We start from the raw sequence: 72,089 nt of genomic DNA, 5'->3' as shown, positions 1-72,089 counted from the left end.
ACATTGATCACATCCATAGGGTTTCTCTCCAGTGTGAATTTTCTGGTGTGTTTTAAGGCTGGACATGTTAGAGAAGTGTTGTCCACACTGATCACATCCATAGGGTTTCTCCCCAGTGTGAATTCTCTGGTGGTTTTTCAGGGTGGACTTGTCAGAGAAGTGTTGTCCACACTGATCACAGCCATAGGGTTTCTCTCCAGTGTGAATTAAACGGTGGCTTTTAAGGCTGGACAATTGAGAGAAGTGTTGTCCACACTGATCACATCCATAGGGTTTCTCTCCAGAGTGAATTCTATGGTGCATTTTAAGTTTGGACATTTCAGAGAAGTGTCGTCCACACTGATCACATCCATATGGTTTTTCTCCTGTGTGAATTCTCTGGTGTTTTTTAAGGTTGGACATTCGAGAGAAGTGTTGTCCACATTGATCACATCCATAGGGTTTCTCTCCAGTGTGAATTTTCTGGTGTGTTTTAAGGTGGCCCAATTGAGAGAAGTGTTGTCCACATTGATCACATCCATAGGGTTTCTCCCCAGTATGCATTATCTGGTGGGTTTTAAGGGTGGACATTTGAGAGAAGTGTTGTCCACATTGATCACATCCATAGGGTTTCTCTCCAGTGTGAATTCTCTGGTGTCTTTTAAGGCTGGACATTTGAGAGAAGTGTTGTCCACACTGATCACATCCATAGGGTTTCTCCCCAGTGTGAATTCTCTGGTGGCTTTTAAGGGTGGACATTCGAGAGAAGTGTTGTCCACACTGATCACATCCATATGGTAGGTCAGGGCAGTCAGACTGATGATGCGACACTGGATTGAAAACATAATAAAAAAAAAGATTGTTGATAAGTAGACTTAAAAGTCATTGTTGTGCAACAAATCCCTGACATGTAGCTAACTAACAATGGACTTAAAACCATAACCCTAAAATATTGGAATTAAGTGATTACTTAATCCTTAACCCATTTACCGCTACCATTATTTAATCCCTCCGTCGCGTCCTGCCAGGGTTTTATCGCGCGTGACACTTACTTTGAAGAGCCAAATATCCATAATCGCATTTTACTATGAAACCATTCCGTGTGTTGACGAAGCTGGTGCTTGTTCTCTCGGTCGGTGGTGGAAAAAGTGGACCGCGAGTATCACAGCGCCTGCTACAGGCCGTTGAAAACGCTTGTCTGGGACAAAGCGACCCCTGCAATGTCGCTTCTGTGAGATAAAGCCGTCTGAAAACAGAGCAGGCAATGTAAGTGGATGCGCGCGCATCTTCAAAATGGCCACGGCCATTGGCTCAGAAGCATAACAAAGCTAACGAACGGTAGATTTCGATACGATCGTATTATAACATGCATTAATGAATACATCGCTGTTAAAACGGCTTTTCCGAGTGTGGCACGCTACGCTATTCTACGTGTCTATATTCCTATGTTCCTGGCGGGCCTCGTGTTAAGTAACACTACAAATATTTGGTTGTTGATCTACAGCAAAGTTACTGATAATAAACACTAAAATTACTATTAAGAATATTGAGGGAATAAAAACAGAACAGTGGGAGTGAAAAGGGAGGTTGAGTAACATACCAAGGTCTTTGGGTTCCTCCTGTTCAGCAGAAATGTCCCTGGTGGGTTCAAGAGAGTCCATCTTCACCTGAAGTCTGCAGTCCACATTCAGATGTGATCAGAAATTATCCTGGAGGAGTTGTGGAGAAATGACACAGACCAAGTCTTCTTATACCAGAGAGCTTTGAATGATTGACTAAGAGAACAATAGAACCATCTCTCCACCAATCACAGTCTAACATACTGTCCTCCACCCTCCCTCCTCCCACCAGATATACAGATATACTCACTCCAAAGTGGTCACACAATAAAAAGTATGGTAAGCATTTAAGATTAGACCAAGGACTGAGAAACTGTGATTTGTGTATTTGTTTACTGCTAGATTTGGTTTTATAATGTGAATTTGTTTTATATTCATTTTTTACTTTTGTTTTATTATTCTGTTTTTGTATTTTAATTTGTATTCATAGTTGTATGTAACCCTAATTACCAATTAGTAATAGAGAACAGGTAGGAGTGATCAACAGCGTGTTTGTCAATACCTGGACTAGCATCAGAAGCACTACGTTTTTAAGAGCCAGTGCAATGCACATCAATAATGACACAGACAACAATGAACTGAATTTGTTATATGGCCACTTGTTATTGTTGCCAATTAAGGACATAGGAAATTTACAACAACTGCAGTATCATGAAAAATAATAAACAAAAAGAAAAGCCGGCAAAATATGAAACCCTAGTGTTCCCAAAGTTTGTTTAGTTTGTTCGTTGGGGCCCTTTAATCTGTATCAGACAGTGTTCTGATAAGCCTATCTCACAGAATTTCCCCGCCCCCTAAATACGCCCCCTTTCGGGGTTAGTGGTGATAGCGTGACGTCACTCCATAGACGCTACATGTTAACCGAGGTAATTTAAGAAGTCTACAACTTTTGTTTTCTCAAGGTAAGGTTTGTTCTATCTGTTCGACCTGATTTACCATCTTGTTTGCTTCATAATAATATTGGTCTGTCACATTTTTACATTAGAAAATGTACTTACATTCTCCAGAGAAAAAAAACGTGTAAATGCTCATGTTAAAGACACCACTATTTAGCGGAAGTGGGCGTGGAAAGCGGGCTGTGAGATAGGCCTATTGGCCTATCTATAAAAACCTGACCTAGTAGACAAGATCCAATGGCATGTGTTATTCACACACACTGTGTAAACCATGTTTTTATATTCCCATAACACTTTTTAACTTGCATTAACTTAATTAACTTAATCATGTTCTCATTCCTTGTAATCATGTATTTCAAATACATTGAAAACATTCAAAATGTTCAAAGCGCTTGTTTTCTTTTACAGCTTCAATTATTCAATGAACTGTTTCCTTTCTTCACAAAAATAAAAATACATGAAATGCTTCCTTAATCATCATAAATGAAATGAGGTTGTGCAAAGGTATGTATGGCTCAAACATGCTTAATATCTCTCCCTGGCTAGCAACAGGTGAGAGATGCACTAAAAATTTACCTTCAATTACTAGAACACAAAATACTCATACACAGAAATTATATACTCCTTCAGTAAAGAACAAAATAAAACCAGATTGTTTCAAAACAGAACATGTACACAAAATGAATCATTGGCACCTTGTGGCTAAACTCCATTTAAGATAACCATCCACATTGCCTCACTCACCGCTGATCAATGAATGATCTGGCTCAGACTGCAATCACCTGGCTGGTCGGTGATTGGCAACATTCAGTCAAATACTGCTCTACAAAGTTAAAATTAGACAATATACAGATCAGGAGCTGTCCAACAAAATTAAGAATGTGGAATGTTGGTTTGGAAGATTATTCTGTAATCTTACCAAGCAGATGGCAAAGGATTCTCTCTCTGTGTTTGTTCACTACAGCATAGCACCATAACACCATGTGTTGCATTGAACAGGAAAAGGAAGTTTTCCTGCTTAAGTACTGACAGGAAGTAGCATCACTGGTAGGCTGGACATAAACTCTTACAGGCTCACTGATTGGCCAACTAGGGTGGCAGTCACAGAGCCAGGTAATTTTAACCTTGTGCTGAAATAGGCTAGACACCCTGGTTTGTATGTTTGCAACATTTTTCCTTTCATGTATATAGCTTGTTTTACATGTTAAACAGACTTGCAGAGCAACATTTTAGATAGAATTGTATAACTTAAATGCGTGTTATTTCAAAGCATTTTAGATTGTTTCTAACACTTTTAAATCAACTGAAAATGAACTTATTTATTCATCCCATTAATTATTTTAAATACAGGCTGCTGATTTCAAGCCTGGGTTACATGTACACCTGTATTGTATTTGCTTTATTCAGGACACCAGGAAGACTAGAGGCTTATTCATGTGTCTCTAATGGGGATCCTTTATTAAACCTAAACATACAATAAAGCAGCAAAAGTAACAATGCCTATACTGTACCTCTAACATTATACAAGTGGTATTATGATCTAATAAATAGTATGTAATTTTACTGACTGGAATTGTCAAGAACAAACTGAACTCCTATAGCCTACACACCATCAATACATTGAATGTTTTGCTTGAATTAATTGTATTTCTGTGGATTCACAAGGTTTACTTATTCCACCACTGAACAACCCACAGGGTAGGTGGAATGACATTTAAACAGTCTTGTTACCAATTAAAATAATTACTTTATGTGAAAATAAATATCCAACAAATTCACAAGATTATAAGGTGTATTATCTCGCATTATACTGTGCAGTAACTTAGTTATGATCCTACTCCAATGTATTCTCACAAGGTCACTTTAAAGAAGAGTGCAGCCTGAAAGTAGTAACACCTCCCCTTTGTCTTGGAGTGGTGAAAACCCTCCTCGCAGCTCTCCTCCAGTTAACTGCAGTCAGGCTCCATTTCAATGTGAAAGGCTCATAACCAGAGACATCTAGATGATGATGGACCATCATCAGACAGTTTCAATGTGCTTTTCTTTGCCAAAAAAACGCAAACCCAGATATGTCAGCAGTTATTGATCAAGTTCTTCACTGTGCAATATCAAAGTGTTTTTGATTATTGGACATTAAACTTCTTAATTATTTCATCTTCACATGCCAAATTCACAATTGCACATTTTTACAATCTATAGCAATGTAGTCATTTTAACAGTAGGCTAGTAACCTAACTGTATGGACATATATTGTCTAAAGCATGACAATGTATCTCAAATATTTAATGTCAAGACTTAATTGATTTGATTTAACTGTGGACCCTTATTTTTTCAAGATTATTCCACAATTTTCACAAATGTTCTGTACAACTGTTAAAGACAGTTGCTTTAAGCTGATAACACATCACATCACAATGCGTTATATTTATCTGCGCAGATCATTTACCAAATTATTAATTCACAAAGCTCAAATACATAAATATACTAAATATACTATCTAATATACAGCAAATCAGCAGGTCAAATTACAGTGAAACAAGGAATAAGATTTAAATTGAATATTGTGACTTGTTTATTTCTATCTGCAGCATAATGTTGGTGTGACATGGTCCACAAAAGCAATACAGTATAACAACAGTATCACAATAATAAAACATAATTGCCCAGCCTATTGGTAGGGTCAGATGTAATGAAGCAGAAATATATAATGTAGATAGAGTGATGCAATGGGGGTAAAACAAAAAGTCATAAGAAAAAGGCTCTACAGACCCCAACAAAAGTCACCACCATACTAATTAGTATATAGAATGACTGGTCAACAACCCATCTAGATACAAGAATGTGTAAATTGGGGGATCCTCGGCAACAGTGGCGTGCACAGATAGACACTAGGGGGTGCTAGAGCACAGTTACACTGTACAGTATGTGGACCATGGTAACATTGATACATTCTTGATAAAAAGCTTCTAATATATTATTTAGGCCCCACAATCTATAAATCTCACACTATTAAAGGCAACCGGCTGGTTCCACGCGCTGAACAAAGTGCCCTTTTTTTCCACTTGAGCAACTGCCCCTCTAAATGTCTGTGCATGCCACTGCTCGGCAATCATTAAATACACGTATAATATTCCGTTATAAGCAGCTGATGGTTGGATTTTATACGTATCATCATGCTACACTCGTCCTCTATACTTAAGCTTTAGTTATACTGTTCACGCTAAACAGAGTTATGTTTCATGTGTGTGTGCTCATGACATTTTCAGTTGCTTGAAGTAGTAATACTCTCCCACAATGGAACAGTTTAAATCCAGTGTACAACCTTGTGAACCTCTGAATGTGAATTATCCTGTGTATTTTGGACATTATGGGGAAGTGTAGAATAAAGCTTAACGAAAAGCATATGAGCATATTAATGTGTGTAATCCTGTTCCAATCATTGACCTTCATGGATCCCATTTGATAATGGGATCTATGTTCCTGTAGAAACTGAATTTGCACATGATGCACCCTGGTGTTGTTTGTTCTTGCACAAATGTTATGATCTCTAGTGGTCCAAAGTTTATTAATACCTACCAAGTGTGGTCTAAAAATACAATTTGTGTGTGTGAACAACCTATGAAACAGTTAATCTAAATGTAATTTACAGAAAATATGCAGGTCAAATTACAGTAAAACAAAGAGAATGAAAGAGAATGAAATTGAATATCAATACCTTTATTTCTATCTGCAGCATAATGTTGGTGTGACATGTTCAGTATACAGTATAACAGCAGTATCATAATAGCATGCAGCGTCAGATGTAATGAAGCAGAAATAAATCATGATTGTCAGAAATAATGTAGATTGATTGATGCAATGGGTGAAACAAATAGGCTCTAACAGACTCCAACACAAAATCATGACCATACTTCGGTTTTAATAATGTCTCTGACAATTCATCTGGGAAAGACCCAGTGAATAAGAAATACCACAAAAAAGAATAGGTCATTTAAACAGTATACAAGTTTAATTGTGATACAAAATGTAACAACAATAAAAAAGGATCATCATAACATTTGTACGTGGATGTGCTAAGCTATTGTCATAATTGCGAACGCAGTGATTGCGAACGCAGTGAGCATTTACTATGAGACCCAGCAGATCCTGTCTGTGTGTGTGTCTGTGTGTCTGTCACGCTGTAACACCACACGCCCACCACCAGAGGGCGCAGCTGTATCACACACAAAAACACACACACATGCACACACACACACACACAACTTTTTTACGAGCTGCGTTCGCTTCCCGCGTTCGCGCGTCTTACTTGTGTAAACACTAGGGTTTCTCTCTGGTGTGAATTATCCGGTGGCTTTTAAGGTTGGACAATCGAGAGAAGTGTCGACCACACTGATCACATCCATAGGGTTTTTCTCCAGTGTGAATTCTCCTGTGTTTTTTAAGGCTGGACATTAGAGAGAAGTGTTGTCCACATTGATCACATCCATAGGGTTTCTCCCCAGTATGCATTATCTGGTGTTTTTTTTAAGGCTGGACATTTCAGATAAGTGTCGTCCACACTGATCACAACCATAGGGTTTTTCTCCAGTGTGGATTCTATGGTGTGTTTTAAGGTGGGCCAATTGAGAGAAGTGTTGTCCACACTGATCACATCCATAGGGTTTCTCTCCAGTGTGTATTCTATGGTGTATTTTAAGGTTGGACATTCGAGAGAAGTGTTGTCCACATTGCACACATCCATAGGGTTTTTCTCCAGTGTGAATTTTCTGGTGAGTTTTAAGGTCAGCAATTTGAGTGAAGTGTTTTCCACACTGATCACATCCATAGGGTTTTTTCCCAGTATGAATTCTCTGGTGTATTTTAAGGTTGGACAATCGAGAGAAGTGTCGACCACACTGATCACATCCACAGGGTTTTTCTCCAGTGTGAATTCTCTGGTGTGTTTTAAGGTGGCCCAATTGAGAGAAGTGTTGTCCACATTGATCACATCCATAGGGTTTCTCCCCAGTATGCATTATCTGGTGGGTTTTAAGGGTGGACATTTGAGAGAAGTGTTGTCCACATTGATCACATCCATAGGGTTTCTCCCCAGTATGCATTATCTGGTGGGTTTTAAGGGTGGACATTTGAGAGAAGTGTTGTCCACATTGATCACATCCATAGGGTTTCTCTCCAGTGTGAATTCTCTGGTGTCTTTTAAGGCTGGACATTTGAGAGAAGTGTTGTCCACACTGATCACATCCATAGGGTTTCTCCCCAGTGTGAATTCTCTGGTGGCTTTTAAGGGTGGACATTCGAGAGAAGTGTTGTCCACACTGATCACATCCATATGGTAGGTCAGGGCAGTCAGACTGATGATGCGACACTGGATTGAAAACATAATAAAAAAAAGATTGTTGATAAGTAGACTTAAAAGTCATTGTTGTGCAACAAATCCCTGACATGTAGCTAACTAACAATGGACTTAAAACCATAACCCTAAAATATAGGAATTAAGTGATTACTTAATCCTTAACCCATTTACCGCTACCATTATTTAATCCCTCCGTCGCGTCCTGCCAGGGTTTTATCGCGCGTGACACTTACTTTGAAGAGCCAAATATCCGTAATCACATTTTACTATGAAACCATTCCGTGTGTTGACGAAGCTGGTGCTTGTTCTCTCGGTCGGTGGTGGAAAAAGTGGACCGTGAGTATCACAGCGCCTGCTACAGGCCGTTGAAAACGCTTGTCTGGGACAAAGCGACCCCTGCAATGTCGCTTCTGTGAGATAAAGCCGTCTGAAAACAGAGCAGGCAATGTAAGTGGATGCGCGCGCATCTTCAAAATGGCCACGGCCATTGGCTCAGAAGCATAACAAAGCTAACTAACGGTAGATTTCGATACGATCGTATTAAAACGTGCATTAATGAATACATCGCTGTTAAAACGGCTTTTCCGGGTGTGGCACGCTACGCTATTCTACGTGTCTATATTCCTATGTTCCTGGCGGGCCTCGTGTTAAGTAACACTACAAATATTTGGTTGTTGATCTACAGCAAAGTTACTGATAATAAACACTAAAATTACTATTAAGAATATTGAGGGAATAAAAACAGAACAGTGGGAGTGAAAAGGGAGGTTGAGTAACATACCAAGGTCTTTGGGTTCCTCCTGTTCAGCAGAAATGTCCCTGGTGGGTTCAAGAGAGTCCATCTTCACCTGAAGTCTGCAGTCCACATTCAGTGAAAAACAACGTGTTTGTCAATACCTGGACTAGCATCAGAAGCACTACGTTTTTAAGAGCCAGTGCAATGCACATCAATAATGACACAGACAACAATGAACTGAATTTGTTATATGGCCACTTGTTATTGTTGCCAATTAAGGACATAGGAAATGTACAACAACTGCAGTATCATGAAAAATAATAAACAAAAAGAAAAGCCGGCAAAATATGAAACCCTAGTGTTCCCAAAGTTTGTTTAGTTTGTTCGTTGGGGCCCTTTAATCTGTATCAGACAGTGTTCTGATAAGCCTATCTCACAGAATTTCCCCGCCCCCCTAAATTCGCCCCCTTTCGGGGTTAGTGGTGATAGCGTGACGTCACTCCATAGACACTACATGTTAACCGAGGTAATTTAAGAAGTCTACAACTTTTGTTTTCTGAAGGTAAGGTTTGTTCTATCTGATTTACCATCTTGTTTGCTTCATAATAATATTGGTCTGTCACATTTTTACATTAGAAAATGTACTTAGATTCTCCAGAGAAAAAAACGTGTAAATGCTCATGTTAAAGACACCACTATTTACCGGAAGTGGGCGTGGAAAGCGGGCTGTGAGATAGGCCTATTGGCCTATCTATAAAAACCTGACCTAGTAGACAAGATCCAATGGCATGTGTTATTCACACACACTGTGTAAACCATGTTTTTATATTCCCATAACACTTTTTAACTTGCATTAACTTAATTAACTTAATCATGTTCTCATTCCTTGTAATCATGTATTTCAAATACATTGAAAACATTCAAAATGTTCAAAGCGCTTGTTTTCTTTTACAGCTTCAATTATTCAATGAACTGTTTCCTTTCTTCACAAAAATAAAAATACATGAAATGCTTCCTTAATCATCATAAATGAAATGAGGTTGTGCAAAGGTATGTATGGCTCAAACGTGCTTAATATCTCTCCCTGGCTAGCAACAGGTGAGAGATGCACTAAAAATGTACCTTCAATTACTAGAACACAAAATACTCATACACAGAAATTATATACTCATTGAGTAAAGAACAAAATAAAACCAGATTGTTTCAAAACAGAACATGTACACAAAATGAATCATTGGCACCTTGTGGCTAAACTCCATTTAAGATAACCATCCACATTGCCTCACTCACCGCTGATCAATGAATGATCTGGCTCAGACTGCAATCACCTGGCTGGTCGGTGATTGGCAACATTCAGTCAAATACTGTTCTACAAAGTTAAAATTAGACAATATACAGATCAGGAGCTGTCCAACAAAATTAAGAATGTGGAATGTTGGTTTGGAAGATTATTCTGTAATCTTACCAAGCAGATGGCAAAGGATTCTCTCTCTGTGTTTGTTCACTACAGCATAACACCATGTGTTGCATTGAACAGGAAAAGGAAGTTTTCCTGCTTAAGTACTGACAGGAAGTAGCATCACTGGTAGGCTGGACATAAACTCTTACAGGCTCACTGATTGGCCAACTAGGGTGGCAGTCACAGAGCCAGGTAATTTTAACCTTGTGCTGAAATAGGCTAGACACCCTGGTTTGTATGTTTGCAACTTTTTTCCTTTCATGTATATAGCTTGTTTTACATGTTAAACAGACTTGCAGAGCAACATTTTAGATAGAATTGTATAACTTAAATGCGTGTTATTTCAAAGCATTTTAGATTGTTTCTAACACTTTTAAATCAACTGAAAATGAACTTATTTATTCATCCCATTAATTATTTTAAATACAGGCTGCTGATTTCAAGCCTGGGTTACATGTACACCTGTATTGTATTTGCTTTATTCAGGACACCAGGAAGACTAGAGGCTTATTCATGTGTCTCTAATGGGGATCCTTTATTAAACCTAAACATACAATAAAGCAGCAAAAGTAACAATGCCTATACTGTACCTCTAACATTATACAAGTGGTATTATGATCTAATAAATAGTATGTAATTTTACTGACTGGAATTGTCAAGAACAAACTGAACTCCTATAGCCTACACACCATCAATACATTTAATGTTTTGCTTGAATTAATTGTATTTCTGTGGATTCACAAGGTTTACTTATTCCACCACTGAACAACCCACAGGGTAGGTGGAATGACATTTAAACAGTCTTGTTACCAATTAAAATAATTACTTTATGTGAAAATAAATATCCAACAAATTCACAAGATTATAAGGTGTATTATCTCGCATGATACTGTGCAGTAATGTCGTTTCCGGTCTGGATCAGCAGTGCATTCAGAGGACAAAAAGGGATGGACGCTCGATGGATTGTAGCTTCAAAGGTCAACTCCGTATTTATTTTCGCCAAGTACAAAGTCGAAACAGCCGTTATAACACTGCACAAGATAAAAGTCTTATGCCTGAGTCTGAGCATTCAACACACAGCGTTCCGTGGTTCCAATATCGACGCCGGATCAGACTACCGATATGAGATGCGCTCAGGCTTATGTCTCACAAGCCAACGCATAGTCCCGCCTACTCTGTCAGCGGCCTCGTCCAATAGAAAGCCGCTGAACAGGGTATCCGGTTCTCGCGAAGGCGGGACCTATGCTAAGCTGCGTTTTCTTATAACAAGCTATTTTTTACAACTGAGATTACAACTCCATAGTAATGAATTTAAGAATACAATATGATATATGAAATTATAAACATGACAGAACTATATGAAACTAAACAGAATTATATGAAACTTAACTGAAACATGACAGAACAGTATGAAACTAAACAGAATTACATTAAACTGAACTGACTCTATTTAAGAAATGAATGAGCTGTTTTAACTTGGTACATGAAATTATAATCTTTAAAATAACCCTATGTTAAGAGTACATTTTATTAAGAGTACATTTTAGATTAGTTACTGAATGCACTAATAGTTTAGTAACCTAGTCTATGTATTAGTTTCCTAGCGTTTATCTATAGTAACAGAAGAGTGTTTTAAGATATTTTAAGAAAGTCCAACTTTAGAAATATAGAAAGTTAAAGTCCATGCATTTAACTCAAGCCGAAATCAGATCCTGCCAGCTGCTTCACACCTTCTGTGGGCCTCTAACAAACTTAGAACAAAAGGATTCGCTTCCTGTCCTTGTAAGGTGTTGCTCGCTCAGACGTTTAACAATAGCTCCTTTTGGTGAGAACATTCTAGATTGATTTCAAACCAGCTGTTTAACCGTACTGACCTTAGTTGAAAATAGACTTTAATTTTGGTTCGTTTATTAGAAATTACACGACATATCCTCCCTTTTATGGGGCATATGCTCCATAAACATCAAGATAAATGAACCAAAATAAAATCCTCCCTTTGACATATTAAAAACAAAAAAAGTTATCAGAAAAAAACAATTAGCTAAGAAAAGTCCGAAATAGCCAGGACACCCAAATTACATAACCCCCCCCCCCCCCCCCCCCTTTGACAGACCAAACAGTCTGTCAAAAAAAATAAAAGAACAAAACCAAAAACACCAAATCAAATAACCACCCTTAACCCACACACAAAAAAACAGGTATAAAAGTCCAAACCTCCTCCCTGGACACCCGTAATCACCCTAAAAATCATCAAACCAAACAAACAAAAACACAAAACAGCCGAACCATCATCGTACCACCCTACCATGCCTGATGAACATCCAAGCATGGGAGGCTGAAAATACAACCAAGGTTAAACTCAGACACAGGATATCAAAACACATTTGGGCAAATCCTTCCAAGCACGAGAAAGTGTGCGGGGGAGTGAAAAAGGGCATGTGACAGGGCAAAATCCTTCTCAAACCTCCTCAGCATAGGTACACAGTTCCAGATCTGTGTACAGCGATACATCCGTTCCATCGTTCATTCCAGCCTCCATATCCCTTGTATCCATGTGAGTGAGGACGGGCGACTGAATGGCCTGCAGTGCCATCGTCCCGCCCGCACCCCCTGTGAGCCCTCTGATTACCAAGGCACGGATGAGCGGAAGACAGCAGCAAAAGATAAAAGCTACAATGAAAATTATTCCTAGGATCCACATCCCTGCGGTCGCCAGGTATGCACCCCAGGAACCCAAATGGCTTTCCAGCCATGCAGCCAGTCCAAAGGTGACTCCGGCGTGCGCATGGAGTTCAGCCCTCAGGCTGTGTAGATGTCCCATGGCCTGAGTGAAAGTACCATTTACTGCCGTAGAATTCGGGATGTATGTGCAACAGAAATCGCCAAACATTGCACAAACCCCGCCTTGAGATGCGAGGACCACATTCAACACCTGACGATTCTGCCAGGTCATCTGACTAGTGGCTGCCAACTGCCTTCCAATTGCTCCCAGGGCAGCGATAGTGAAATTCAAAAACCTCTGCTGATTGTAATACATATAATTAATCCATTCCGCGTCTACCACGATTCCAATTAGCGGAGAAAACATACTACCGAAGGCAATGGATGCTTCATCAATGGCTTTAAATTCCGTCGGCACCCCATGCGGTGTACCAAAGGCATCGAAATATACCTGAGGAGTAGGTCTAGGCCCGTCCTCCCGTTTGACCCTCCGAGAGCCAGATCCAGTTCTGGCCTGTACATCTTTAGTCGGGATGATAACTACAGATTGTACCACCTGAACTCTCGCACACCTACCTATCCAGTTCAGAGGCAATGCGCTATATAAATGATTTTCTCCACACAGCCAAAATTGATCTGCAACTGCCTGAGTGGCATAGTATAGTGGACATGCCTGGGGAGCTGGTTGCGTTGGCTTTCCTTTCAACATTGCCCCTAATTCCAATCTGGGCAGTTTCCCAGGCTGTGGTCGACAAAGATATTCATAAACCTGTGTGTCCTGTGGAGCGTATGATAAATCCCATATTGTGTCGCAACGTTTTGCAGTAAAGTTACCCATATCCACAAGTCTCGTAGTCTGTGCTCCCAATCTACCCCTCTCAAAACATTCAAAAGTACCCACTAATTTTAGAACTCCACTAGGGATTGTAGACGGATCTGTTTTTACTCGTATGTCCAGTTTATTACACATCTCTCCGAGTGTGGGCCCTACAGTCTCGTCCTGATTTACAGAATCCTGACTTGCTTCGTGTTCTGGTAGAGATTCGTTATAATATTCAGCAGATCCTAGGTACTGTAAACATTCTGCCTGGCAGAAGGGGACTAAATTTGGGTCAGAATCATTATTTAACACTCCATTGGAACTGAGTATAGCCTGTTTCTTTTCTTTTTCACAATTTATCCAACTAAAATGTGTATTCAATACAGTTAGATGTGTCTGGTGTGCTTGTGCACAGAAATAACAGTCAGACTTGCCTATTGTCGTAGCGGAAAAGACACTCCATTGATACCAAGAATTTGCCAAAGCCATGTGATATAATGGTTCCAAAATGCCACCTGGGTTTGTATTAAACAGACTACTCATATGGAACGAGCCAGTTGCTTTTGCAATTTCTTCATCATCTGGAGTGACCTTCCTCACTGTTCTATGTTTAACCAAATCCGGGTCTAAATTAATGTTGAACTCTAAAATGTCCTCCGTTTGTACATCAGGGAAATATTCAAACGGAGACGTTATCGTGGAAGTGACAAAAATATTTGGGGTCTCTTCAATAAAGGTATACTCAGTTTCAACAGAACTAGGAGATAATAGGCTATACTCAGTTTCAACAGAACTAGTAGATATTACCACAGGACTAGGAGGAATAACACTATCTAATTCAGTGACTGTGATGGGAGGAGAATAGCTAACAGGAGTGGTATGAACAGTAGTGGGTTTGCGAGGACCCACAATATCTGACATATCTCGTACGTACGTCATACTTGTAACTGGTGCATCAACAAGGTCCTGAAAAAATGTGACCATCCCTATAATACTTTGTAACCCAGATTTAGCTTTCTTAGCTGACCTAGCAGGCCGTGATTCAATATTGGGAACCAGATCTTCCGGTATAGGCTGCATGAAAGTGGACATGGGCTCGGTGGTAGGAGGAACGAGAACAGGGTTACCTTCTTTGAGTCTAGACATTGTACCTTCGGGGTCGACGCCTTTCACGGACTGGCCTGGGGTCACGGGGGAGAGCAGGCTGTGGTTCTCCCCCCTGGACCAGAGCTCCAGTGTCTTGTGGCTCGGCACCGCTTCCCTGGCTGTTTCCTTCAGCGTGGGGCGATGAAGGGATGAATCTGGTGTCAATGTTACCGAATGCCCCGCTGTAATCGACGTCAGTGTCCTCCATGTCTGCTGAAAGAGGACTAGACTGACACATAGCATCCTCAGAGCTGTCACCCTCATCCTGAGAGCGTACTGGAAGAGGCGAGCCTCCCCTTCGAATGACGAGGTCCTGGTCGTCGTTGTTTGCTGGTGCCTTAACACAATGGTTCAGGTGGTACCATGTGGGTGATCCCTCGACTTGTAGTGCCGTTCCCGTGCACCGAGTGACCAGGAAAGGACCGGATCGGCGTCCGTGGAACCACTTCCTGCGGAAAACTTTTACGTACACGCTATCCCCTGGCAGGATAGTGTTACAAGGTGTACGTGCAGCTTCTTCCTTCTCCTCCTGTTCCTGTTTGGTACAAACATAAGAATATATGCTTCCATGCAATTTGGACATGTAATTTACATAGGCTTTCATATCATCCTCTAATATTGAGAGGCTAGGGCCTTTTCCCCCAACATGGACGCCAGGGGTGAGCATTCGTCTCCCCATTGCAAGTTCATGTGGAGTCATATGCAGGTGTCGAATTTCACTTGACCTACACGCCATCAACGCTAGGGGGAGACCTTGTACCCAATTAAGACCTGTTTCTTCACAGATCTTAGTGAGCCGATTCTTTAGGACTCCGTTCATCGATTCCACCATCCCTTGGCTCTGCGGATGGTAGATGGCTCCTAGACGTTGCTTAATACATAACTTCTGCAAAATCAGTTTTACCGTCTTGTCAACAAATTCTTTCCCATTGTCACTGGAAATTCTCTGGCAAATTCCAAAACGAGAAAAAACCTCGCGGCATAAGAAGTTAGCAACTGCCTGTGCGTCTTTCCTTTTAGTGGGCGTGGCTTCAATCCATCTCGAAAATCTATCAACCACGACAAGAATGTATCGTTTACCTGCAATGGTCTTAATCATGTCCACATAATCTATGACTAGTTCCTGCATTGGCCCTTTTGGAGTTGGGATGTAACCCGGTGGAGTTAACACTCCATGGTCAATCTGTGCCAAGAGATAGGGAGCCCAAAACCCATACTCCTTTGTAATCCTCCTTTTAACCTCCCCCCTTGAGACATGCGCCAGGCCATGAGCGTCATGTATCAGTAAACCCAATAAATCAGGTGGAGCGATCACCAGTCCTTCGTGGTTACGCCACAGACCGCGGTCGTCTCTGACGGCGCCTCTATCACGCCATAGCTCTTTGTCTAGCTCACTAGACTCCTCTTGCATCAAAATCAAATCTCTTAGAGAAATATTCTCTTCGAGCTCCACGTCGTGCGTTACCAGAAGAATACTTCCTGTCCTGTTAGCACCTGCGATAGCCTTCGCAGCTGAGTCAACCGCAACATTACCTTTCGTGACGTGTGACATGTCCTTCTTATGAGCTGCACATTTCACAATAGCGACAGCTTTGGGCAACATTACCGCAGATAACAATTTCAAGATCTGTTCATGATGCTTTATGGCAGAGCCGTCGGTTCTTTTGAACCCACGGCCCTTCCACAACGCCCCGAAAGAATGACAAACACCCATAGCATATGCGCTATCAGTATAAATGGTCACACGTTTGTTGACTGCCATTAAACACGCTTCAGTCAAACCTATGAGCTCTGCCAACTGGGCGGAGCAGGGCTGGGGCACCACTTCTGCCTTTACAGTCACGAAGTCGCCACCCCTGGCCTGCACCACCGCAAAACCAGCACTCAAAGTTTCACCAATGCGATAACACGAACCGTCTGTCCAAAACACTAAATCTGCGTTCAGGAGCGGTTCAGATTGCAAATCATCTCGTAATTTAGAGTACGTCTCTGCCTCAAGCACGCAATCGTGAGGCGTTCCATCACCGGGAGCGGGCATGGATTCTGCTGGGTTAACCACATCACACCTAACGAAAGTGACGTCGCCCAATTCCAACAACCTGTGATAGTCCCTGATTCTTGACATAGTTAAAGTATACTTGCCAAAATTCAAGAGATTTCTCACACTATGGTGTGTAAGAATTGTGACAGGATAACCCATAGTTATAGCCGAAGCTTTCTCATACATCAAGTAAACACCTGCCAAGACTCGGTAACACGGAGCTAACCCCATCTCTACCGGGCTATATGCCATAGAATAATAAGCTACAGGCTGGGCTGTTACACCAATGCCCGTGGGCTGTGTAAGAACAGCACACGCATGCTTTCCATCCACCGTCGAGGAAACGTACAACAGAAATCGTCTTGTATAATTGGCTAATGCCAAAGCTGGTGCACCCAACAGTCGTAATTTTAGAGTCTCAAATGCTAAAAGTGTGTCATCTTTCCATGTAACGTTGGCCCGTATTTCTGACCCCCCTGCTTCCTTGATCAGGGCCCTGAGTGGACCTGTCAACTCAGTGTAATTCTCCACCCACGCTGCTGAATACTGGGTCAAACCTAAAAATTGCATCATGTGCTGAACGGTAATAGGTTTAGGTACACGGCAAATAGCCTCAATGTGGGCGTCAGAAATGCTATGGACACCATGAGATATCTTGTGACCAAGGTACACCACGGTCTCCCTGCAATACTGAAGCTTTTTCTCCGAGACCTTATGACCCCTAGCTGCTAACTCCTGTAACAAAAGTACAGAATGTTCGTGACATGAAAATTCAGATTTACTACAGATCATCAGATCATCTACATAGTGGAGGACTGTACTGTCCATGAGTTGACCAATATCAGCCAAATCATCCTTCAATATTTTGTTAAAAATATGCAGACTGTGTCTGTAGCCCATCGGTAAACGTGTGTACACATAATTCTCGTCCTCATAGGTAAATCCAAATAAACCCTGGCTATCTTCCTCTAAGGGACAGCTAAAGAAAGCTCCGGTGAGGTCTAACACCGTGAAATAGGTAGCCCATGGCGGAATCTCTGATAATAAAGTGTGGGGATCTGGTACATCAGCTGAGTAATCGACCACTACCTCATTAATAGCCCGGAGGTCGTGAACAAGTCTGTAAGAGTCGTCTGGTTTCTTTATAGGAAGCAATGGCATATTACTGATAGGGTGCTTTGTCTTTCGCAGCACCCCAGCCTGCAACAGACCCTCAATCTGAGGCTTGATCCCTTTCACAGCCGCCGGCACAAGTTTATACTGGGGCTTCCATGGGGGCCTGGCACCAGGCCTCAGTCGGACCGGCACAGGTTGAGCGGACTTGACTAGCCCAATGTCAGTGCTACTTGTGGACCACAGAGTCTTGGGTACTCGGCGGAACATGTCATCTGCAAGGGTCTTGTCTGGGTCTATGACACACATGGGATCAGCTTTCATAGACACAGTTTGGGGACAACACATACCTTGTGCGGAAATCATGATTTTAAGAAAGTGATTGTCTGTGCTCCGCCAGATAGCTGGGTTTTCTTTTGTCGTTACAAAGGTGGCTGCTTGTGATTCAGCCATCATTGTCCCAATATGCTTCTGCTGAAAATGTTCAGCCACTCTCAATGTCACATGTGGCACGCTGTCTGTCACTTTAAAGTTCTTCGATAGGTATTCTTGTGTGTCAATTTTCATAGCCGCACCCTGAGGACCCAATATAATGCAACTGGAGCTGAGTTGTACCTCTTTGGGTTGTGTGGCCATCCATCTGACAGAATCCGCGTCATTGGCACATTTGAAGTACTGCATTGTGCAGTGTGGGGGAGCCGTAGGCGTCCTTGCACCGGGCATATTTGCATCAATGAACCTGCTCCATTGCTGGGCTGGCCTCATAAAATCGTCTTGTAAATCTCCAAGCCAGTAAATCACGGGCTGTTCTTGTCCCACAAACAGAGGGAGCTGGAAGCCTCCAGTCTCCGGTACCTGAATTAAACACCCATCTGGTGTACACTTAATGGTGCAGTTGAGTTTGCACAAAGCATCACGTCCCAGCAGGCCTATTGGTGTGTTAGCCGACACGAGCACAGGAAGCTCAGCTCGTTGGGCCATGTACTGAATTGTCACTGGTTTCGTAAGTGGAATAAGTTGTCCTTGTCCCTCAAATCCCACTGTCCTGACGAAATGTCCAGACATGGAAAGATGTTTTGCATCCGCAGGTCGGACACAAGTGAAGGCCGCTCCACTGTCAGCCATTAGATTCACATGTTTGCCGTCGATCCTCACCCAAATCGTGGGGTCTTCTCCCGGCCCACACGAGGTTGACAGCTGAACACATCTTTCCGTGGAATCCTCCGGGCACCCCTATAGTCCATGAGGCTGTGGACCCCTGAAAGAATTAGCAGGGCCACGCGCATCCTGTGACTGCCACTGGGGCGGCTGTGACATTCTTGAATCCTGTGACTGTTGTTGCTGTCGGTACTGTGTGTTCTGCTGCTGTGCACCCTGCTGTCGCTGAGGTGCGTACTGCTGTTGCTGAGGTGCGTTCTGCTGTTGCTGGGAAGACGTCCATGGCTGTTGTTGCTGACGGCGAGGGGAAGAACACTCCCTCGAAAAGTGGTCCATGCCACCACAGTTATAGCAGCCGGTATAATTCGGCGGCCCTTGACCAAACCATTCTCTCGGTCCGACTGACCTGGGCTGCGCAGATACATCTTGTGGCTTCTCCTGGGGCCTCCCTGACACAAGAGTCAACTGCTTGTCGGCCTTCATCATTGACGCTTGTATCGTATACGTCTGACGGGCCACCTGCCGCAGCACCTCCTCGTCCTTGTCTTGTTTGCCACCTTTCCTCTCCCGGTAAAGTTCCACAGCGTGAGCGACATGATCTGTGTAGGTTTCCAAAGGCAGGGTCAAAAGAGAGACCACTTCTTCCAATCTAGTCTGCACGGACCGAGGCAAACCCTTCATAATTTTTCCCCTAACAAGAGTCCTCTCGAAGCCTGGATTGGTGGCATCGTTCCCGGTCACATCCATCCACGTCTGGTGCACACGGGCTACATATGAGCGCGGATTCTCGTTTTCAGCCAAAGAGTCAATTAAAATCCTGTCAGGATTGAGGTCTGTGGGGTAAACTTCCCTTAGTGCTCGGTCCAGAAACGCCTTGTGAGCTGCGTATAAATCGGCGTCTCCCACAGAGGTGTTGACATAAGTCACCATCCCTGCACGCGTCAGGATTCCATTCAGCATCTGCATTCCGACGAGGTGTGCCAATAGTTTCTTCATGTCTCCTACGGCCAGCTGAGAACCCACCGTGAGCACGTCAAGTTTGGCCAACCATGGGTACGCCCCCTCCTGTAGCGGCGGCAATTTAGCCACTACATCTGTCATGTCGACAGCAGACCACGGCCTGTAGTCAAGATTTTGTCCCCGGACAACCACAGGTAGGATCTTAACTGGCGTCATCAACTTCAACACGTCTTCCTCCTCCTCCTCTTCTTCTTCAGGCAGGGATATCCGTGACGTGGTGCTGACATGGCTGCCAGAGCGCACCCTGAGTAGAGGTGAAGCCGCTTGCTGGGCTGTCTTGGATCTCGTCACAGCCCCAGGCACGTCGATGCGCTCCAACCGTCTTTCCTCGGGCCTGTCCAATCGAAGACGATGGTCCTCCTTCCGCAACCTCTCCTTCTCCTGGATCACCTGCCAGCGCTCAGCGACACTCCGCACGTCCTCCGTGTCTTGCCTCGAAGCCGACTCGGTCACCTTAGCCTCATAGACTCGTGTCCCTTCTCGAGCACGCTCCCGATCCATTTCCTCCCGTTGGCTCTCGCACTCGTAAATGCGCTTGCACAGTTTCTCCTCTTCACGTGACATCACATCCAGACTGGCCATCATACTCCGAGACACGCCCTCATTGTCTCTGTACATCTTCAAGTCACTGCTCAGACGCGCCTTGCGTGCCCTGAGTTCGTTCAAAGTCTTACGAGCATCCCCCAAAGCCAGGGCAAGTCCATGTTCGTCAGTGTCTGGGGCGCCAAAATCCGTGCTGCCAGAGACCGATGCACTTGAGTCACCTGAATCAGAGGTCTGCCGTGCCTGCCATGTAGGAAGAGACAGCCGGTCTTGGTCCTTCTTCTCCCGACCTGCATCTCTCCCCTCCTTGCAAAAATGGCTCTGATGCGAGGATCATATCCTCCCCCCACATGGGGCACAGAGTCAGACTTAGCCTTCTGGACCGGCCGACTGGAAGCAGAGCGTCCCGTGACAGACATCGTCCTACCCCTGTCACCGCGCACATCAATGTCCTGTCTGAAAGGATCATCCGGAGATAGATGTATCCGTGTGTTAGCAGTCCCACTTTCCGTAATGACGCCATAGTCTGAGAGAACTTGATATGTGCCATCAGACAGCAATACAGGCATGTGAGGATAAATTCGTGACGACGTGAGGTCGGGAGCGGGAGCCACCTGTGCGGACTGCACAGAATCTGATTCAATGGGGGGTGATGCGAGGATTGGTGACATAATGCTAGACAAGTGTGAAAAAGGGGCCTCACAGATTTCCTTAAATTTGTCATAAGTCAGGGAAGGGGCCACAGAAGTCTGTTTCACTTTAAGAGCCGTCGTCAGTGTCTGTCCTTCAGTCAGAAATAAACCCAACACCTCCCTTTCCCTCATGCGCTTTGCTGACCTATTTTCACCTTGCTTGCCCATATGCTGATCTGTCCTGTAATGTTGCACCAGACCCTGTAGAACCTTAATCATTGCTACATCAAAAGTTCCCTGCACCGGCCAAAGTTCTCCCGGCCACCTAATATTCCACTTCTTAGAAAGCTTTGCAATATCTTGACAAGACGGATTTTTCTGTTGTACAATTTCCACAGGCGTTTTAACAGCATTTACCCCAGCCATAACTACGTATTCAGTGGTACCAGCAAAATGACAAATGAAAGACTTGATGTGTGACTTTAAAATTAATCAATTGTACTCTTTGTCCAATTTACCTAACATTGATGCGTGCAATCAATAAATTTGCGACTCCCTATGGAGCTTGAATGACTATACACTAGCAGGATTCATGTACAGATCCAGTCAATTGTCAGCACTCCAAAGGACACTTTTATCAGTAACCCAAAGCCAATATGCAGTGTAAACCCACCAGTATAGGTAGGGGAAAAATGTGTTGGTTTGTAAATACAAATGTGTGACTGTAAGTAGCACTAAATGTATGTTTTACATGCACCCTCTAAGCGTGCATGTTAGAAAAATATACTATTCCAACACTATAGGGTATTGCAGATACAAACACGAACTTAAGTGGAGTCTAATAAAAAAAACAATATATGCAAGGAAAATCAAACTTATTCAATACACGTAGATCCCAAAGAATCCACGACTTTACCAAGGTATCCTTACAAAATCACAATACTTCTACTTGAACCATACAACTATACTAAAGCATGAACAAAAAAGTCCCTATCTAACTCGTTTATCAAAGTATGGGGAAGAAAATGGTTAAACAAGACTTCAAGGGGAAAGAAAACTGGGATGAAAGTTAAACAGGGCAAAAGAAACGATTACTGGGAAGGAAACAGGCAAAAAGGGTTATACAACCTAACAGGGAATATTCAATCAAACAATACACATTCAAAGGAAGGAAAAATTCGTACTATTCAACAATCAATCAATGACAAAACACAAGTGAAAAGGGAGAAAGCATCCAAACTGTAGAGCATTGCCATAGGAGAGAGAGAGAAAGAGAGAGAAAAGAGAGAAAGAGAGAGTGAGAGAGAGAAAAGAGAGAGAGAAAAGAGAGAGAGAGAGAGAGAGAGAGAGAGAAAAGAGAGAGAGCGAGAGAGTGAGAAAAGAGAGTGAGAGAGAGAGAGTGAGAAAGCACGTGGCCCACCAGAGAATCCCAGAAAATAAGAAATTCAGAATAGAAGCATTCTGTTCAGTGGCCAGCAGAGGGAGACAAACATCAGACTGAGAAACCTGACAACCACACCCACGTGCACGGCTATCTTTTTATTTATTTACTTATTTCCTTCTCACAAATTTAACTGGGCCTTAAATACAAGTCACATATACAGTAAGCAAGTCCTCAGATTGAATCCCATAAGAGACCCAAAACACAAGAGACTAAAAAAATAGTGACGGCTATCAAGCACATTCAATTTGGAACTTCTTATAGTTTCTCAGTCTGTGGTCCACGCCCTCCGGCAAAGTTATAGAACAGATTAAATCAGAAAAAACACCGAACCTTTGTTGAGCTTGGCCTTAAGCGATGGGACCAGGATCTCCTGACACACCACCCCACCTTTTGAAAGAAACAAAACACAAAACCAGCCTTGAAACATTGCAAAACCAGCATTGTATCCCACGCACCCAAGTATAATTATATGAAAACTGCCAATGTGGAAATCACACAACTGAACGACATATAGCATACACCCAAATGTAATGTCACAAACAGTAGCAATTTTCAACCAAGGACTTTAAGAACCCCAGCTGCGAAATTAAAATAGTGACAGAAAGACTTGACTATATCTATACGTCGCTCACTTAAGAAAAATCCACGTCGACACATGACCGCCCAAAAACTACAGTACTACACTAAAGTACAATACATTGCAACAACAAAACATACATACCTGATACCTACCATACATCATGATAAAAAATAAAAATAAAACAGCCACCTTGTCAACAGCTGATGTCTGCGTTGTGAATATGCAATGCAACCAAAATGAGCCAAAAGTCCCCACCCCGATAGAAAACAAAACACGCACCAGCCGGAAACAACCACGCAAACCACAGGTGTACATCCCGAGGCGTCATGTTTACATAGAAATAAGAACCCCCAGTCACTCAATCCCCCCACAAACGCACACGCACACACCAACCATTTGCTCACCACCCTACCAAAAATACCACTCCCACACACACTTGCATACTAGCTCCAAAGAACGAGCAGACAGACAACAAACTTCACCAAATGGAGAACCATTTGGCATTCAATCACAGCTATCAATGATGACCTACCAGTATTAACACATACTTGAACTAAGCAACAGTTGCCGTGGCTTTTAACTTACTTTTGCAGACTATATCTTTTCTTTTTTCTTTTCGACTAAAATGAAGGTTTAACAATCCAAATCAACCTATCTAATTGTACGAAGGATATATGAAATACCCTAAACATGAACCGTTACAACGAGAACTGTATTCTCATAAAAAACTCTAAATTTAGCATCTACATTACTTTAAGACTAATTCAAAATAGGATACACAGGTACAAAGAAAATGAAAGGAACTATGCTAGTTAATGTATTTATAATTAAACCGAATTAAACTAAAACTTACTAAATGACAGGATTCAAGTGATTAGTTAATGTATTTATAATTAAACTGAATTAAACTAAAACTTACTAAATGGTTTGTTAATAAATGCTACAGAGCCTACTCAGAGAAATGTATGTTTAACATATATGAGCGTTATTTTTATCCAGTGACTAAGATCCAACCAAGTTATTTTAGCTGTGGCCTGAAGAAGGGACACAGCTGACAAAGGGAATGGGTTTTTTAAACAAAGGGTCAGCTTATTTTGGACCAGGTCAAAAAGATAGTAGCCATTTTCAACTGTGTAAGGAATTTACAGCTTACCACCCACTGTTCTGTTCCCCATATAGTTATATGACTGTTGAGATTTCACAAGCCCCAACTTAAAACTGCCTTTTAGTTACAATCCTTTACTGTAAATCAAGAGAGCAATGAGAATCAATGAATAAACGCCAAAATATCTTGTAAGTCAAACACAGAACATACACGCCCACTCACACTGTATCATGCACACACTATCGCCCAACTCAAACCACGCACACACAACACACCAATCCTTTTGAAAATGTAAAGTTTTAGAGAATATAAACCCTCGTACTTAAAATAAAATACAATACAAACTACCAACAATTTGCCTAACCCCCACCCCACCCTTTCACCATTAACAACCACCCATTCAACTTTCCCGCCCAAAATTCCCGAACAAAGAGACAGCCAAAATAAAAACATGGCCGCACACAAAAGGAGAAAAAGAAAATGGCGCCTGACAGACAAACAAAGGAATTCCTTTAAACACACACATACCCAACCCCCAACAAAACATCCCAGATCCAACAGAACAAACTTATCCACCAAACCAAATCTCAACATGAAAACATACCTCTAAGAATGCACACAATGCACGAAAAACCCTCCCTCACAAAGGAACAATATTAACACAGTAACCATCTCACACCCTTATCTCCGCCTCTCTGTAAAATCAGAGAAATAGTCGCTCCGAACCGAACCAAACCATAACATTTCTCAGCTACAGAAACGCCATTTTGACAGACTCTGCACCAGGACACATCCAAACACAATTTTATAAAATTAAAATGCAGATATCAAACGTCCCTTTAGCGCGCCGTCGACAGGTGGGTCTACGACAAAAGCTGATGAACCGATCAGCCGAGCCTGCAACAAAACCCTGTCGCTCACAGACGCATCTGCCCTAACCAACCAACCTCGCAACCCAGATTTCCCACCCTGAGATCCCCTTTTTTAGACGGAAAAAAGAGTCCCAGTAAAAATGTTTCACCCAGTACTTTACGCGCAAACCCCCATAAAAATAATTACGACCCACCGTTTTAACAGCGCATCTCCGGCCGCAACCACCAGGGTATTCACAAACCAAATTCACGGCTTTTTAACAAGGTAAAAGACACTACTCACCATAATTAGACCGTGCGTAAGAAATAGCAAAAATAACAAAAACAAACAGTTGTCCCGCACAGTTAAAAACGACCCCTTCTTGTGTCAAATAAAGCATCGAGTCTATGAAGGTGAACAATCAATGATTAATTAACCCTACCATTAAATCCCTCGCCGCAGAAAACAAAAATAAAATGAAACGTCTCATCCCATATTATTCCCATCCATAACTTACGACGCTTTACGGTAGCCGGCATACGCGCTTACGGCAAGCAAGCCACCGTAAAGAGAAAACACGCACACACAAATGAAAGAAAATGTGCGAGCAAAGACGTAACCTGAAATGTGAACAAAGAAAACTACCAAATACCGGACTTCCTGAACAGTCCCACGGAAAATAAACAATACTACTGCACGAGCAGGGATAAAAGACACCCCACTCGGTTCGTTTATAACGGCCTGAAGCGAAAAACCCCGCAAACGCCAGCCCATTGTTCCCAGAATGCACGCACAGTACGGAAACAGATCCCAAGTTCTTGTCGATAAAAAAGCACATCGCCATGGTAACATAAATGACTTACCAAGCGCGATGGCCCCTTCACGCGGATTTCGTGCACCAATTGTCGTTTCCGGTCTGGATCAGCAGTGCATTCAGAGGACAAAAAGGGATGGACGCTCGATGGATTGTAGCTTCAAAGGTCAACTCCGTATTTATTTTCGCCAAGTACAAAGTCGAAACAGCCGTTATAACACTGCACAAGATAAAAGTCTTATGCCTGAGTCTGAGCATTCAACACACAGCGTTCCGTGGTTCCAATATCGACGCCGGATCAGACTACCGATATGAGATGCGCTCAGGCTTATGTCTCACAAGCCAACGCATAGTCCCGCCTACTCTGTCAGCGGCCTCGTCCAATAGAAAGCTGCTGAACAGGGTATCCGGTTCTCGCGAAGGCAGGACCTATGCTAAGCTGCGTTTTCTTATAACAAGCTATTTTTACAACTGAGATTACAACTCCATAGTAATGAATTTAAGAATACAATATGATATATGAAATTATAAACATGACAGAACTATATGAAACCAAACAGAATTATATGAAACTTAACTGAAACATGACAGAACAGTATGAAACTAAACAGAATTACATTAAACTGAACTGACTCTATTTAAGAAATGAATGAGCTGTTTTAACTTGGTACATGAAATTATAATCTTTAAAATAACCCTATGTTAAGAGTACATTTTAGATTAGTTACTGAATGCACTAATAGTTTAGTAACCTAGTCTATGTATTAGTTTCCTAGCGTTTATCTATAGTAACAGAAGAGTGTTTTAAGATATTTTATGAAAGTCCAACTTTAGAAATATAGAAAGTTAAAGTCCATGCATTTAACTCAAGCCGAAATCAGATCCTGCCAGCTGCTTCACACCTTCTGTGGGCCTCTAACAAACTTAGAACAAAAGGATTCGCTTCCTGTCCTTGTAAGGTGTTACAAGGACCAGCTGTTTAACCGTACTGACCTTAGTTGAAAATAGACTTTAATTTTGGTTCGTTTATTAGAAATTACACGACAGTAACTTAGTTATGATCCTACTCCAATGTATTCTCACAAGGTCACTTTAAAGAAGAGTGCAGCCTGAAAGTAGTAACACCTCCCCTTTGTCTTGGAGTGGTGAAAACCCTCCTCGCAGCTCTCCTCCAGTTAACTGCAGTCAGGCTCCATTTCAATGTGAAAGGCTCATAACCAAAGACATCTAGATGATGATGGACCATCATCAGACAGTTTCAATGTGCTTTTCTTTGCCAAAAAAACGCAAACCCAGATATGTCAGCAGTTATTGATCAAGTTCTTCACTGTGCAATATCAAATAGTGTTTTTGATTATTGGACATTAAACTTCTTAATTATTTCATCTTCACATGCCAAATTCACAATTGCATATTTTTACAATCTATAGCAATGTAGTCATTTTAACAGTAGGCTAGTAACCTAACTGTATGGACATATATTGTCTAAAGCATGACAATGTATCTCAAATATTTAATGTCAAGACTTAATTGATTTGATTTAACTGTGGACCCTTATTTTTTCAAGATTATTCCACAATTTTCACAAATGTTCTGTACAACTGTTAAAGACAGTTGCTTTAAGCTGATAACACATCACATCACAATGCGTTATATTTATCTGCGCAGATCATTTACCAAATTATTAATTCACAAAGCTCAAATACATAAATATACTAAATATACTATCTAATATACAGCAAATCAGCAGGTCAAATTACAGTGAAACAAGGAATAAGATTTAAATTGAATATTGTGACTTGTTTATTTCTATCTGCAGCATAATGTTGGTGTGACATGGTCCACAAAAGCAATACAGTATAACAACAGTATCACAATAATAAAACATAATTGCCCAGCCTATTGGTAGGGTCAGATGTAATGAAGCAGAAATATATAATGTAGATAGAGTGATGCAATGGGGGTAAAAAAAAAAGTCATAAGAAAAAGGCTCTACAGAGCCCAACAAAAGTCACCACCATACTAATTAGTATATAGAATGACTGGTCAACAACCCATCTAGATACAAGAATGTGTAAATTGGGGGATCCTCGGCAACAGTGGCGTGCACAGATAGACACTAGGGGGTGCTAGAGCACCCCCTGCTCTTTTGGCAATGTGCCCTTTCGGGAAAGAAAAGGGGAAAAAAACACTTTATTTGTTTTTGTACAGTTACACTGTACAGTATGTGGACCATGGTAACATTGATACATTCTTGATAAAAAGCTTCTAATATATTATTTAGGCCCCACAATCTATAAATCTCACACTATTAAAGGCAACCGGCTGGTTCCACGCGCTGCACAAAGTGCCCTTTTTTTCCACTTGAGCACCTGCCCCTCTAAATGTCTGTGCACGCCACTGCTCGGCAATCATTAAATACACGTATAATATTCCGTTATAAGCAGCTGATGGTTGGATTTTATACGTATTATCATGCTACACTCGTCCTCTATACTTAAGCTTTAGTTATACTGTTCACGCTAAACAGAGTTATGTTTCATGCGTGTGTGCTCATGACATTTTCAGTTGCTTGAAGTAGTAATACTCTCCCACAAGGGAACAGTTTAAATCCAGTGTACAACCTTGTGAACCTCTGAATGTGAATTATCCTGTGTATTTTGGACATTATGGGGAAGTGTAGAATAAAGCTTAACGAAAAGCATATGAGCATATTAATGTGTGTAATCTTGTTCCAATCATTGACCTTCATGGATCCCATTTGATAATGGGATCTATGTTCCTGTAGAAACTGAATTTGCACATGATGCAACCTGGTGTTGTTTTTTCTTGCACAAATGTTATGTTCTCTAGTGGTCCAAAGTGTATTAATACCTACCAAGTGTGGTCTAAAAATACAATTTGTGTGTGTGAACAACCTATGAAACAGTTAATCTAAATGTAATTTACAGAAAATATGCAGGTCAAATTACAGTAAAACAAAGAATAAGATTGAGAATGAAATTGAATATCAATACCTTTATTTCTATCTGCAGCATAATGTTGCTGTGACATGTTCAGTATACAGTATAACAGCAGTATCATAATAGCATGCAGCGTCAGATGTAATGAAGCAGAAATAAATCATGATCGTCAGAAATAATGTAGATTGATTGATGCAATGGGTGAAACAAATAGGCTCTAACAGACTCCAACACAAAATCATGACCATACTTTTCGGTTTTAATAATGTCTCTGAAAATGCATCTGGGAAAGACCCAGTGAATAAGAAATACCACAAAAAAGAATAGGTCATTTAAACAGTATACAAGTTTAATTGTGATACAAAATGTAACAAAAATAAAAAAGGATCATCATAACATTTTTACGTGGATGTGCTAAGCTATTGTCATAATGTAAACACTAGGGTTTCTCTCTGGTGTGAATTATCCGGTGGCTTTTAAGGTTGGACAATCGAGAGAAGTGTCGACCACACTGATCACATCCATAGGGTTTTTCTCCAGTGTGAATTCTCCTGTGTTTTTTAAGGCTGGACATTAGAAAGAAGTGTTGTCCACATTGATCACATCCATATGGTTTCTCTCCAGTGTGGATTCTATGGTGTATTTTTAGTTTGGACAGTTCAGAGAAGTGTTGTCCACACTGATCACATCCATAGGGGTTTTCTCCAGTGTGAATTTTCTGGTGAGTTTTAAGGTCAGCAATTTGAGTGAAGTGTTTTCCACACTGATCACATCCATAGGGTTTCTCCCCAGTATGAATTCTCTGGTGTATTTTTAGTTTGGACAGTTCAGAGAAGTGTCGTCCACACTGATCACAACCATAGGGTTTTTCTCCAGTGTGAATTCTCTGGTGTGTTTTAAGGTGGTCCAATTGAGAGAAGTGTTGTCCACATTGATCACATCCATAGGGTTTCTCCCCAGTATGCATTATCTGGTGGGTTTTAAGGGTGGACATTTGAGAGAAGTGTTGTCCACATTGATCACATCCATAGAGTTTCTCCCCAGTATGCATTATCTGGTGGGTTTTAAGGGTGGACATTTGAGAGAAGTGTTGTCCACATTTACCACATCCATAGGGTTTCTCTCCAGTGTGAATTCTCTGGTGTCTTTTAAGGCTGGACATTTGAGAGAAGTTTTGTCCACACTGATCACATCCATAGGGTTTCTCTCTAGTGTGAATTCTCTGGTGTCTTTGAAGGCTGGACATTTGAGAGAAGTGTTGTCCACACAGATGACATCCATAGGGTTTCTCCCCAGTGTGAATTCTCTGGTGGCTTTTAAGGTTGGACATTTGAGAGAAGTGTTGTCCACACTGATCACATCCATAGGGTTTCTCCCCAGTGTGAATTATCTGGTGGCTTTTAAGGGTGGACATTCGAGAGAAGTGTTGTCCACACTGATCACATCCATATGGTAGGTCAGGGCAGTCATACTGATGATGCGACACTGGATTGAAAACATAATAAAATAAAGATTGTTGATAAGTAGACTTAAGTCATTGTTGTGCAACAAATCCCTGACATATAGCTAACTAACAATGGACTTAAAACCATAACCCTAAAATATAGGAATTAAGTGATTACTTAATCCTTAAGTAACACTACAAATATTTGGTTGTTGATCTACAGCAAAGTTACTGATAATAAACACTAAAATTACTATTAAGAATATTGAGGGAATAAAAACAGAACAGTGGGAGTGAAAAGGGAGGTTGAGTAACATACCAAGGTCTTTGGGTTCCTCCTGTTCAGCAGAAATGTCCCTGGTGGGTTCAAGAGAGTCCATCTTCACCTGAAGTCTGCAGTCCACATTCAGATGTGATCAGAAATTATCCTGGAGGAGTTGTGGAGAAATGACACAGACCAAGCCTTCTTATACCAGAGAGCTTTGAATGATTGACTAAGAACAATAGAACCATCTCTCCACCAATCACAGTCTAACATACTGTCCTCCACCCTCCCTCCTCCCACCAGATATACAGATATACTCACTCCAAAGTGGTCACACAATAAAAAGTATGGTAAGCATTTAAGATTAGACCAAGGACTGAGAAACTGTGATTTGTGTATTTGTTTACTGCTCGATTTGGTTTTATAATGTGAATTTGTTTTATATTCATTTTTTACTTTGGTTTTATTATTCTGTTTTTGTATTTTAATTTGTATTCATAGTTGTATGTAACCCTAATTACCAATTAGTAATAGAGAACAGGTAGGAGTGATCAACAGCGTGTTTGTCAATACCTGGACTAGCATCAGAAGCACTACGTTTTTAAGAGCCAGTGCAATGCACATCAATAATGACACAGACAACAATGAACTGAATTTGTTATATGGCCACTTGTTATTGTTGCCAATTAAGGACATAGGAAATTTACAACAACTGCAGTATCATGAAAAATAAACAAAAAGAAAAGCCGGCAAAATATGAAACCCTAGTGTTCCCAAAGTTTGTTTAGTTTGTTCGTTGGGGCCCTTTAATCTGTATCAGACAGTGTTCTGATTGGTCCTACCACACGATCAGTGAGGGAGGGGAAGACACCATCAGCATCCAGACTCGGCTCTGTAGCTCGCCACCCAGCATGCACAGGGATTCTTATCTGGGGAATCGTTGATGTTGGATCGTTGGGTTTGGAGTTGGGAAGGTTTTGGAATGGGAAGGGATGCGCTGTCCTCTTCTCCACCGTTCCACGTGACACTCCAGGGGATGAGGAGGGGAATGTGAATCACCCAATCTATAAAAACCTGACCTAGTAGACAAGATCCAATGGCATGTGTTATTCACACACACTGTGTAAACCATGTTTTTATATTCCCATAACACTTTTTAACTTGCATTAACTTAATTAACTTAATCATGTTCTCATTCCTTGTAATCATGTATTTCAAATACATTGAAAACATTCAAAATGTTCAAAGCGCTTGTTTTCTTTTACAGCTTCAATTATTCAATGAACTGTTTCCTTTCTTCACAAAAATAAAAATACATGAAATGCTTCCTTAATCATCATAAATGAAATGAGGTTGTGCAAAGGTATGTATGGCTCAAACGTGCTTAATATCTCTCCCTGGCTAGCAACAGGTGAGAGATGCACTAAAAATGTACCTTCAATTACTAGAACACAAAATACGCATACACAGAAATTATATACTCCTTCAGTAAAGAACAAAATAAAACCAGATTGTTTCAAAACAGAACATGTACACAAAATGAATCATTGGCACCTTGTGGCTAAACTCCATTTAAGATAACCATCCACATTGCCTCACTCACCGCTGATCAATGAATGATCTGGCTCAGACTGCAATCACCTGGCTGGTCGGTGATTGGCAACATTCAGTCAAATACGGCTCTACAAAGTTAAAATTAGACAATATACAGATCAGGAGCAGTCCAACAACATTAAGAATGTGGAATGTTGGTTTGGAAGATTATTCTGTAATCTTACCAAGCAGATGGCAAAGGATTCTCTCTCTGTGTTTGTTCACTACAGCATAGCACCATAACACCATGTGTTGCATTGAACAGGAAAAGGAAGTTTTCCTGCTTAAGTACTGACAGGAAGTAGCATCACTGGTAGGCTGGACATAAACTCTTACAGGCTCACTGATTGGCCAACTAGGGTGGCAGTCACAGAGCCAGGTAATTTTAACCTTGTGCTGAAATAGGCTAGACACCCAGGTTTGTATGTTTGCAACTTTTTTCCTTTCATGTATATAGCTTGTTTTACATGTTAAACAGACTTGCAGAGCAACATTTTAGATATAATTGTATAACTTAAATGCGTGTTATATCAAAGCATTTTAGATTGTTTCTAACACTTTTAAATCAACTGAAAATGAACTTATTTATTCATCCCATTAATTATTTTAAATACAGGCTGCTGATTTCAAGCCTGGGTTACATGTACATCTGTATTGTATTTGCTTTATTCAGGACACCAGGAAGACTAGAGGCTTATCCATGTGTCTCTAATGGGGATCCTTTATTAAACCTAAACATACAATAAAGCAGCAAAAGTAACAATGCCTATACTGTACCTCTAACATTATACAAGTGGTATTATGATCTAATAAATAGTATGTAATTTTACTGACTGGAATTGTCAAGAACTGAACTCCTATAGCCTACACACCATCAAACATTGAATGTTTTGCTTGAATTAATTGTATTTCTGTGTATTCACAAGGTTTACTTATTCCACCACTGAACAACCCACAGGGTAGGTGGAATGACATTTAAACAGTCTTGTTACCAATTAAAATAATTACTTTATGTGAAAATAAATATCCAACAAATTCACAAGATTATAAGGTGTATTATCTTGCATGATACTGTGCAGTAACTAACCTACTCCAAAGTGACCTTTTGAGATCACTTTAAAGAAGAGTGCAGCCTGAAAGTAGTAACACCTCCCCTTTCACCGTCTCCACACCTGAGCGCAAAACTTTCTTAAGCTGCGCACTTCTTAAGCTGCGTGCAGCTTAAATTCCGAGTTTTTAGACAGCTGGTGGATGGAAAAGAAGCTCCACCTCCGCTGAAGACTTGAGCGGAGGAGAGCGTTTCCGGGAATCTGGCCGTCGCGCAAGAATTCGGCGGAGGTGGAGCTTAATTTCCATCCACCAGCTGTCTAAAAACTCAAGCTTTAAGCTACGCGCAGCCGAGAACATGCGCAGCTCTTTTGATGGTGTGGCAGCGGCTCTAGTCTTGGAGTGGTGAAAACCCTCCTCACAGCTCTCCTCCAGTTAACTGCAGTCAGGCTCCATTTCAATGTGAAAGGCTCATAACCAAAGACACCTAGATGATGATGGGCCATCATCAGAGATTATGTTTGTTCATAGACACAAGTTTAAATATGCTTTTCTTTGCCAGAAAAAACGCAAACCCAGAGATGTCAGCAGTTCATTTCCAAAGTTATTGATCAAGTTATTCACTGTGCTGTGCAATATAATTGTCATTTTAAATTATAAAAAAAGTTTAGCCATATGTGAATGAAATTTAAAAAAATGATATTGGACATTACACTTCTTCATTCTTTCAAATTCACATTTTCACATTACAATCATAATAAAATTATGAGTTATTGAGAATATTGAGCGAATCAAAACAGTGGGAGTGAAAAGGGAGGTTGAGTAACATACCAAGGTCTTTGGGTTCTTCCTGTTCAGCAGAAATGTCCCTGGTGGGTTCAAGAGAGTTCATCTTCACCTGAAGTCTGCAGTCCACAGTCAGATGTGATCAGAAATTATCCTGGAGGAGTTGTGGAAAAAATGACACAGACCAAGTCTTCTTATACCAGAGAGCCAATAACTGCTTTGAATGATTGACTAAGAGAACAATAGAACCATCTCTCCACCAATCACAGTCTAACATACTGTCCTCCACCCTCCCTCCTCCCCACAGATATACTCACTCAATGGATCCAAAGTGGTCACACAATAAAAAGTATGGTAAGCATTTAAGATTAGACCAAGGACTGAGAAACTGTGATTTGTGTATTGGTTTATGGCTAGATTTGATTTTATAATGTGAATTTGTTTTGTATTCATTTTTTGTTTTATTATTCTGTTTTTTTATTTTAATTTATATTTATAGTTGTACATCTGTATTGTATTTGCTTTATCCAGGACCCCAGGAAGACTAGAGGCTTATGCATGTGTCTCTAATGGGGATCCTTTATTAAACATAAACATACAATAAAGCAGCAATAGTAACAATGCCTATAATGTACCTCTAACATGTTAAGTGTTGTTATGATCTACTAAATTATATGTCATGTTACTGACTGGAATTGTCATGAACAAACTGGACTCCTATAGCCTACACGCCATCAATACATTTAATGCTTTGCTTGAATTAATTGTGTATAACTTGGGTATTTCTGTGGAGTCACATGGTTTACTTATTCCACCACTGAACAACCCACAGGCTAGGTGGAATGACATTTAAACAGTCTTGTTACCAATTAAAATAATTACTTTATGTGAAAATAAATATCCAACAAATTCACAAGAATATAAGGTGTATTATCTCACATGATACTGTGCAGTAACTTAGTTATGATCCTACTCCAATGTATTCTCACAAGGTCACTTTAAAGAAGAGTGCAGCCTGAAAGTAGTAACACCTCCCCTTTGTCTTGGAGTGGTGAAAACCCTCCTCGCAGCTCTCCTCCAGTTAACTGCAGTCAGGCTCCATTTCAATGTGAAAGGCTCATAACCAAAGACATCTAGATGATGATGGACCATCATCAGACAGTTTCAATGTGCTTTTCTTTGCCAAAAAAACCGCAAACCCAGATATGTCAGCAGTTATTGATCAAGTTCTTCACTGTGCAATATCAAATAGTGTTTTTGATTATTACATTACATTACATTACATTACATTACATTACAGTCATTTAGCAGACGCTTTTATCCAAAGCGACTTACAATAAGTGTATTCAACATAGGTAGGGAACAAAAACTACTAATCACCAGAAGTCTTTAGTGCATTTTCTGCAAAAACAAGCAACCAAGAGTATACCTAGCGCTAAGGTAAAAGTGCAATATATCAGCTACCTATTTACTTAAACAGATGAGACAAAATAGCTAAATCAAATGAGCATGAGCTATAACAATTAAGTGTATCGACTAAACAAGATCCAATAAACAATACAACAATAGAAAACAAGCGTTCGTACAACTAGTTAACAACAAGTAGGTCAGGCAGAGAGGAAGGGTAGTGTTTCCTGAAGAGGTGGGTTTTCAACCTGCGGCGAAATATGGGCAGTGACTCTGCTGTCCTAACATCAGTGGGAAGTTCATTCCACCACTGTGGGGCCAGAACAGAAAAGAGTCGTGACCGTGTGGATCGGCCAGAAGGACCCTTGAGTGACGAGGCAATCAGTCGCCCCGAGGTGGCAGACAGAAGTGGTCGGGCAGGGGTGTAGGCATCGACCATAGCCCGGAGGTAGGAAGGAGCTGTTCCTTTCACTGCCCTATAGGCTAACACCAGGGTTTTGAACTGGATGCGAGCCGCTACGGGGAGCCAGTGTAGAGAACGGAGAAGGATGGTTGTGTGGGAGAACTTGGGGCGGTTGAACACCAGACGAGCCGCAGCTTTCTGAACAAGCTCCAGAGGTCTGATGGCAGATGCCGGAGCACCAGCAAGGAGGGAGTTGCAGTAGTCCAGGCGGGAGATGACGAGAGCCTGGATGAGCACCTGGGCTGCCTTCTCCGTGAGGAAGGGGCGAATCCTCCTGATGTTGTAGAGGAGGAATCTGCAGGACCTTGTCACTGATGCGATGTTTGCCGAGAACGTCAGTTGATCGTCCAGGGTCACACCCAGATTCTTCGCAGTCCGAGTTGAGGTCACCACAGCATTATCAATGGTGATGGCCATGTCTCGGTGCGGACAGCCCTTCCCCGGGAGGAACATCAGCTCGGTCTTGTCCAGGTTGAGCTTCAGGTGGTTTGTCGACATCCACTCCGAGATGTCAGCCAGACAAGCAGCAATGCGTGCCTCCACTTGGGTATCAGAGGGGGGAATGAGAGGATCAGCTGGGTGTCATCGGCATAGCAGTGGTAGGAAAAGCCATGGGAGTGGATGACAGCACCCAGAGATGTAGTGTAGAGAGATAAAAGAAGAGGACCCAGAACCGAGCCTTGGGGAACCCCAGTTGTGAGCCTGTGTGGTTCTGACACAGACCCTCTCAGCATCACCTGGTAGGAGCGACCCGTCAGGTAGGATGCAAACAGGGAGAGTGCAGAGCCTGAGACACCCATCCCCTCGAGGGTGGAGAGGAGGATCTGATGGTTCACCGTGTCGAACGCTGCAGACAGGTCCAGGAGTATCAGGACGGAGGAGAGAGAGTTCGCTCTAGCGGCATGGAGCGACTCCGTCACTGCCAGCAGGGCAGTCTCTGTCGAGTGACCCACTTTGAACCCAGACTGGTTGGAGTCCAGGAGGTTGTTCTGGTGGAGATAGGAGGACAGTTGTCATAGCTGGCTCATGCTATGGCAACGATTGGGAGACAGGAGACAGCGCAACAGTATAAGAAACTGTATTTATTCACAAGTAGGCCTATACATACAACTTGGAGTACAACATAACGGATCCTATGAGGTGTGGAGTCAGCAATCAGTGGTGTGGTGGTGATGGATGTGTGGCACATGGTGTGGTGTGTGTGTGGATGGAAAGAATAAGGTAAACATAGTTCTATAAGGGCATGGAGGCAAGCAGGCAGTGGAGGCACAGACAGCAGGTCTGCCTCTTCTGGATCTCCCTGTAGGAATGGCAGGGGGATTGCTTTTATAGAGGCACCGGGCCCAGGTGCTCTCCAATGAGCAATCCAGATGGAATGGAATGCCCCACCCAGGCTCACCTATAGGGAGACAATTAGGCAGGTACTCCCTAACCACTTCACAGTCTGTATCTATATGTGTGGGGCATCACACCCCCCCCCTTAAAGTCGTGGTCCCACTAGGACCCACGGCTCCCCCCTTAACATGGAATTAATTAACTACAAGTTAATCAAACATAAACAAAACATAATCAATGAAGTGCACTTTATATCACTCAAATGTACCTAATGTTAACATTCGCTTTTACCATGGATTTACTACATTTTAGAATACTTTTAATATGAACGCTCTAACTCCAGAGTGCAACAACACTCTTAGAGCCCTGGCCCTGCAACACCCTGGACTCTCCTCCCCCCTCAACAGCTGGATCCTGATGTTTCAGCTAGCAATGGGGCTGTCAGGAGAAGAACAGGCCAGGAGCCACAACGCCAGTCTCTACAAAAACAAAAACATCAGGGATTAGAAAGACATCTAAATAGGCGCGCGAGACAATGCATCCGCCACCACATTATCTTTTCCTTTAATGTGCCTGATGTCCAGAGCAAAGGACTGCAAAAGCAAAGACCACCTAATGAGCCTTTGGTTCGGACACTTAAGCGAGCTAAGGAATGTTAGTGGGTTGTGATCTGTATCAACTATAACAGGTACCCCAGACCCCACATACACACTGAAATGCACCAAAGCCCACACCAGTGCCAATGCCTCCTTCTCTATAACAGAATAATTAAGCTGATGCTTATTAAACTTTTTTGAATAAAAACTGACCGGCCTGTCCACCCCCCCACGGTCAGCTTGCGCCAATACTGCACCTGCTCCAACATGACTCGCATCAACCTGCAGTTTGAACTGTTGATCCATGCGAGGAGCTGCCAATACTGGAGCAGAGCACAACAACATTTTGGCATTCCGGAATGCTTGCTGACACCGGGTGGACCAGACATACTTCACTTTGTCCTTGAGAAGATCAGTTAGAGGGGCTACAACAGATGAAAAGTTTTTGCAAAAACTTCTATAGTACCCTATTAACCCCAAGAAGCGCATAAGGTCCTTCTTAGTAGCAGGAGGAGGGTAATTCTCCACAGAAATTACCTTTGCTTGTACAGGACGGACCTCCCCCTGACCGACCACACGGCCAAGGTACGTGACCGTTGCACGAGCAAATTCACATTTTGCCAGATTCACTGTTAACCGCGCGTCAGCCAACCGCTGAAAGAGAGCGCGAATACGAGCAACGTGACATTCCCAAGTATCACTGAAAATGACACAGTCATCCAAATAAACAGCACAGCCCTCCAGGTCCCCAACCACCCTATTCATGAGGCGTTGAAATGTCGCCGGCGCATTTCGTAACCCAAATGGCATAACTTTATAGGAATAAAGACCGGACGGAGTAATGAATGATGAAATCTCACGAGCCCTCTTTGACAACGGGACTTGCCAATATCCCTTTAACAAATCAAATTTGCTGACAAATTTTGCCGACCCAACTTGGTCAATACAGTCGTCCATCCTAGGCAATGGGAAGGCATCTGGTTTTGTCACGTTGTTAACTTTCCGGAAATCCGTGCAGAAACGAACCGACCCATCGGACTTTGGAACCAAGATGCACGGTGAAGCCCAGCTAGATATTGCCGGCTCTGCAATACCATTCTCTAGCATATATCGGCACTCTGTATCCAACACCCGATGTTTGTCTGCAGAGACCCGATAAAAACGCTGTCGAATGGGTTTTGAATCAGTCAATTCAATATCATGCTCAATGAGATGCGTTTGTGAAGGTGTGTCACTAAACAAGGTTGGGAAACTACCAATTACCCCAGCCAGCTCTGAGCGTTGTGACTTGGGGAGATGACGCAACAGATTGTCCAACTTGCCAAGAGTCTCTGTGTTTTTCAACCGCCCATACACCAATGTGTCATCAAAAGTGTTTGTGTCCTCGCTCTCAGCCACAGCCACAGACTGAGAGGCAGGACCCACACCAGCTGCCAAACACACAGGTAGAATCTCCTCAGACTCTCGGCCATAGTACGGTTTTAACAGGTTTACATGACATAACTGAGAATGGTTACGACGGTTAGGGGTTGAAATGACATAATTTTCATCTGAAATTTTCTCAAGCACAGTGTGTGGACCTGTAAACCTTGCTTGAAACGGTGAGTTCACAATCGGCAAAAGAGCCAGCACCTGATCACCCGGACTGAATTCCCGACGTTCAGCCCGCCGATCATAGGAGCGCTTCATTCTCACTTGAGCCTTTGCCAGGTTCTCTTTAGCCATTGAACCTGCCACATACAATTGCTGCCTAAACCCATTGACAAAGTCAATCAGATTTTTGGGAGGGTCTGGAGCTTTGAAATTGTCATGCAGTAGTGCAAGTGGTCCACGGACCAGGTGTCCAAAAACCAACTGATTTGGACTAAACCCGGTACTCTCTTGCACTACTTCACGAGCAGCTAGCATTAACCAGGGCAAGCCTTCCCCCCAATATTTGCCCAACTCTGTACAATATGCCCGCAACATTGACTTCAGAGTCTGGTGAAACCGCTCTAGCGCCCCCTGACTTTGGGCATGGTACGCTGAGGATTTAGAATGTTTCACCTGGAGTTGTTTCAGAATCTGGGCAAACATGTGGGAAGTGAAGTTCGAACCCCTGTCGCTCTGGAGAACCCGCGGAATGCCAAAGATGGAGATAAACTGTGACAGAGCTTTCACCACAGCCCTAGTTGTTATGGAACGTAGCGGATAGGCAGCTGGATACCTGGTTGCCTGGCACATCACAGTTAACAGGTACTTGGCATCAGACCTGGACGGAGGAAGAGGACCAACACAATCAATTATGATATGTTCAAATGGTTGTCCTATAGCAGGTATAGGGTGCAATGGGGCAGGCTTGATTACTTGATTCGGCTTACCAGTCATTTGACATGTGTGACATGTTTTAATATATGCAGCAACATCCTTTCTTAATTTCGGCCAAAAGAAATACTGCAGAATGTGGTAGTAAGTTTTCTTCACCCCCACATGCCCTGACTGGTCATGTGAGAGTTTCAAAACCAAGTCCCTGTACTTGGCTGGCACTACCACCTGGAACACTGGTTCCCCTGCCCCAAGTTCCCCACAAGGCACCCACTTCCTCACGAGCAACCCATTATCAAGAAAGTACCCATTAGCACTATCCTCCACCTCACTACCTGTCAGAACTCCCTCAAACAGGCTGCTGATGGACGGATCGGACTGCTGCTCTGCAACGAGTTCTGTCTGAGACACAGAAATAGGCACATCAGACAAAGAAAAAATTGAATCAGCATTTTCAACTTTGTTACGCTCCATTTCACGAGCACCGGCACGCGTCACGGCCGCTGCCGCAAAAACCTGCGGAAAATTCCGCTCACTCTCGTCTGGATCACTGCCCACGACTGGGGTAGGACTCACCAGTGGTGCTGGCAGGACAGGCAGGACAGACTCAAGCACATATGTGCCCAGCGCTGCTGTGTCTCGCAAGATGTTCACGGGCACTTTTTCTTTGGACCCGACAAGAGACACAAAGCCCCTCTCCACGAACGGTCGATAAGCCGCGTCTACACCGCCGAGACTACTCTCGCTCTCATGTAAAGGGCCCATCGACCTAACATCTGCCACAACAGGCGCTACAAACGCTGCCGATTTCACATATGTTTTATTCCTTCCTTTGAGTGCATAACAATCAGCTTTGATATGCCCTCTTTTCCCACAGAAATGACATGTTTTTTCACCGTCACGGGCAGCCCAACTTTTCCCATCCTCCGCTTTAACCCCACTGGTGGAAGGTGCGCTATTGTTATTATTGCTATGGCTGGGTGCAGTATTTTGCGCGCCTCGCGGTACCCACTCCCGGTGCGTCAAAACATATTGATCCGCCAAAGCGGCCGCCTCCCCCACCGTTTTAACCTGCTGTTCAGTGATAAAGGTTGCTACTCGATGTGGAATTGCGTTTTTAAACTGTTCCAACAGCAACAAGTCGCACACTGTCTCGCATGTCGTTCCACCTGCAGCGACACGCCAACGGTTAAAGTTGAGCACCAACTGCCGTGAAAACTCCAAGTATGATTGCTTCTCGTCTTTTCTGCCATTTCTAAAACGCTGACGGTAGCTCTCAGGCACCATTTCATACACTTTAAGAACAGCAGCTTTAACGGTGGCATAACTTAGACTGTCAGTTACCGATAACGCAGAATAAGCCTCTTGTGCCCTCCCCGTAAGAACACACTGCAGCATCACAGTCCGATCCGCATCAGGCCACCCTCTCGAGTCCGCCAATCTTTCGAACAATGAAAAAAATGTCTCAGGCTCCCTCTCATTGAATTTTGGCATCAACCTCAAATTACCCACCAAATCAAACTGCCTGTTTTCTGAATTAGAGGCTCTCCCTCCACTGTCCAAAAACGTCTGATCCATTTTCCCCTCTTTAACAAGCTCCAACTTCTCCCTCTGCAAGTCAACTCTCATTCTCTCAGTTTCAAGTCTCCCTTTTTCTTGCTCAGCTTTAGCTCTCTCCGTCTCCAATTGGATAAGCATAAGCTCCTTTTGCTGTTCAAATGAAAAACTCGGATTTGCCTTTAAACTTTTAATAGGCAGTGGCCCATGAGCAGCGGCACCACCTCCCTCTGTTTCTTCAGGCTCCGACGGCAAAACATCTGCGTCTTCTAAATTGGCCATTAATATTAACTTTAGCGTATGCAATTTGCGTCTCCTGTCCCCAATGTCAATGTGATAGTGATCAGCGATTTCGAATAACTGATCCTTTGTACAGTCATTTAATAACTCAACTGACGGCGACGCCACAAATTCACCAATTTCAGCCATCATGTACAACGTTTGGATAAATAGACACAGATTAAATAACACAGCGATGTAACTTTACACAGAGTAACCCCAAACAAAAAGAGCGTCCCCTATCTGCCTAACCAAATCTTTTCTACCTCAACCCTAGCTCTTCATGGGGTTCGGCAGGGGTACTGATGCACTGGTTATACGATGGGGACAAACGCAACCAATTAAAAATTGCGCCGTCAGCCACGTACTGTGCTCCCGAGACAACTGCTACTACTGCGTTCCCCCAACACTATAAGAAAAATAACAAACCCACGAAAGTTTAAAGAAACTACGTGGCTAAGCCTCACATGGGACAATGCAGTAGCTCCTATATTTGTTTGCGTACTCAGTAACTTACCCTCGATGTGTCACAAAACGTATCCGATTTATCCAAATAACTCCATGCTCAAGGTGAAACCAAACAACGGAAACAAAAGAAATAACAGCGGCCACGGAGAGTCAAACAAAAGACCGCACCCGCTTGCACCAAACAATTTGAAATCCGTGTCACAAAAGACAAAAAAGGGAATCCCGAGCCAGGCTTCCCAACCCTCGGCTCTGATTGGCCCCAATCTCCCGTACGTCACGGGGGAACCCCCCAATTTACTTCAGAACGGCTGTCAAAACCGTGCACGCACAAACAATAGGCTCTAGTAGCCGCTACTAGATAACCAAAACTCAAACTGAAAATCCAAGTTTGAAAGTTTAATACTCACTTCTGGACCGAGCCCCCATATGTCATAGCTGGCTCATGCTATGGCAACGATTGGGAGACAGGAGACAGCGCAACAGTATAAGAAACTGTATTTATTCACAAGTAGGCCTATACATACAACTTGGAGTACAACATAACGGATCCTATGAGGTGTGGAGTCAGCAATCAGTGGTGTGGTGGTGATGGATGTGTGGCACATGGTGTGGTGTGTGTGTGGATGGAAAGAATAAGGTAAACATAGTTCTATAAGGGCATGGAGGCAAGCAGGCAGTGGAGGCACAGACAGCAGGTCTGCCTCTTCTGGATCTCCCTGTAGGAATGGCAGGGGGATTGCTTTTATAGAGGCACCGGGCCCAGGTGCTCTCCAATGAGCAATCCAGATGGAATGGAATGCCCCACCCAGGCTCACCTATAGGGAGACAATTAGGCAGGTACTCCCTAACCACTTCACAGTCTGTATCTATATGTGTGGGGCATGTTTAAAGACAGCACGTTCGAGAGTTTTAGATAGGAAGGATAGAAGGGAAACCGGTCTGTAGTTCTTGATCTCAGAGGGGTCAAGTGTCGGTTTCTTCAGGAGGGGGGTGACTCTGGCAGTCTTGAAAGTAGAGGGAAAGTAGCCAGATGTCAGAGAGGTGTTAGGTTAAGAAGGGAAGAAGTTCAGGTGCAATAGACTGCAACAGAGTGGATGGGACCGGGTCCAGAGAGCATGAGGTGGGGCGCCTAGAGGTAACAAGGAGAAGGACCTCGTTAGGGGAGAGGGGAGAGAAGTGGGATAGAGAGGGGATGGGGGGGGGAGAGGAGTAGATGAAGGTAGAGAGGGGGGGGTGGCAGGCAGAGGGTGTGGGTAGTGCGCAGGGCACCAGCCGGGGGAGGAGGGAAGGAGGATCGGATATCGTTCACCTTCTTGTCAAAGAAGTTGGCGAAATCGTCAGGGAGGAGGGACGAGGAGGGAGGAGGGGGTGGTGGTTGTAGGAGAGAGGAGAAAGTTTCAAAGAGTTTTTTAGGGTTGGAAGCAGAAGCCTGAATTTTAGTGCAGAAAAAAGCAGCTTTAGCAGCTGATAGAGAGGAGGAAAAAGTAGAAATGAGAGATTGGAAGGTGAGAAGGTCCTCCAGGAGGTTGCCCTTTCTCCATTTGCGCTCAGCCGCTCTCAGGCTCCGTCTCTCAGTCCGCACTGAGTCCGACAACCAGGGGGCAGGTGGAGTTTGGCGTGCAGGCCTGGTGGTGAGGGGACAGAGATGGTCGAGAGAAGAGGATAGAGTAGAGAAAAGAAGATCTGTGGCGGTATCAGGGGATAGAAGAGCAAAGGATTCAGGGGCAGGGAGAGCAGAGAGAACAGAAGAGGAAAGATCAGTGGAGGAAAGTGAGCGAAGATTGTGACGTGAGGAAATCATGTGGGTAGGGAGGGGCTGTGAGGGGGGAGAGGAGAGAGAGAGAGAGTAGGACATGAAGTAGTGATCAGAGAGTTTCTTACCCTTTTCACTGGAAAGAGGAGTGACAGACAGGTTAGCAATAGAGCAGCCTCTGGTGAAGATCAGGTCCAGTTGGTTGCCCGCCTCATGGGTAGGAGGAGATGGGGAAATAACTAGGTCAAAGGTGGCGAGAAACGAAAGTAGTGGGTCTAGCTGCTTCTCAGTCGGGAGGTTGAAGTCACCCAGAAGGATGAATCCAGAGCCATCGACAGGGAAGTGGGAGACTAGATGGTCCAGCTCCTCCAGGAAGCCACCAGCAGGGCCCGGTGGGCGATAAACAACTGCAATGGTGAGCTTGACTGGATGAGAAACAGTGACCACATGAAATTCAAATGAGGTAGGAGAGAATTGTGACAGTGAAACAGGAGAGTATTTCCATTTTCTGGAAATTAGCAGACCAGCCCCACCACCTGTCCGCACGGCTCTGGGAGTGTGAGAGAAAGAGTACACATCTGACAGAGCCGCGGGCTGATTGGACATTAAACTTCTTAATTATTTCATCTTCACATGCCAAATTCACAATTGCACATTTTTACAATCTATAGCAATGTAGTCATTTTAACAGTAGGCTAGTAACCTAACTGTATGGACATATATTGTCTAAAGCATGACAATGTATCTCAAATATTTAATGTCAAGACTTAATTGATTTGATTTAACTGTGGACCCTTATTTTTTCAAGATTATTCCACAATTTTCACAAATGTTCTGTACAACTGTTAAAGACAGTTGCTTTAAGCTGATAACACATCACATCACAATGCGTTATATTTATCTGCGCAGATCATTTACCAAATTATTAATTCACAAAGCTCAAATACATAAATATACTAAATATACTATCTAATATACAGCAAATCAGCAGGTCAAATTACAGTGAAACAAGGAATAAGATTTAAATTGAATATTGTGACCTTTTTATTTCTATCTGCAGCATAATGTTGGTGTGACATGGTCCACAAAAGCAATACAGTATAACAACAATATCACAATAAAAAAACATAATTGCCCAGCCTATTGGTAGGGTCAGATGTAATGAAGCAGAAATATATAATGTAGATAGAGTGATACAATGGGGGTAAAAAAAAAAATCATAAGAAAAAGGCTCTACAGACCCCAACAAAAGTCACCACCATACTAATTAGTATATAGAATGACTGGTCAACAACCCATCTAGATACAAGAATGTGTAAATTGGGGGATCCTCTGCAATCATTAAATACACGTATACGACGGAGCATTCCGTTATAAGCAGCTGATGGTTGGATTTTATACGTATCATCATGCTACACTCGTCCTCTATACTTAAGCTTTAGTTATACTGTTCACGCTAAACAGAGTTATGTTTCATGTGTGTGCTCATGACATTTTCAGTTGCTTGAAGTAGTAATACTCTCCCACAAGGGAACAGTTTAAATCCAGTGTACAACCTTGTGAACCTCTGAATGTGAATTATCCTGTGTATTTTGGACATTATGGGGAAGTGTAGAATAAAGCTTAACGAAAAGCATATGAGCATATTAATGTGTGTAATCTTGTTCCAATCATTGACCTTCATGGATCCCATTTGATAATGGGATCTATGTTCCTGTAGAAACTGAATTTGCACATGATGCAACCTGGTGTTTTTTCTTGCACAAATGTTATGATCTCTAGTGGTCCAAAGTTTATTAATACCTAACACGTGTGGTCTAAAAATACAATATGTGTGTGTGAACAAGTGTGAACAACCTATGAAACAGTTATTCTAAATGTAATTTACAGAAAATATGCAGGTCAAATTACAGTAAAACAAAGAATAAGATTGAGAATGACATTGAATATCAATACCTTTATTTCTATCTGCAGCATAATGTTGGTGTGACATGTTCAGTATACAGTATAACAGCAGTATCATAATAGCATGCGTCAGATGTAATGAAGCAGAAATAAATCATGATTGTCAGAAATAATGTAGATTGATTGATGCAATGGGTGAAACAAATAGGCTCTAACAGACTCCAACACAAAATCATGACCATACTTTTCGGTTTTAATAATGTCTCTGAAAATTCATCTGGGAAAGACCCAGTGAATAAGAAATACCACAAAAAAAATAGGTCATTTAAACAGTGTACAAGTTTAATTGTGATACAAAATGTAACAAAAATAAAAAAGGTTCATCATAACATTTTTACGTGGATGTGCTAAGCTATTGTCATAATGTAAACACTAGGGTTTCTCTCTGGTGTGAATTATCCGGTGTTTTTTAAGGCTGGACATTTCAGAGAAGTGTCGTCCACACTGATCACATCCATATGGTTTCTCTCCTGTGTGAATTCTCTGGTGTGTTTTAAGGTTGTTCAATTTAGAGAAGTGTTGTCCACACTGATCACATCCATAGGGTTTCTCCCCAGTGTGAATTCTATGGTGTATTTTAAGTTTGGTCAATTGAGAGAAGTGTCGTCCACAATGATCACATCCATAGGGTTTCTCTCCTGTGTGAATTCTCTGGTGTGTTTTAAGGTTGTTCAATTTAGAGAAGTGTTGTCCACACTGATCACATCCATAGGGTTTCTCCCCAGTGTGAATTCTCTGGTGGCTTTTAAGGTTGTTCAATTTAGAGAAGTGTTGTCCACACTGATCACATCCATAGGGTTTCTCCCCAGTGTGAATTATCTGGTGGCTTTTAAGGTTGGACATTTGAGAGAAGTGCTGTCCACACTGATCACATCCATAGGGTTTCTCCCCAGTGTGAATTCTCTGGTGGATTTTAAGGGTGGACATTCGAGAGAAGTGTTGTCCACACTGATCACATCCATATGGTAGGTCAGGGCAGTCAGACTGATGATGCGACACTGGATTGAAAACATAATAAAATAAAGATTGTTGATAAGTAGACTTAAGTCATTGTTGTGCAACAAATCCCTGACATGTAGCTAACTAACAATGGACTTAAAACCATAACCCTAAAATATAGGAATTAAGTGATTACTTAATCCTTAAGTAACACTACAAATATTTGGTTGTTGATCTACAGCAAAGTTACTGATAATAAACACTAAAATTACTATTAAGAATATTGAGGGAATAAAAACAGAACAGTGGGAGTGCAAAGGGAGGTTGAGTAACATACCAAGGTCTTTGGGTTCCTCCTGTTCAGCAGAAATGTCCCTGGTGGGTTCAAGAGAGTCCATCTTCACCTGAAGTCTGCAGTCCACATTCAGATGTGATCAGAAATTATCCTGGAGGAGTTGTGGAGAAATGACACAGACCAAGTCTTCTTATACCAGAGAGCTTTGAATGATTGACTAAGAGAACAATAGAACCATTTCTCCACCAATCACAGTCTAACATACTGTCCTCCACCCTCCCTCCTCCCACCAGATATACAGATATAGTCACTCCAAAGTGGTCACACAATAAAAAGTATGGTAAGCATTTAAGATTAGACCAAGGACTGAGAAACTGTGATTTGTGTATTTGTTTACTGCTAGATTTGGTTTTATAATGTGAATTTGTTTTATATTCATTTTTTACTTTGGTTTTATTATTCTGTTTTTGTATTTTAATTTGTATTCAGTTGTATGTAACCCTAATTACCAATTAGTAATAGAGAACAGGTAGGAGTGATCAACAGTGTTTGTCAATACCTGGACTAGCATCAGAAGCACTACGTTTTTAAGAGCCAGTGCAATGCACATCAATAATGACACAGACAACAACGAACTGAATTTGTTATATGGCCACTTGTTATTGTTGCCAATTAAGGACATAGGAAATTTACAACAACTGCAGTATCATGAAAAATAATAAACAAAAAGAAAAGCCGGCAAAATATGAAACCCTAGTGTTCCCAAAGTTTGTTTAGTTTGTTCGTTGGGGCCCTTTAATCTGTATCAGACAGTGTTCTGATTGGTCCTACCACACGATCAGTGAGGGAGGGGAAGACACCATCAGCATCCAGACTCGGATCTGTAGCTCGCCACCCAGCATGCACAGGGATTCTTATCTGGGGAATCGTTGATGTTGGATCGTTGGGTTTGGAGTTGGGAAGGTTTTGGAATGGGAAGGGATGCGCTGTCCTCTTCTCCACCGTTCCACGTGACACTCCAGGGGATGAGGAGGGGAATGTGAATCACCCAATCTATAAAAACCTGACCTAGTAGACAAGATCCAATGGCATGTGTTATTCACACACACTGTGTAAACCATGTTTTTATATTCCCATAACACTTTTTAACTTGCATTAACTTAATCATGTTCTCATTCCTTGTAATCATGTATTTCAAATACATTGAAAACATTCAAAATGTTCAAAGCGCTTGTTTTCTTTTACAGCTTCAATTATTCAATGAACTGTTTCCTTTCTTCACAAAAATAAAAATACATGAAATGCTTCCTTAATCATCATAAATGAAATGAGGTTGTGCAAAGGTATGTATGGCTCAAACGTGCTTAATATCTCTCCCTGGCTAGCAACAGGTGAGAGATGCACTACAAATGTACCTTCAATTACTAGAACACAAAATACTCATACACAGAAATTATATACTCCTTCAGTAAAGAACAAAATAAAACCAGATTGTTTCAAAACAGAACATGTACACAAAATGAATCATTGGCACCTTGTGGCTAAACTCCATTTAAGATAACCATCCACATTGCCTCACTCACCGCTGATCAATGAATGATCTGGCTCAGACTGCAATCACCTGGCTGGTCGGTGATTGGCAACATTCAGTCAAATACGGCTCTACAAAGTTAAAATTAGACAATATACAGATCAGGAGCTGTCCAACAACATTAAGAATGTGGAATGTTGGTTTGGAAGATTATTCTGTAATCTTACCAAGCAGATGGCAAAGGATTCTCTCTCTGTGTTGGTTCACTACAGCATAGCACCATAACACCATGTGTTGCATTGAACAGGAAAAGGAAGTTTTCCTGCTTAAGTACTGACAGGAAGTAGCATCACTGGTAGGCTGGACATAAACTCTTACAGGCTCACTGATTGGCCAACTAGGGTGGCAGTCACAGAGCCAGGTAATTTTAACCTTGTGCTGAAATAGGCTAGACACCCTGGTTTGTATGTTTGCAACTTTTTTCCTTTCATGTATATAGCTTGTTTTACATGTTAAACAGACTTGCAGAGCAACATTTTAGATAGAATTGTATAACTTAAATGCGTGTTATTTCAAAGCATTTTAGATTGTTTCTAACACTTTTAAATCAACTGAAAATGAACTTATTTATTCATCCCATTAATTATTTTAAATACAGGCTGCTGATTTCAAGCCTGGGTTACATGTACATCTGTATTGTATTTGCTTTATTCAGGACACCAGGAAGACTAGAGGCTTATTCATGTGTCTCTAATGGGGATCCTTTATTAAACCTAAACATACAATAAAGCAGCAAAAGTAACAATGCCTATACTGTACCTCTAACATTATACAAGTGGTATTATGATCTAATAAATAGTATGTAATTTTACTGACTGGAATTGTCAAGAACAAACTGAACTCCTATAGCCTACACACCATCAATACATTGAATGTTTTGCTTGAATTAATTGTATTTCTGTGGATTCACAAGGTTTACTTATTCCACCAATGAACAACCCACAGGGTAGGTGGAATGACATTTAAACAGTCTTGTTACCAATTAAAATAATTACTTTATGTGAAAATAAATATCCAACAAATTCACAAGATTATAAGGTGTATTATCTTGCATGATACTGTGCAGTAACTAACCTACTCCAAAGTGACCTTTTGAGATCACTTTAAAGAAGAGTGCAGCCTGAAAGTAGTAACACCTCCCCTTTGTCTTGGAGTGGTGAAAACCCTCCTCACAGCTCTCCTCCAGTTAACTGCAGTCAGGCTCCATTTCAATGTGAAAGGCTCATAACCAAAGACACCTAGATGATGATGGGCCATTATCAGAGATTATGTTTGTTCATAGACACAAGTTTAAATATGCTTTTCTTTGCCAGAAAAAACGCAAACCCAGAGATGTCAGCAGTTAATTTCCAAAGTTATTGATCAAGTTCTTCACTGTGCTGTGCAATATAATTGTCATTTTAAATTATAAAAAAAGTTTAGCCATATGTGAATGAAATAAAAAAAAATGATATTGGACATTACACTTCTTCATTCTTTCATATTCACATGCCAAATTCACATTTTCACATTACAATCATAATACAATTATGAGCTATTGAGAATATTGAGCGAATCAAAACAGTGGGAGTGAAAAGGGAGGTTGAGTAACATACCAAGGTCTTTGGGTTCTTCCTGTTCAGCAGAAATGTCCCTGGTGGGTTCAAGAGAGTTCATCTTCACCTGAAGTCTGCAGTCCACAGATCAGAAATTATCCTGGAGGAGTTGTGGAAAAAATGACACAGACCAAGTCTTCTTATACCAGAGAGCCACTAACTGCTTTGAATGATTGACTAAGAGAACAATAGAACCATCTCTCCACCAATCACAGTCTAACATACTGTCCTCCACCCTCCCTCCTCCCCACAGATATACTCACTCAATGGATCCAAAGTGGTCACACAATAAAAAGTATGGTAAGCATTTAAGATTAGACCAAGGACTGAGAAACTGTGATTTGTGTATTGGTTTATGGCTAGATTTGATTTTATAATGTGAATTTGTTTTGTATTCATTTTTTGTTTTATTATTCTGTTTTTTTATTTTAATTTATATTTATAGTTGTACATCTGTATTGTATTTGCTTTATCCAGGACCCCAGGAAGACTAGAGGCTTATGCATGTGTCTCTAATGGGGATCCTTTATTAAACATAAACATACAATAAAGCAGCAATAGTAACAATGCCTATAATGTACCTCTAACATGTTAAGTGTTGTTATGATCTACTAAATTATATGTCATGTTACTGACTGGAATTGTCATGAACAAACTGGACTCCTATAGCCTACACGCCATCAATACATTTAATGCTTTGCTTGAATTAATTGTGTATAACTTGGGTATTTCTGTGGAGTCACACGGTTTACTTATTCCACCACTGAACAACCCACAGGCTAGGTGGAATGACATTTAAACAGTCTTGTTACCAATTAAAATAATTACTTTATGTGAAAATAAATATCCAACAAATTCACAAGTTTATAAGGTGTATTATCTCGCATGATACTGTGCAGTAACTTAGTTATGATCCTACTCCAATGTATTCTCACAAGGTCACTTTAAAGAAGAGTGCAGCCTGAAAGTAGTAACACCTCCCCTTTGTCTTGGAGTGGTGAAAACCCTCCTCGCAGCTCTCCTCCAGTTAACTGCAGTCAGGCTCCATTTCAATGTGAAAGGCTCATAACCAAAGACATCTAGATGATGATGGACCATCATCAGACAGTTTCAATGTGCTTTTCGTTGCCAAAAAAACGCAAACCCAGATATGTCAGCAGTTATTGATCAAGTTCTTCACTGTGCAATATCAAATAGTGTTTTTGATTATTGGACATTAAACTTCTTAATTATTTCATCTTCACATGCCAAATTCACAATTGCACATTTTTACAATCTGTAGTGGCAAAAATGCATATAAACACTATGGTATTGATTCATTGAATGTAGCCTACTAGTAGATGATACTTAACACTCTAATTACCACCTGTTCTTCACTGACCAACTCATTAGAGACTGCTGACTCATGTAAACCTATTTCAAACTGTGTGAGTTAACTATAGAATAGTCCATTTAAGGCAGGACCATCTCTTGTTACTCCTGAAACTCTGTACACTGCTGAAAGTATAAAATATGTGTGGGACATGTGTGTGGGAAGTGCTGGGGGAAGCTCTGGAGGGAGACACTAGTCTCTCTCTGGTGTGATGACATATACAATAAAAGAATGGAGTTCGAATCCTGATGGTTGAGTCCTGCTTCTTCCTGATGATGTTTACTTACTAATAGTAATATCAAAAGCTGCCATTACAATTTGGCGTCACGAACAGGATCATTATTTCATCTTCACCACAGATGGATACTTGATCAAAAAGAATCTTAAGATGGGAGCGAAACAAAGCAGAAAGAAGTTGAAGCGAGAACTCAATGACCAACAGGAGAAAGAAGTGACGTTACTGCGAGAACTCAAGGACCAACAGAAAGAAGTGACGTTACTGCGAGAACTCAAGGAGCAACAGAAAGAAATGACGCTATTGCGAGAACAACTTGTGGAGCGACAAATCAATGACCTGCAAGAACAACTTGACAGAAATATGCAACAACAACTCAACAACCAACAGAAAGAAGTGATGCTATTGCGAGAGCAACTTGACAGATTTGTGGTGAAATTAGCAGATCTACAAGCCAACACTACGCCTGATGACTACAACAATATGAGGCAGAAGGAGCCAAACCACAGCGGAGACACACAACTGACTGTTACTACACCCAAGGAACAGCCCGCAGACAACAGCAACAACCATGAACAACCTGAACCCCTCAAAAACAATCAAGGACAGGGGGGAGCAGTTGTCACAGCGACACTTTGTCCAAGGAAGCTAGTTCCATTCATTCCATATCCAGAACCTCATCCTCATCGGGGGACTGGGGCACAGCACTCAGAAATAGACACATATTCTGCAACAGTACATGTGCAGCAACGCTGGACACCTGATGAACTGAAAGACATCATGAAGGACCTTCCAGACCACAAAGTCAACGTGGAGCGCTGGTGTGCAGCTGTGTTAGACTTGATTGAGATGTATGAGCCATCGGCAAGAATGCTCGAATCTGTATTTCGCAAAGTCTTTGGATTAAAATGGCTACATCTCAGGGAACATTTTGATGTGAATGGAGCACAAAATCACATTGTCACTGGACAGCTGCTGAATCACGGTGGTCTTTTTGACAGCATCAAAGCAGCATTTCCAGTACCCACTGATTGGCCAAAGATTCACAGCACTAAGCAATGGCCTGATGAAACCTGTGACACCTACAGGAATAGACTGGAGAACTGTTTTCAGAAGCACTGTGGTGTGCCACTAGACAACCCCGCTTTCAATGACTTGTTAAAAGCGTCCTTGATCAATGGCTTGCTCCCTGCTATCTACAAGTGTGTTATGGCTTCTTGTATTGGCTGGGAAACCCGACCTTTGACTGAGGTGTGGGGTCACGCATTGCATGCTGAGAGGAACACACTCTCACAGGACTTCATGAAAAAGAAGAAATTGGAGACAGCACAGCTGATGTTCTATGAGAACCTGCACCAGCCACAGGGAGAACAGCGACAACAACAAAATCATCAGTCACATAGGAGTATCAGGAGCCGTAAATGGAAACAAAGACAAAGAGGAAACAGTGACCCATATGACAGAGCAGACCAGTATGGGACAGGGCCTGTTCCATGCAACTATGAGCCAGGTGGCAATGCAGCGGCCTACGATCCACAACGGGGTAGACCACATCCACTGCATGGCCCCACATCAGGCTCCATGGGCCCCATAGCAATATGGACCAGATGACAGTGTTAATACAACATGCACCAATCCATGACATGCAGAGTGGGATCCATGAAGGGTCATGTCCTTATGTCCTAAACGGTTTGATTTGCTTTATACAGTAAGTTCTATTCATTGTCATTTAAAAAAAAAAATAGGTTAATAGTGATCATATGACTATTTTAGATAACTTCCTTAAATATCACAGTGAAATCCAATTCAAAAATTATATTCTAATTAATAATACAAATGTTGTTTAATTGTTAGTTAAAATAGGCCTAAATTAGGAGAATAACGTCAGAAAATGTGAGTAAGTTGTTATTGGAACCTGTATATCCACACACATACACTAAATAGGAACCAACAGCCCAATGGAGACTGCTGGAAGACACATTAACCAAATAGTCATTCTATAAATCTCCTGGGGCATGTAAATTAATATTTGTGTGCTTGTGTGTGTGGGTGAGACAGACCAAAATACTGAACATTACCAAATACCAAAACATTTATGATGGCTTTTCCACAAGGTTGGATGTCCAATATTACTTTGTCTCCTGTCCATTATTCTGCTATTACTAGGTAGATGTTAAGTAAGTCTCGGTTCTAAATGCACCACGTGAGGAAAAAATGCCATGTGGCAAGTACTTATTTTTATTTCCATGTAACGAAATGCGAAAGCAAATTCCACGTGATGATATATAAAAATAAAGTTAAAATAACCCGTAGGCTTTAGGTTATCGAGTAATATATTGCAGAAAATGTTGAACTGATGGAGATAGTATTAATACGGATTAAACCTCACCTTGAGTATTACTGTACATGTTTTAGCTCTTGGTTTGTGTGCAGCTTTCTAAATGGGTTTGATGATGGCTTCTGCAGGGCTATTCATCTAACCATTATTCTGTGAAAATTACTCACAAACTAAGGGGGGGAGAAGGGGATATTTATTGGGAATATTAGATTCTTATTTTATTAATTAAATATTGGAATCCACTTCCATACAAATATGAATGTCCACACAGGTACAGGGATCAGCCTCTCTCCCTTGCTCAGCTGGCAGGGGGGAAGGGGGGTCAGAGGTGCAAGGGTATTTGTGTGTGTCTGTGAGAGAGAGAATGTTGGGGAACAAATTAAAAATAGTATAGGAATTAGCCTAGGAACAGTTCACTGGTATTATACAAGCTGTTCATTGGTATTCTACTTTAATTTATTTTATCTGGGTGTGAAAACAAACAGCCAGAGTGATATTGGAACATGTATATATATTTTAATTCATTTTTATCATTTTTATCATTCTAATTCAATTTAATTCTATGTCATTTTAATCATTCTAATTCTATTTAATTCTATTTCATTTTAATCATTCTAATTCTATTTCATTCTATTTCATTTTTGAGTGTAATTCATTTTTTATCATTTTTATCATTCTAATTCAATTTAATTCTATTTCATTTTAATCATTCTAATTCTATTTAATTCTATTGCATTTTAATCATTCTAATTCTATTTCATTTTAATCATTCTAATTCTATTTAATTCTATTTAATTTTAATCATTCTAATTCTATTTAATTCTATTTCATTTTAATCATTCTAATTATATTTAATTCTATTTCATTTTTGAGTGTAATTCATTTTTATCATTTTTATCATTCTAATTTAATTCTATTTCATTTTTATCATTCTAATTCAATTTAATTCTATTTCATTTTTTAGTGTTTTTGAGTGTAAAGTTTATTGGAACATTGAAATATTTGAAGTCATGTTAATTATTTAATTATGTTTAATTCTATTTACAGTTTTTAATGTTTTATGTTTTATTTGCTGTGAGGAATTCTCAAATCAGGACTTTTATGTCAAGACCAGTATGAGTCTAAAACAGTCACAGGGCCAAGATAGTTCCATTGAAAAAAACAAACAAACAAAAACGTAGTCTTATATTCAGAGTTCAGACCAATAGGGTCATTGTTTAACAAAAAGCATAGCATTATCAAAAATATGCCAAAATGTCCAGTGAGTTTTAGATATGTTGGAGGTGAAATTATACTGTCAATGGTCTCTATTTAACCAAATAATTATTGTTGACTACACCGTGTGGGACTGGGTGACTGATAGCATATGCGCAATGCTATTTGTCACTGTCATCACACATGTACCTAACAATATAGTTGAATGTTTGTTCATGATTGTATCCCAGTGAATTATGATTCTAATGTTATTATATGTATTTTCTGGTGTACATGTAACTGAGGTTTTCAGTTACAACGAGAAATAGGATGGAATGTAGTGGCAAAAATGCATATAAACACTATGGTATTGATTCATTGAATGTAGCCTACTAGTAGATGATACTTAACACTCTAATTACCACCTGTTCTTCACTGACCAACTCATTAGAGACTGCTGACTCATGTAAACCTATTTCAAACTGTGTGAGTTAACTATAGAATAGAGTCCATTTAAGGCAGGACCATCTCTTGTTACTCCTGAAACTCTGTACACTGCTGAAAGTATAAAATATGTGTGGGACATGTGTGTGGGAAGTGCTGGGGGAAGCTCTGGAGGGAGACACTAGTCTCTCTCTGGTGTGATGACATATACAATAAAAGAATGGAGTTCGAATCCTGATGGTTGAGTCCTGCTTCTTCCTGATGATGTTTACTTACTAATAGTAATATCAAAAGCTGCCATTACAAATCTATAGCAATGTAGTCATTTTAACAGTAGGCTAGTAACCTAACTGTATGGACATATATTGTCTAAAGCATGACAATGTATCTCAAATATTTAATATCAAGACTTAATTGATTTGATTTAACTGTGGACCCTTATTTTTTCAAGATTATTCCACAATTTTCACAAATGTTCTGTACAACTGTTAAAGACAGTTGCTTTAAGCTGATAACACATCACATCACAATGCGTTATATTTATCTGCGCAGATCATTTACCAAATTATTTATTCACAAAGCTCAAATACATAAATATACTAAATATACTATCTAATATACAGCAAATCAGCAGGTGAAATTACAGTGAAACAAGGAATAAGATTTCAATTGAATATTGTGACTTGTTTATTTCTATCTGCAGCATAATGTTGGTGTGACATGGTCCACAAAAGCAATACAGTATAACAACAGTATCACAATAATAAAACATAATTGCCCAGCCTATTGGTAGGGTCAGATGTAATGAAGCAGAAATATATAATGTAGATAGAGTGATGCAATGGGGGTAAAAAAAAAATGTCATAAGAAAAAGGCTCTACAGACCCCAACAAAAGTCACCACCATACTAATTAGTATATAGAATGACTGGTCAACAACCCATCTAGATACAAGAATGTGTAAATCGGGGGATCCTCGGCAATCATTAAATACACGTATACGACGGAGCATTCCGTTATAAGCAGATGGTTGGATTTGATACGTATCATCATGCTACACTCGTCCTCTATACTTAAGCTTTAGTTATACTGTTCACGCTAAACAGTTATGTTTCATGTGTGTGTGCTCATGACATTTTCAGTTGCTTGAAGTAGTAATACTCTTCCACAAGGGAACAGTTTAAATCCAGTGTACAACCTTGTGAACCTCTGAATGTGAATTATCCTGTGTATTTTGGACATTATGGGGAAGTGTAGAATAAAGCTTAACGAAAAGCATTTGAGCATATTAATGTGTGTAATCCTGTTCCAATCATTGACCTCCATGGATCCCATTTGATAATGGGATCTATGTTCCTGTAGAAACTGAATTTGCACATGATGCAACCTGGTGTTTTTTCTTGCACAAATGTTATGATCTCTAGTGGTCCAAAGTTTATTAATACCTAACAAGACCAAGTGTGGTCTAAAAATACAATTTGTGTGTGTGAACAAGTGTGAACAACCTATGAAACAGTTAATCTAAATGTAATTTACAGAAAATATGCAGGTCAAATTACAGTAAAACAAAGAATAAGATTGAGAATGACATTGAATATCAATACCTTTATTTCTATCTGCAGCATAATGTTGGTGTGACATGTTCAGTATACAGTATAACAGCAGTATCATAATAGCATGCAGCGTCAGATGTAATGAAGCAGAAATAAATCATGATTGTCAGAAATAATGTAGATTGATTGATGCAATGGGTGAAACAAATAGGCTCTAACAGACTCCAACACAAAATCATGACCATACTTTTCGGTTTTAATAATGTCTCTGAAAATTCATCTGGGAAAGACCCAGTGAATAAGAAATACCACAAAAAAATAATAGGTCATTTAAACAGTATACAAGTTTAATTGTGATACAAAATGTAACAAAAATAAAAAAGGATCATCATAACATTTTTACGTGGATGTGCTAAGCTATTGTCATAATGTAAACACTAGGGTTTCTCTCTGGTGTGAATTATCCGGTGGCTTTTAAGGTTGGACAATCGAGAGAAGTGTCGACCACACTGATCACAACCATAGGGTTTTTCTCCAGTGTGAATTCTCTGGTGTGTTTTAAGGTGGCCCAATTGAGAGAAGTGTTGTCCACATTGATCACATCCATAGGGTTTCTCCCCAGTATGCATTATCTGGTGGGTTTTAAGGGTGGACATTTGAGAGAAGTGTTGTCCACATTGATCACATCCATAGGGTTTCTCCCCAGTATGCATTATCTGGTGGGTTTTAAGGGTGGACATTTGAGAGAAGTGTTGTCCACATTTACCACATCCATAGGGTTTCTCTCCAGTGTGAATTCTCTGGTGTATTTTAAGGCTGGACATTTGAGAGAAGTGTTTTCCACACTGATCACATCCATAGGGTTTCTCCCCAGTATGAATTCTCTGGTGTATTTTTAGTTTGGACAGTTCAGAGAAGTGTCGTCCACACTGATCACAACCATAGGGTTTTTCTCCAGTGTGAATTCTCTGGTGTGTTTTAAGGTGGCCCAATTGAGAGAAGTGTTGTCCACATTGATCACATCCATAGGGTTTCTCCCCAGTATGCATTATCTGGTGGGTTTTAAGGGTGGACATTTGAGAGAAGTGTTGTCCACATTGATCACATCCATAGGGTTTCTCCCCAGTATGCATTATCTGGTGGGTTTTAAGGGTGGACATTTGAGAGAAGTGTTGTCCACATTTACCACATCCATAGGGTTTCTCTCCAGTGTGAATTCTCTGGTGTCTTTTAAGGCTGGACATTTGAGAGAAGTGGTTTCCACACTGATCACAGCAATGGTGTTTTTTCTTTGTCAAGCGTCTTTGTCCATTCACCTCTGGTAGGTCAGGGCAGACAGACTGATGATGCGACACTGGATTGAAAACAAATACAAAATAAATATTGTTGATATGCAGACTTAAAAGTAATTGTTGTGCAACAAATCCCTGTCATGTAGATAACAAACAATGGCCTTAAAACCCTTAGCATGACTAACATATAGGGATTAAGTGATTACTTAATCCTTAAATAATACTACAAATATTTGGTTGTTGCTGTGATGCAAAACACAAATGATCTACGGCGAAGCTACTGATAATAAGCTAATAATAAAATGACTATTGAGAATATTGAGGGAATAAAAACAGAACTGTGGGAGTGAAAAGGGAGGTTAAGTAACATACCAAGGTCTTTGGGTTCCTCCTGTTCAGCAGAAATGTCCCTGGTGGGTTCAAGAGAGTCCATCTTCACCTGAAGTCTGCAGTCCACAGTCAGATGTGATCAGAAATTATCCTGGAGGAGTTGTGGAGAAATGACACAGACCAAGTCTTCTTATACCAGAGAGCTTTGAATGATTGACTAAGAGAACAATAGAACCATCTCTCCACCAATCACAGTCTAACATACTGTCCTCCACCCTTCCTCCTCCCACCAGATATGCAGATATATATTATATATTAATCATGTTCTCATTCCTTGTAATCATGTATTTCAAATACATTGAAAACATTCAAAATGTTCAAAGCGCTTGTTTTCTTTTACAGCTTCAATTATTCAATGAACTGTTTCCTTTCTTCACAAAAATAAAAATACATGAAATGCTTCCTTAATCATCATAAATGAAATGAGGTTGTGCAAAGGTATGTATGGCTCAAACGTGCTTAATATCTCTCCCTGGCTAGCAACAGGTGAGAGATGCACTAAAAATGTACCTTCAATTACTAGAACACAAAATACTCATACACAGAAATTATATACTCCTTCAGTAAAGAACAAAATAAAACCAGATTGTTTCAAAACAGAACATGTACACAAAATGAATCATTGGCACCTTGTGGCTAAACTCCATTTAAGATAACCATCCACATTGCCTCACTCACCGCTGATCAATGAATGATCTGGCTCAGACTGCAATCACCTGGCTGGTCGGTGATTGGCAACATTCAGTCAAATACTGCTCTACAAAGTTAAAATTAGACAATATACAGATCAGGAGCTGTCCAACAACATTAAGAATGTGGAATGTTGGTTTGGAAGATTATTCTGTAATCTTACCAAGCAGATGGCAAAGGATTCTCTCTCTGTGTTTGTTCACTACAGCATAACACCATGTGTTGCATTGAACAGGAAAAGGAAGTTTTCCTGCTTAAGTACTGACAGGAAGTAGCATCACTGGTAGGCTGGACATAAACTCTTACAGGCTCACTGATTGGCCAACTAGGGTGGCAGTCACAGAGCCAGGTAATTTTAACCTTGTGCTGAAATAGGCTAGACACCCTGGTTTGTATGTTTGCAACTTTTTTCCTTTCATGTATATAGCTTGTTTTACATTTTAAACAGACTTGCAGAGCAACATTTTAGATAGAATTGTATAACTTAAATGCGTGTTATTTCAAAGCATTTTAGATTGTTTCTAACACTTTTAAATCAACTGAAAATGAACTTATTTATTCATCCCATTAATTATTTTAAATACAGGCTGCTGATTTCAAGCCTGGGTTACATGTACATCTGTATTGTATTTGCTTTATTCAGGACACCAGGAAGACTAGAGGCTTATTCATGTGTCTCTAATGGGGATCCTTTATTAAACCTAAACATACAATAAAGCAGCAAAAGTAACAATGCCTATACTGTACCTCTAACATTATACAAGTGGTATTATGATCTAATAAATAGTATGTAATTTTACTGACTGGAATTGTCAAGAACAAACTGAACTCCTATAGCCTACACACCATCAATACATTGAATGTTTTGCTTGAATTAATTGTATTTCTGTGGATTCACAAGGTTTACTTATTCCACCACTGAACAACCCACAGGGTAGGTGGAATGACATTTAAACAGTCTTGTTACCAATTAAAATAATTACTTTATGTGAAAATAAATATCCAACAAATTCACAAGATTATAAGGTGTATTATCTTGCATGATACTGTGCAGTAACTAACCTACTCCAAAGTGACCTTTTGAGATCACTTTAAAGAAGAGTGCAGCCTGAAAGTAGTAACACCTCCCCTTTGTCTTGGAGTGGTGAAAACCCTCCTCACAGCTCTCCTCCAGTTAACTGCAGTCAGGCCCCATTTCAATGTGAAAGGCTCATAACCAAAGACACCTAGATGATGATGGGCCATCATCAGAGATTATGTTTGTTCATAGACACAAGTTTAAATATGCTTTTCTTTGCCAGAAAAAACGCAAACCCAGAGATGTCAGCAGTTAATTTCCAAAGTTATTGATCAAGTTCTTCACTGTGCTGTGCAATATAATTGTCATTTTAAATTATAAAAAAAGTTTAGCCATATGTGAATGAAATGAAAATCTATAGCAATGTAGTCATTTTAAAAGTAGGCCAGTAACCGTATGGACATACATTTGCATGCTTTGTCTAGTGTGTCTCAAATATTTAACGTCAAGACAATTGGTTTGATTTAACTGTGGACCCTCATTTGTTCAAGATTATTCCACATTTGTGACTTGTTTATTTCCATCTGCAGCATAATGTTGGTGTGACATGTTCCACAAAAGCAATACAGTATAACAACAGTATCACAATAATAAAACATGTAGGGTCAGATGTAATGAAGCAGAAATATTTAATGTAGATAGAGTGATGCAACAACAACACAATGGCAGAAGAAAAAAGGCTCTACAGACTCCAACAAAAAGTTGACAACAAAAATAATGACTGGTCAACAACCCATGTCGATACAAGAATGTGTAAATTGGGGGATACTTGGAGACAATGACAGTTAAAGTGTGTAGATTATACATTTGAGCACTCATAGTGGGCATAGAATTGAGAAAAATGACCTCCAGAGAGACCGAGTATGCTCACTAACCCTACCCGTCTATGAGCACTCATCCTGGGTATAGATTTGGGCAAAATGGGGGAGTCCAAAAATGATCCATAAAGCACCAGGGCTCTCCGGACAGACCCCTACCCACCTTTGAGCACTCATCGTGGGCATAGAATTGAGAAAAATGACCTCCAGAGAGACCGAGTATGCTCACTAACCCTACCCGTCTATGAGCACTCATCCTGGGTATAGATTTGGGCAAAATGGGGGAGTCCAAAAATGATCCATAAAACACCAGGGACCCCTACCCACCTTTGAGCACTCATCCTGGGTATAGATTTGGGCAAAATGGGGGAGTCCAAAAATTATCCATAAAGCACCAGGGAGAGCTCCGGACAGACCTCTCCCACCTTTGAGCACTCATCGTGGGCATAGAATTGAGAAAAATTACCTCCAGAGAGACCGCGTCTGCTCACTAACCCTACCCGTCTATGAGCACTCATCCTGGGTATAGATTTGGGCAAAATCGGGGAGTCCAAAAATGATCCATAAAGCACCAGGGAGAGCTCCGGACAGACCCCTACCAACCTTTGAGCACTCATCGTGGGCAAAGAATTGAGTAAAATGACCCATGGGTACAACCAGGAAGGACCTCCAGAGAGACTGAGAGACCTACCCGCCTATGAGCACTCATCCTGGGCATAGATTTGGGCGGAAAAAAAATAGATCTATAAATCATCTACAAATCGTGGTTAACTAATGATGATTCATGATGAATCATCATCATGATGAATTGAAATAATGATTAACTAATGCTTAACTAATGTATTAGTTAATCATTAGTTCATGAAACTTATGACTTACCGATTGATGCAATGGGTGGAAATAGGGTCTAACAGACTCCAACACAAAGTCACCGCCATACTTTTCGGTTTTAATAATTTATCTGAAAGACCCACTGAATAAGAAATACCACAAAAAAGAGCAGGTCATTTAAACAGTATACAAGTTTACTTGTAATTAAAAATGGAAAAAAAGATCATACAACACTTTTACGTGGATGTGCTAAGCTCTCTCTCATAATGTAAACACTAGGGTTTCTCTCCAGTGTGAATTATCCGGTGGCTTTTAAGGCTGGACAATAGAGAGAAGTGTCGTCCACAATGATCACATCCATAGGGTTTCTCTCCTGTGTGAATTCTCTGGTGTGTTTTAAGGCTGGACAATTGAGAGAAGTGTTGTCCACACTGATCACATCCATAGGGTTTCTCTCCAGAGTGAATTCTATGGTGTATTTTAAGTTTGGACAATTGAGAGAAGTGTCGTCCACAATGATCACATCCATAGGGTTTCTCTCCTGTGTGAATTATCTGGTGTGTTTTAAGGTTGTTCAATTGAGAGAAGTGTTGTCGACAGCTGGTTTTTCCACGAGAGATTACTACAACCACCCTGAGGCCTGACCTGGTGCTCTGGTCCCCTTCTCTAAAAAAGGTGTACATCATCGAACTCACAGTACCCTGGGAGGTCGCAGTGGATGAGGCTTATGAGCGAAAACACCTCCGTTATGCCGAGCTCGCTGCTGAAGCACAACACCGCGGCTGGAACGCTGAGGTCCGCCCAGTAGAGGTGGGAAGCAGAGGGTTTGTGGCAAGATCTACCACCAGACTGTTTGCAGACCTGGGAGTCAGAGGCCAGAACCAGCGCTCAGCCATCAAAGCTTTATCGGAGGCAGCCGAAAGAAGCAGCCAGTGGCTTTTTATGAGGAGGAAAGACCCCTGCTGGGCACCGAAGTAGCAAGCCAGGAGGTATGCGGTCAGCTTTGGCTTGACTCAGGGAATAGGACGCCCCTGCCATGCATAGTCCCACGAGAAGTTTGCCATGCATGGCTCTCTTTCTCGTGACGAGTCTGGATTAACGCAAGCTCAGGTCTGATCAGCCTGTAGCTGGCCACCTTGGGGAGGGTGTATAGTGTTAGGGCCGAAACATCCCAAGATCCAAGGATACACTACTGATGATGCGTATCCAGCTCCCACCATTCACCACCACTCATCACCAGGACGACAGGATGACACCAAGACATTCTGCCATTCATCACGACGACACTCTTAGGTATGTGCTTGCACAAAGGAATTTACATCTTATCCTGTGTTTGATAAACTGAGTACCTGGACACTGAGTCCAGTGACTGCTGAGAAAGATCAGCTGACGACAGGGGAAAGTCCTTGTGGCGGCATGGAGAGACAGCTGACAGGAGGAAATAGACCCCACTGGGACGGGCATGGGCTAGCTTCCCATGTTTGTAGTTTCCCATGCCGTTGGCATGTGGAATCACCCGCTATAGCTACGAAAAGACGACAAAAGAGAACACCCCTAGAGTCTGCGAGAGCGGGGGCGGAAGATGACTCATCGGCTGACATCATGGTAACGACTGGACCGGAAACGACTACGAGTAACGAGAGCACAGCGCAAGAGAGTGCCACAGCAGTTGCCGCAGCTGCAGCCACAACAGCGGGCCACAAGCAGCAGATATGTCCCTGTGGCTGGACGAAGGTTACATCATATTTGGGGTTGAGAATTCACCAGGGAAAGAAGAAGTGTTTGACAGAAGAGAGACAGAGGCCTCGCATTGATTACTTTTTACGAAAGCAATCAAATCAGTCGAATGAAGTACAGCAACCGGACGCAAACCATAGCTTGCAGTACATCAATACCACTGTCGTGGAGGAAGCAAACACAGAGTTGATGACAACAGCGGTAGAACCGACCCAACCTTCTAGACCTGCAGTCGAGAGGCGACTAGCAGGGCATAAACTACATGTGAAGTGGCCCGGTGCTGTGGATAAGAAGCTGTGGGAAACTATCAATACTGACCTGACCCTGTCTCTCGAGCAACTTCGAGGGACAGTGGAAAAGAAGTTGGAGAGAATGGGGGACATCATCTATCAATATGGGTCAGAACGCTTTGGAGTGCAAGAAAGGTCAGGTGGGAGAAAGGTTCCAACCGCACCCGTTTCCAGGAGGCAGCAGGAGATCAAGCGCCTGGTCTTAGAAATGAGACAACTAAGGAAACAGTGGAAAAAAGCCTCTGGAGTGGAAAGGGAAGGCATAAATGCGCTCCAGGTCGACATTAAAACTCGACTGGCATCCCTCCGCAGAGCAGAGAACCTACGGAAACGTAGAAGGAAGAAAGAACATACTAGAACACGGTTCTATAAAGATCCCTTCAAGTTCCTAAAAAGTATCTTCACCAAGGAAAAAAGTGGAGCTCTAAAAACAACAAAGGCTGATCTGGAGGCTCACCTGAAAGCAACACACTCTGACCCAAGGCGATATGAACATCTGTCCATTCCTTCAGATATCCCACCAATTGATCCCCCTGAACATCACATTCCGATTGGCCCCCCAACATGGAAAGAGGTGGAAAACACAGTGCGTCGAGCAAGAACAGCATCAGCCCCGGGGCCAAACGGAGTCCCATACAAGGTGTATAAGAACGCACCAGATGTCCTGAGGTTTCTCTGGAGGCTTATGAGAACAGCATGGCAGAAGAAAATAATACCTAAAGTGTGGCGTAGGGCAGGTGGAGTCCTCATCCCAAAGGAGAAGGATGCAGTGAACATCAGCCAATTCCGTCCAATCTCCCTACTAAACGTTGAGGGCAAAATCTTCTTTAGTGTCATTGCACAGAGGATGGGCGAGTATCTGCGAAGAAACGAGTACATCGACACATCTGTACAGAAGGCAGGAATATCAGGATTCTCCGGATGTTCAGAACATTCCAGCATGATCTGGCACCAGATCCAAACGGCAAAGGTGGAGAGAAGGGACCTCCATGTAGTCTTTCTGGACCTTGCCAATGCCTTTGGCTCAGTGCCCCATGAACTCTTGTGGTCTGCCTTCGAATTCTTCCACATACCAGACACCATCACAGCCCTGGTTAAATCCTACTTCCAGGACGTGCAGTTCTGCTTCAACACCACTGACTTTACCACCTCTTGGCAGTGCCTAGAAGTAGGCATCATGGCAGGATGCACTATCTCACCCCTGGCATTCACGATGGCAATGGAGGTCATCATTCGAGCCTCAAAGTGGGTTGTAGGTGGACAGCGGGTTGACTCTGGTCTGCGCCTCCCTCCGCTCAGAGCTTACATGGATGACATTACAACGTTGACCACCACCGTTCCATGCACCAGGAGGCTGCTCAGAAAGCTGGAAGAGAACATCAGTTGGGCCCGTATGAAGATCAAACCATCCAAGTCACGAAGCATCTCAATCGTGAAGGGAGTGCTCTCTGACCTGAAATTCTTCATCGGAGAAGACCCAATCCCAACAGTGTCTGAGCAGCCTGTAAAAAGCCTTGGCAGGTGGTATGATGCAAGCCTGAAGGACAAAGACCAGGTACAACAATTGCGTAAGGACATCAGCAGTGGCCTACTGTCCATTGACAACACCCAACTGCCTGGAAAGCTAAAGGCCTGGTGCTTGCAGTTTGGACTCCTACCCCGGATGTTGTGGCCCCTCGCAGTTTATGAGGTACCAATCTCAACTGTGGAGAAGTTTGAAAGAACAGTCACAGGCTACATCAAGAAATGGCTTGGAGTTCCACGATGCCTTACCACCATAAGCCTCTACGGAGATAGCCTCCTCAAGCTGCCCCTCACCAGTCTCACAGAGGAGTTCAAGTGTGCAAAAACAAGACTCCAGATGACACTGAATGAATCTAGAGACACAGTGGTGAGCAAAAATGCACCAAGCTTAGCAACTGGGCGCAAATGGAGACCAGCCAAAGCAGTGGAGGAAGCAACAGCAGCCCTCAAACATGCTGACATTGTGGGCTATGTCCAGCAAGGAAGAGGAGGCCTTGGGCTAACAGCCCACCCCCCCAGCCTGGAGTAAGGCCACAGCACCAGAACGGCGGAAAATGGTGGTGGAGGAAGTACGCCACCAGGAGGAGGCTGCACGGTGGGCCAAGGCAGTCTCTCTTGGCAAACAGGGACAGTGGACAAGATGGGACAGTGTGGAGAGGAGGAAGATCAGCTGGAAGGACATGTGGGCCATGGAAGCGAGGCAGTTGAGCTTTTCCATCAGAGCTACATACGATGTCCTTCCAACACCAGTTAACCTTCACCAGTGGTTTGGTGAAGACCCGGCGTGTGCCCTATGTTCCACGCCAGCCACCCTCAGGCACATTCTCTCAGGGTGCAAAACCAGTCTCACCCAAGGACGTTATACATGGCGTCACAACCAAGTCCTAAAGGTCCTTGCATCCACCCTGGAGGACAAACGAGCTGCCACCAACTCCCTACCACCACCAGCATCCAACCAACAACGGGCAACTACCTTTGTCCGGGAGGGGGCTAAGGTGACCAGGAGCTGCTCCACACCATCTGAGCGAGGCCAGCTACGCTTAGCCCGTGACTGGAAGATTCTGGCTGATATTGGCCGACAGCTGGTTTTTCCACGAGAGATTACTACAACCACCCTGAGGCCTGACCTGGTGCTCTGGTCCCCTTCTCTAAAAAAGGTGTACATCATCGAACTCACAGTACCCTGGGAGGACGCAGTGGATGAGGCTTATGAGCGAAAACACCTCCGTTATGCCGAGCTCGCTGCTGAAGCACAACACCGCGGCTGGAACGCTGAGGTCCGCCCAGTAGAGGTGGGAAGCAGAGGGTTTGTGGCAAGATCTACCACCAGACTGTTTGCAGACCTGGGAGTCAGAGGCCAGAACCAGCGCTCAGCCATCAAAGCTTTATCGGAGGCAGCCGAAAGAAGCAGCCAGTGGCTTTTTATGAGGAGGAAAGACCCCTGCTGGGCACCGAAGTAGCAAGCCAGGAGGTATGCGGTCAGCTTTGGCTTGACTCAGGGAATAGGACGCCCCTGCCATGCATAGTCCCACGAGAAGTTTGCCATGCATGGCTCTCTTTCTCGTGACGAGTCTGGATTAACGCAAGCTCAGGTCTGATCAGCCTGTAGCTGGCCACCTTGGGGAGGGTGTATAGTGTTAGGGCCGAAACATCCCAAGATCCAAGGATACACTACTGATGATGCGTATCCAGCTCCCACCATTCACCACCACTCATCACCAGGACGACAGGATGACACCAAGACATTCTGCCATTCATCACGACGACACTCTTAGGTATGTGCTTGCACAAAGGAATTTACATCTTATCCTGTGTTTGATAAACTAAACTGTCCACACTGATCACATCCATAGGGTTTCTCCCCAGTGTGAATTCTCTGGTGGCTTTTAAGGTTGGACATTTGAGAGAAGTGCTGTCCACATTGATCACATCCATAGGGTTTCTCCCCAGTATGCATTATCTGGTGGGTTTTAAGGGTGGACATTTGAGAGAAGTGTTGTCCACATTTACCACATCCATAGGGTTTCTCTCCAGTGTGAATTATCTGGTGTCTTTTAAGGCTGGACATTTGAGAGAAGTGTTGTCCACACTGATCACATCCATAGGGTTTCTCTCTAGTGTGAATTCTCTGGTGTCTTTTAAGGCTGGACATTTGAGAGAAGTGGTTTCCACACTGATCACAGCAATGGTGTTTTTTCTTTGTCAAGCGTCTTTGTCCATTCACCTCTGGTAGGTCAGGGCAGTCAGACTGATGATGCGACACTGGATTGGAAACAAATACAAAATAAATATTGTTGATATGCAGACTTAAAAGTAATTGTTGTGCAACAAATCCCTGTCATGTAGATAACAAACAATGGCCTTAAAACCCTTAGCATGACTAAAATATAGGGATTAAGTGATTACTTAATCCTTAAGTAATACAACAAATATTTGGTTGTTGCTGTGATGCAAAACACAAATGATCTACGGCGAAGCTACTGATAATAAGCTAATAATAAAATGACTATTGAGAATATTGAGGGAATAAAAACAGAACTGTGGGAGTGAAAAGGGAGGTTAAGTAACATACCAAGGTCTTTGGGTTCCTCCTGTTCAGCAGAAATGTCCCTGGTGGGTTCAAGAGAGTCCATCTTCACCTGAAGTCTGCAGTCCACAGTCAGACGTGATCAGAAATTATCCTGGAGGAGTTGTGGAGAAATGACACAGACCAAGTCTTCTTATACCAGAGAGCTTTGAATGATTGACTAAGAGAACAATAGAACCATCTCTCCACCAATCACAGTCTAACATACTGTCCTCCACCCTTCCTCCTCCCACCAGATATACAGATATACTCACTCCAAAGTGGTCACACAATAAAAAGTATGGTAAGCATTTAAGATTAGACCAATGACTGAGAAACTGTGATTTGTGTATTTGTTTACTGCTAGATTTGGCTTTATAATGTGAATTTGTTTTATATTCATTTTTTATTTTTGTTTTATTATTCTGTTTTTTTATTTTAATTTGTATTCATAGTTGTACATCTGAATTGTATTTGCTTTATTCAGGACACCAGGAAGACTAGATGCTTATTCATGTGTCTCTAATGGGGATCCTTTATTAAACATAAACATACAATAAAGCAGCAATAGTAACAATGCCTATACTGTACCTCTAACATTATACAAGTGTTATTATGATCTAATAAATAGTATGTCATTTTACTGACTGGAATTGTCAAGAACAAACTGGACACCTATACACCTAGATGATGATGGGCCATCATCAGAGATTATGTTTGTTCATAGACACAAGTTTAAATATGCTTTTCTTTGCCAGAAAAAAACGCAAACCCAGAGATGTCAGCAGTTAATTTCCAAAGTTATTGATCAAGTTCTTCACTGTGCTGTGCAATATAAAAATAATATAATAATATAATAATATAAAAATAATAAAAAAAAGTGTAGCCATATGTGAATGAAATTAAAAAAATGATATTGGACATTACACTTCTTCATTCTTTCATATTCACATGCCAAATTCACATTTTTACAATCTATAGCAATGTAGTCATTTTAAAAGTAGGCTAGTAACCGTATGGACATACATTTGCATGCTTTGTATAGACGAGTGTGTCTCAAATATTTAACGTCAAGACAATTTGATTTAACTGTGGACCCTCATTTGTTCAAGATTATTCCACATTTTTTCTGTGCAACTGTTATAGACATCTTTTAGCTGAAAACACATCCTATCACAATGCGTTCCGAAATTGTAGAGTAGTTATATTTATCTGCGCAGAGCATTTACCAAAAGTACCACAGACGAAAAACAGTCTAAGTCCAAATTTAATTCTGACCCCTCCACGAAAAGGCCTCATTGTCCTGAACCCTTATCTATCATTTATACATTATGGATCAATAGTGTGGACTTAGACTGTTTTTCGTCTGTGGCATTCATTTAATGATTAATTCACAAAGCTCAAATACATAAATATACTAAATATACTATCTAATATACAGCAAATTACAGTGAAACAAGGAATAAGATTGAGAATTAAATTGAATATTGTGACTTGTTTATTTCCATCTGCAGCATAATGTTGGTGTGACATGTTCCACAAAAGCAATACAGTATAACAGTATCACAATAATAAAACATGTAGGGTCAGATGTAATGAAGCAGAAATATTTAATGTAGATAGAGTGATGCAACAACAACACAATGGCAGAAGAAAAAGGCTCTACAGACTCCAACAAAAAGTTGACAACAAAAATAATGACTGGTCAACAACCCATGTCGATACAAGAATGTGTAAATTGGGGGATACTTGGAGACAATGGGCCTCATGCGCCAACCGTTCTTAAGAAGTTCTTTGTTCTTAGACCCACTTAGGAAGTCTTTAAGAAGGTTTTGGGATCCCTCAATCTTTTCTTAGCTGTGATTTGTTCGTAGGTAAGAACAGAATCTACGCACACTGTGGAGCACTCTTAGGGTGCCTTTTTCGTTCTTAAGTGCAATCTGAAAACATAAAGGAAAAACAGCGCCATCTGCATGATGCTCAAAGTTTGCCACGAGGGGTCAAAGGGGGTACTTGACCCCTCAACCCGACCTCCTTGACCCCTCAAAAATAATAATAATAATAATAATAATGTCAATAATAAAATATAAAACTACCTTTTGTGCTGGATTGGTTTTCTAGTGATATTTGGCAGTGATATTCACTAGCAGCACTGGTTATAACAACTCGAAACATGCTGCTACAAACACAAACGTGTATTGTACAGGCTTGCAAGGAACATCTAACACATCTCTCATCTGGAAAGAACCGGAAGTATGACATTCCTGAGGCACAGGAATTTAACACATGTTAATTCGGATCAACTGAATGTATGTGTCTGACATATGATTGTCTGCCATTGGGGGGAGGGGTGCTATTGATGCAGTGGATCAGAGCAAGTGGCAAAGTGGGCTGTGGACTATTGTGGACACGCTGAAGAATGTATTCTCTGATGCACAGATTCAGTTCACTTAATGCGGTCTGCAGGTTAATATCAGAATACTGATATGTTATTGATTTCAGCTGTTACAATAACAAACATGACCCACTTTAATTTCTTCAGTCTATATTAGTAGCTTAAAGGTGTAGTGACGTTTTTCACACTTTTAGACCATATCCGTGGTCATCATATGGGCATACCTAACAATGGATGCCAAAAAAATGGGAAAATTCTCATTTTTGTGTGTTTTTATATCAAAAGTCCATCAAAAAATATGTTTTATTACTTCCTGAAAACGAAAACGTGCTGCGTGATGACGTGTCGAGGCCCACAGCGATAAAAGCCAATAAAAATGAAGCTCACCCGTTTAATTCCCCATATCTCCGCATCCGTCCAGCACAGGCTGCACAGCTGCTACTGATTACAGAAATCTTCCGTTTTTATTCCCATTCAAGATAACATCCAGATACATCCAACAATGTATCTGAAAACATTATAGGGTAGAAATAAGCCACATAAGAGTAAACTGGTAAAGCTGGCCGACTATCTGATTTGTAAACAAACATCCACACGCTGTCCTGCGTAGCATAGCTACCGTCCCTAGCTACCGTCCCATCCCATCCTACAACTATTACATTCTTTC

The 72,089-nt window shown here is 41.6% G+C and overlaps 5 long non-coding RNA genes across 6 annotated transcripts in view; all 5 read right to left on the bottom strand.

Moving 5' to 3' along the window:
- The window catches only part of LOC306917826, a 4,145-nt gene extending 555 nt beyond the window's left edge, over positions 1 to 3,590 (bottom strand). Inside the window, exons 1-4 of the long non-coding RNA XR_013789251.1 lie at positions 3,414 to 3,590; positions 3,239 to 3,317; positions 1,580 to 1,688; positions 1 to 809 (exon numbers count right to left, since the gene is read on the bottom strand). The exon at positions 1 to 809 is cut by the window's left edge and continues 555 nt beyond it. This is a non-coding gene — a long non-coding RNA (uncharacterized lncRNA). The remainder of the gene's footprint in view (positions 810 to 1,579; positions 1,689 to 3,238; positions 3,318 to 3,413) is intronic.
- Positions 3,591 to 6,481: 2,891 nt separating this feature from the next.
- On the bottom strand, positions 6,482 to 10,104 carry LOC306917835. 2 transcript variants are annotated; one of them, XR_013789254.1, is made up of 4 exons: positions 10,049 to 10,104; positions 9,874 to 9,952; positions 8,629 to 8,702; positions 6,482 to 7,859 (listed from the first exon to the last, which is right to left on the bottom strand). It is a non-coding gene; the product is annotated as an uncharacterized lncRNA (long non-coding RNA). The 2 variants fall into 2 exon arrangements; XR_013789255.1 differs by having other exon boundaries at positions 9,874 to 9,947; positions 10,049 to 10,090.
- An 18,866-nt stretch (positions 10,105 to 28,970) lies between these two features.
- Positions 28,971 to 32,602, bottom strand: LOC306917821. The gene is made up of 5 exons (XR_013789250.1): positions 32,482 to 32,602; positions 32,307 to 32,385; positions 31,546 to 31,782; positions 30,758 to 30,866; positions 28,971 to 30,479 (listed from the first exon to the last, which is right to left on the bottom strand). It is a non-coding gene; the product is annotated as an uncharacterized lncRNA (long non-coding RNA).
- A 13,829-nt stretch (positions 32,603 to 46,431) lies between these two features.
- LOC306917055 lies at positions 46,432 to 49,313 on the bottom strand. The gene is made up of 5 exons (XR_013789102.1): positions 49,249 to 49,313; positions 49,074 to 49,152; positions 48,322 to 48,558; positions 47,533 to 47,641; positions 46,432 to 47,254 (listed from the first exon to the last, which is right to left on the bottom strand). It is a non-coding gene; the product is annotated as an uncharacterized lncRNA (long non-coding RNA).
- Positions 49,314 to 57,848: 8,535 nt separating this feature from the next.
- On the bottom strand, positions 57,849 to 60,421 carry LOC306917066. Its single transcript, XR_013789105.1, has 4 exons — positions 60,347 to 60,421; positions 60,172 to 60,250; positions 59,476 to 59,584; positions 57,849 to 59,165 (listed from the first exon to the last, which is right to left on the bottom strand). It is a non-coding gene; the product is annotated as an uncharacterized lncRNA (long non-coding RNA).
- Between the last annotated feature and the right edge of the window lie 11,668 nt (positions 60,422 to 72,089).

The sequence above is a fragment of the Electrona antarctica genome (assembly GCF_951216825.1).
Source record: "Electrona antarctica genome assembly, chromosome: 2".
Lineage (NCBI taxonomy): Eukaryota > Metazoa > Chordata > Actinopteri > Myctophiformes > Myctophidae > Electrona > Electrona antarctica.
Note: the sequence above shows the minus strand (reverse complement) of the source record. Positions and strands in the feature narration are given on the sequence as shown.